Source organism: Petromyzon marinus, chromosome 66 (assembly GCF_048934315.1).
Source record: "Petromyzon marinus isolate PM22_M1 ecotype Great Lakes invasive population chromosome 66, UKy_Petmar_22M1.pri1.0, whole genome shotgun sequence".
NCBI classification, from domain to species: Eukaryota; Metazoa; Chordata; class Hyperoartia; order Petromyzontiformes; family Petromyzontidae; genus Petromyzon; species Petromyzon marinus.
Window position 1 is genome coordinate 7,286,626 of NC_133732.1, and position 60,948 is coordinate 7,347,573.

Consider the following 60,948-nt stretch of genomic DNA (forward strand, 5'->3'; position numbering starts at 1 on the left):
AGTTAACATCTCCTAGCCACCGTGATGATGATGAGAGAGAGAGAGAGACACGCAAACTCTAAATATACAGCAGCAGCAGCAGGCATCGTCAGGGTCGGGATCGAACCCACGACCTCCTGCACACCAGGCGAGGTAGTTAACATCTCATAGCCATCGTGATGATGATGAGAGAGAGAGAGAGACGCAAACTCCAAATCTACAGCAGCAGCAGGCATCGTCAGGGTCGGGATCGAACCCACGACCTCCTGCACACCAGGCGAGGTAGTTAACATCTCATAGCCATCGTGATGATGATGAGAGAGAGAGACGCAAACTCCAAATCTACAGCAGCAGCAGCAGGCATCATCAGGGTCGGGATCGAAGTCATGACCTCCTGCATACCAGGCGAGGTAGTTAACATCTCCTAGCCACCGTGGCGCCCCTAACAATGTACATATTGCCATTGAGAATCATCTGGCCTGCACCCGCGCTCACAACCTCCTTTTGCGTTTTGGAATTTCACATTTATCCCGATTAAAAAACAAATCAATACATCAGGCCCTAGGTGTGACGATCCGAACGTTGCAATTCCCCCCCCCCACCCTCTTAAAACTACGTAAACCAAATTGCTTCGGACCGATGCTACGATGTCCGGAGTCATGGGAATATAATACGTGCGCATTCGTGAATGACATCAGTCCACGCCTTGCTGCTTGGAAGTCAGTAGCGCAACAACATTCTTGCCTGTGGGTCTTTCGGTAAGGCAACGTAGATAGAAACAAAAAAATATCACGACGTTGCGATCGCAACACAAGAAATCGTCTTCAGGTGAGAGAGAGAGGCTCTCTCTCTCTCACCTGAAGACGATTGCTCTTCAGGTGAGAGAGAGGCTCTCGCAAGCAATCGTCTTCAGGTGAGAGGGAGGCTCTCACCTGAAGACGATCGCTTGCGTCGCGATCGAAATGTCGCGATATTTAAAAAAATATATAATCTTCTATCTACGTGGCTTTACCGAAAGACAAAAATTACGACGTTTCGGCCACAACACAAGCGGCCTTCATCAGGTGAAGGGACGAGACTGTCTGGAGGACAGCGCTGGAGTTAAAAATCCACGCTCAGATCACGACCTTTAAGCTGTGTGAGAAGAAACGAAGCGCCTTGACAAAGGAATTAGCATATAATTTAGTATTGAAATGTCTGAGTGATTAGCTTGTGACTGGTCACAGAAATGGCTATGTTAAAGTTAAAGCATACACATCCGCAAAGGCACTCCTTGACAAAGGAATTAGCATAGAATTTAGCATTGAAATAGCTAAGTTAAAGTATACACATCCGCAGAGGCACCCCTTGACAAAGGAATTAGCATAGAATTTAGCATTGAAATAGCTGAGTGATTAGCTTGTAACTGGTCACAGAAAGAGCTATGTTAAAGTCAGAGCATATACATTCACCGAGGCACCTAGTACAAATCAAACAGGAGAATTTAGCGAAACACAACCACGCTCAGACTGCGGACCTTTAAGCTGTGTGCGAGCAAACAAGGTGTCCTGACGAAGAAATTAGCATACAAAATTAGCATTTGATTGGCCGATTTTAGAAAAGAGGTGGTGTATGTGCCGGTGGACTTGCCGTTTGGCGTGGGGGGGGGGGGGGGGTTACCTATTGATTTGGGGTACCACTACTTGAAAAATATACTGTACCATTGAAATTAGGTTAATGTTTAGTTGGATTTAGAACATCTTTACAATGGTTGCTTAGTTTGAAACCATCTTCTCGGTTGAAATTGTGTCTGTGTTTGTAGATCTGAATTGCCTCGTGAACAAATCTCTGATAAAAACCCGTGGGTTTGCAAAGAACCTTGGTATCGGAGAAAATTATATCGTGATCACCCACAGCGTTGTAACAGTGATCAGCCACGGCAGAAGAATTCGTTTTGCCGTGTTTCAAATCTGATTTGTGCTCGCGAATTCGGTCAGAGACATGTAGCTGTGTCTCCCCGATATAGCAATCACCGCACGTACAACTCAATTTGTAAACCCCGGGGTACTGTAAGTTAGGAATGACATCCTTCACGGATGGGATCAGATCACGAATTTTGTGTACTGTATTGAACCGGACCTGGATCTTGTGTTTGTTTAGAATTTTGGAAATCTTTTTAGTAACGCATGGTAGTGTGATAGTTTTGACCGGAGTATCAAGTGGTTGTTTCTGTATGGAGGGAGAAACAGCTTGGCGGATGGTACGGTCAGAGTATCCATTCCTTTTGAGGGCCAGGTGTACATGTTTTAATTCACTGGTCAGGTGGTGTTCGTCCAAAATGCAATGAGCCCTATGGTATAACGTTTTGATGAGATGATTATTTTGGGCTGGTGGTGGTAGGAATCAGGTTTCAAGTAGGTAGGGGAGTTGATCGTGGATACGATGGGTCGTAGTGGGGTGCCTTCTTTATGAATCTTGGGAAGACCATATAATCTAGGGGCTCTTGCAGCAGAAGGTTTTAGGGAGGGACGTTTAGTTGGGTCGATTAGGGAGGTCGAACTTGTGATGATCTTGTTGGTTTTTATCGCTAGGCTATTAGTAGGGTCATTTTTTATTTTTGAGTAACTTCCATCGTTGAGCAGATTCTGGATTTTGTTGTTGTATGAATCTTTATCCATCATAACAGTAGCGTTGCCTTTATCGGCTGAGAGGATGACTATATCACTTCTGTTTTTTAAATTCGCGAGTTCAGAGCGTTCATTTTTGCTGATGTTACTAATGGGTTTCTTAGCATTCTTAAGAATAGTGGCTATTTCAGCTCTCGCAACGTCTGCTTGGATGTGTCCTACGCCTTTGAGGGCTACATCGACCTGAGAGATGATATCATCTACTGGTATGTGTTTTGGGGTGACAGCAAAATTTAGTCCCCTAGCCAGTACTGTTTTCAGATTGTCCGAAATCGGGGTGCTACTCTGATTAATGACGATTTTGTTAACATCTAGTTTTGTTATATGTGGAACTGGGTTCTTCTTTGATAGGTGGTTGAATTTAGAAATCAGGTTAGATTTCGATTTAAAGCTTTCGTGACTGCAATGATTCATCTTCTTTGGTTCTTTCGGTAAAGTCACGTAGAATGAGAATAAAATAATAAATTGACAAAATAAAATAACACAATAATATTCTCACGACGTTTCGGCCACAACACAAGCGGCCTTCATCAGGTGAAGGGGCGAGACTGTCTGGTAGGACAGCGCTGGAGGGGTTGTCCTACCAGACAGTCTCGTCCCTTCACCTGATGAAGGCTGCTTGTGTTGTGGCCGAAACGTCGTGAGAATATTATTGTGTTATTTTATTTTATCAATTTATTATTTTATTCTCATTCTACGTGACTTTACCGAAAGAACCAAAGAAGATAAATCAGGTTAGCTTTACATTTGACTGACAGTGACTCAGCAGAAGAAGCAGTCATGTTGTCTACGTGATTCCAATCAGAAGGTGACATTTTTTGTGTTAACATTAAATGAGCTTGTAGGAGAGTCCTGTCTAAAGTATCGAGTTCAAATCGGAGTAGCCTTATCCTCTCTGAGATTAAAGATAGACTGGCCTTAAGCAGAATCTGTTTAGAATTCGGAGAAGATACAGCAGCAGAAGTGAGTGTGAAAGCGATGGGTATTACCTTGTGATCGCAGCATCTTTTGAGGAAGGTCAACGTCTCGATGAGATGTGACTTCTTGTCCCGTTGTCTATTTCTGTGACCAGTTACAAGCTAATCACTCAGCTATTTCAATGATAAATTCTATGCTAATTCCTTTGTCAAGGGGTGCCTCTGCGGATGTGTATACTTTAACTTAGCTATTTCAATGCTAAATTCTATGCTAATTCCTTTATCAAGGGGTGCCTTTGCGGATGTGTATGCTTTAACTTTAACATAGCCATTTCTGTGACCAGTCACAAGCTAATCACTCAGCCATTTAAATGCTAAATTATATGCTAATTCCTTTGTCAAGGCGCTTTGTTTCTTCTCACACAGCTTAAAGGTCGTGATCTGAGCGTGGCTTTTTTCACTCCAGCGCTGTCCTCCAGACAGTCTCGTCCCTTCACCTGATGAAGGCCGCTTGTGTTGTGGCCGAAACGTCGTGATTTTTGTTATTTTATTTTTTACCTACGTGACTTTACCCAATAGAACCAAATAGTATGGATCCTTGCAGTCACGAAAGCTTTAAATCTAGAATTTACCGAAAGACCCATAGAATATGTTTTCCTGCAGTCACGAAAGCTTTAAGTTAAGATTTAACATTCTTGCCGTTCATGCGGTGATCCAACAACCCTCACCTGCTGCATCCTCCGCAGTGCTGGACTGCAGGCAGCCACGTATGCATGTCGTACGTGTGCACTATGTTGTACGTGTGGACGTATGTTATACGTGTGGACGCATGTACGTATGTTGTACGTGTGAACGCATGTACATATGTTGTGCGTGTGCACGTATGTATGTATGTTGAACTTAAAGGGCATCGTATGTAGCCAACCGTGCTAATCGTAGGTGCCGGGGAAGGACAACAAACTAACCACACAAAGCAGTTCTTAAAGCAATTTAGTATCGTGGTGTAGTGTCTTGCGTAGTGTTTCGTAGTGTAGTTTATAGTAGTGTATAGTGGAGTGTATCAAAGTGTGTAGTGCAGTGCACATTGTAGTGTATAGTGTAGTGTACGTTTGACTTCTTTGGAGCCGTACGTAGCCAACTGTGCTAATCGGAGGTGCCGGGGAAAGACAACAAACGACACAACAACAACAACTATCAGTAATAGGTTTTAACCCTTTTAGCTGGCACAAAAACTGACACCGTTATACAAGGGATCATGTTTGCAATAACCACAACACAAGCAGTCAAAATGCAAACAAAAAGAGACAACTCTGATAATGATATTGGCACTGTCCTTGAATTTGATTGGTCCACACCCGAGACGGCTTTTCTTAGAGCCTAATCTCCACTGGTGTTGGACCAGATCACGTCATAAGGCGTACAACTCAAAAACAGCGCACTATCAGAGTATTGAGAGCTCGGGGTAAGCCTTCACATTATGAGACCTCCTTTGCCAGTAACAAGATATAGTAATAGGTTTTAACCCTTTTAGCTGGCACAAAAACTGACACCTTTATACAAGGGATCATGGTTATTGCAAACATGATCCCTTGTATAAAGGTGTCAGTTTTTGTGCCAGCTAAAAGGGTTAATCCAAATTACTATATCTTGTTACTGGCAAAGGAGGTCTCATAACAAGTATCAGTTTAAAAATAAATGAGTTTGCCAATCTAGATGCTGACGATGCCGACGATGTAAACGTGGAGCGATGCCTGCCAGTGGCTTCCCCATATCGGAAAGGGAAGAGAGCGGCGTTCTGGACGGCCACAGCAGCAGAAGCCACCCGACTCAAAACCCGACCGACCGACATGGAGAGAAACATCAGCCTTGGAGAAATAACAATACCCAACAACAACAACAGGCAGCAAGAGAATCGACGAAACCGATCCGATATTCTTTTTACACACTTTCATTTAACTCACTCTCAGTTTAACACGTAGTAGGCTTTCGCGACCAATATTATTCATAATAAAGGTTTTTGGGTTAGAATACGTTAAATTATGACGTCACCCTGCTGCTGATCTATTTAAGACCGGGAGCAAGTGGAGAGGGCTTTACCATTCTGGCGAATTGCCCGATGATGCTGGATGTAATTACCAGCGAAACGTCGTACTCAAATTTTAAATGATGTTGATTCACTCTTCAAAACACCGGTGGGCTAAAGTAGTGAACTATTTGTCCTTTGTAAACGTGACACATGTTTTATTTTTGGCCGTGTCGGGTGGTGGAGGGTTACGACACATTTATAAATAACGCGATCTCACCCAAAAACCTTTATTATGATTAACTCACTCTGTTGTTGTCGTTGTATCCTCAAATCTTGTAACACAATTTTAACCCACTTCCCAATGTGGTATCGACTGCAAACTTGGAAGACTTAAGTAATACTGATGACAATACTATATTCTATCATTAAAATATTAATATTATTTTAAACATTATTTTTTTACATGTTTTGTTTCGGCTTGGGTCTCATTGTCCACGCTCAACTAACGTTGGCTGTAAATCACCACGGTCACTTACGTTATGGCAAGCTTCGTGGCCCACTTCCTGGAGTCGTGGAGTTCTATCCATTACTAATACGGTACATTTCTAAAAAACGTGTTTTAAAAAAAAGTTTTTTTTATTTTAAATGTTACTTTTTTCTCTGTCTCTCCGTCTCCCTTTGCGCGGTGCTTTTAGCGCCACAGCGCGTGGATGTAGAGCGTTTGTTTATTTGTCTTGCTGGTGACTTTGGTGTCTCTCGTATCAGAATCGCCTCCAGTGCTGATGCTGCTGGCGGCAATAAAAGTTGTTTAAAAGTCAAAAAGCCTCTGTGTGTCTCGCACCGGCAAATTAAAATTGGCTCCTCGGAAAGGTGGGGGGCAAGGCAAGGGCAAGTGCGTGCGCGTGCGCCCTCGACTCTCCGACCGACCAAAAAGCCCCCTCCAAGACCACCCAGGTGGATTGCCACGCGGGGGTTTGTGTTTTGGCGAGAAATCGGACCGCGGCTAGATAAATTGTTCTCACTTTTTTTGTTGTTGTGCGGAGCGTGAACAATTGTCCCAACGCGACGCAACCCTACCCCACGTATTGAAGTAATCGACACGGGGGAGGTGTTAAGGGGGAGGGTGGGAACAATACCACTTCGGCGTTATTTTGTAAACACGAGGTAATTGCTCTGTAAGTTCGAGTTGTATCGGTGGGCCCACAGCGGTGTCGGATATCTTTAGGTGCTCAACCTGCGGGGGTTGTGGGCATGCGGACACCCCCCCACCCCAAACCCCCACCACGTGGCAATGTCCCAGGGGGGTAGATTTATAAACGTGTGTGTGTGACATTAATATCGTGCGCTGAGAGATTCGTAGGCGAGCGGTCAGGGCCGTACGAATCTGCCGATATAAAGTAACAGATTTTTTAAAATGTTAATCCGTATGGTTATCCAAGAACACGACGCATCGAAACATCTTTTTAAAAAAAATAACTCACCGATCTAAAATTTTGATTTAAAGCTTTCGTGACTGCAGTAATTCATATTCTTAGTTCTTTCGGTAAAGTCACGTTGAAGGGAAACAACAAAATAATAAAATATATAAATCAATAAAAATTCTCACGACGTTTCGACCATAACACAAACGGTCGTCTTCAGGTGTGGGTTTACGAGAGTAATGGACAATTGACGAGAATATTGATGCTGGTTAATTCCTTTCACATCGATTTCTCATAATCGTGTTGGGTGGCTCAGCCCAAGGGGGTCTAACTGGGTTGAAACAAAATTCAATATAGGGGGGTAAGTAGCCAGCACAAGGTTGAGAACCCGCTGGTACTCGGGGGATAATAGTGTCGTATATAGTTTAGTGTATAGTAGTGTAGTGTCTAGTGTAGTGTATGGTAGTGTAGTGTATAGTAGTGCATAGTGTAGTAAAGATGAGTGTATAGTGCAGTGTATAGTGTAGTGTTTAGTAGTCTCGTGTATAATGTAGTGTATAATAGTGTTTAGTGTGGTGTATAGCTTAGTGTAGTGAATAACAGTGCAGTATATAGTGTAATGTATTGTGTAGTGTATAGTGCATAGTAGTTTTGTGTATAGTAGTGTAGTATATATTTTGATTTAAAGCTTTCGTGACTGCAGGGATTCATATTCTTGGTTCTTTCGGTAAAGTCGCCACGTAGAAGGGAAACAATAAAATAATAAAAATACAAAAAATAAATTCTCACGACGTTTAGACTGCAACACAAGCAATCATCATCAGGTGTGAAAACCACAGCAAGAAAATGTTTTCAAATTTTATTGCTGTGTATTTTATTGTTTCCCTTCTACATGACTTTACCGAAATAACCAAGAACATATATAGTGTAGTATATAGTTTAGAGTCCCCACCGGTCGCTCAGGGAGGAAGGAGAGGACTACACCTTCTTCTGCAAGGGATACCAGCCAGAAGGGCAACATCTGCATGGTGTGGGCATTGCCGTGAATCACTACCTCCTGCCAAATCTCACAGAAACACCAACTGGCGTAAACAAAAGGCTTATGTCACTCCGAATTTATTTCGCTGAAAAGAAGCATGCCACTCTTCAGTGCTCATGCCCCAACTTTACCATCAGAAGATGAAGCTAAACACCACTTTTACGAGATGTTGGACGAGGCCCTCCATAGAGTCTCCAAATATGACAAAATCCTGTTCGGTGACTTCAACGCAAGAGTGGGGAGAGATTGTGAGATATGGTGTGGCGTGATAGAACATCACGTTATTGGTCATGCTAATACGAATGGATTGAGACTACGAAGCCTTTTTGCCGAACATGAACTCACCATCACCAAAACCATGTTCCTAATAAAAAAAACAGTTACAAAACCTTCTGGCACCTCATAGATTATATGATTGTCAGGTGCTCTACGACACCTGCAGAATGAGTGGTTTATCTCCAAAGCACAGGCAATGCAATCTTACGCGGACAGATATATAATATGAACAACTTTTATGACGCCGTGAAGATCACCCACGGCCCAAGAAGTTGTCCTCTTTGTCCCCTCGGAAGTGCAGATGGGTCTACTCTCGCAAAGGACCAAACTAAGATAGCCCGGAGGTGGGGTGAACATTTTGGAGTCCTCTTAAGCCAGCCGAACCCATTTCGATTTAAAGCTTTCGTGACTGCAAGGATTCATCTTCTTTGGTTCTTTCGGTAAAGTCACGTAGAATGAGAATAAAATATGAAATCAAATTAAAAGACAACATTGGAGCACTGTCGTCCCGACAGTTCTGTTCTTTCACCTGATGAAGGCTGCTTGTGTTGTGGCCGAAACGTCGTGAGAATTTTATTGTCTTATTTTATTTTATTATATTATTCTCATTCTATGTGACTTTACCAGCCGAACCCAGTTGATCACTGAGTCCTGGAGGAGCGCCCAACACTGCCCACCATCCAGAGCCTTGATCTCCCACCGACGTTCTTCTGAGGTTTCCACCGCCATCAGGTCGCTGATGAACAAAGAGACTCCTGCACCCGATTACATGCCCTGCTGAGATCCTGAAACAGGGGGACTATCTCTGCACCAGAGCAGTTCACCTGCTCATCTCTGAGATGTGGAGGCGAGAGAGCACGCCCTATCAATGGAGGGATGCAAACGTTGTCAACTTATACAAAATTAAGGGGGACAAATCCATCTGCGGAAAACAGCAGGGGCATATCCATCCTCGCAGTTTCTGGCAAAGTCCTGGCCAAGGTCATGCTCCGCAGACTCATTGACACCATCAATGAAGACTTGCTACCAGAGTCCTAGCAGTTGTGTAGAAGTGTAGTGTATAGTGTAGTGTAGGTGACAACCCGTGTGTTGAATTTGAGCCAGGGGTTATTCACTAAAAGGGGATTCGACCACGAGACGGGTGATGGGAAGAGTGAAATAAAAAGTGGAGCCGTGTCGGAGAGAAGAAGCAGAAGAATACGTGTTCTGGACTTGCAGTGTGGTGAGTGAGTAGGTGAGTAGTTGGAGTTAGTGTTGTTGCAACCTGCAGTATGGTGAGTGGGTCGGTGGGTGAGTTGTTGTGACCTGCGGTGCGGTGCGTAAGGAGGTGGGTGAGGAAGCGGGTGAGTTGTTGTGGTCTGCAGTGTAGTGGTTGTTGGACACTGAGTGTCCGTCCAATTCACGGAACCAGTAACCATGGTAGTTGAGTGAGAAAAGTGACTTGCATTTCCCATAGACTTGCATTGCCCATAGACTAACACTGCCCATAGACGAACACTGCCCATAGACTATTACTGCCCATAGGCTTACACTGCCCATATACTAACACTGCCCATAGACTAACACTGCCCATAGACTAACACTGCCCATAGACTAACACTGCCCATAGACTAATACTACCCATAGACTAACACTGCCCATAGATTTACACTGCCCATAGACTAACACTGCCCATAGACGAACACTGCCCATAGACTTACACTGCCCATAGACTAACACTGCCCATAGACTAACACTGCCCATAGACTAACACTGCCCATAGACTAACACTGCCGATAGACTTACACTGCCCATAGACTTACACTGCCCATAGACTTACACTGCCCATAGACTAACACTGCCCATAGGCTTACACTGCCCATAGACTAACACTGCCCATAGACTAACACTGCCCATAGACTAACACTGCCCATAGACTTACACTGCCCATAGATTAACACTGCCCATAGACTTACACTGCCCATAGACTAACACTGCCCATAGACTTACACTGCCTATAGACTAACACTGCCCATAGACGAACACTGCCCATAGACTTACACTGCCCATAGACTAACACTGCCCATAGGCTTACACTGCCCATAGACTAACACTGCCCATAGACTAACACTGCCCATAGACTAACACTGCCCATAGACTTACACTGCCCATAGATTAACACTGCCCATAGACTTACACTGCCCATAGACTAACACTGCCCATAGACTTACACTGCCTATAGACTAACACTGCCCATAGACGAACACTGCCCATAGACTTACACTGCCCATAGACTAACACTGCCCATAGACTAACATTGCCCATAGACTAACATTGCCCATAGACTAGCATTGCCCATAGACTAACACTGCCCATAGATTAACACTGCCCATAGATTTCGATTTAAAGCTTTCGTGACTGCAATGATTCATCTTCTTTGGTTCTTTCGGTAAAGTCACGTAGAATGAGAATAAAATAATAAATTGATAAAATAAAATAACACAATAATATTCTCACGACGTTTCGGCCACAACACAAGAGGCCTTCATCAGGTGAAGGGAGCGAGACTGTCTGGTAGGACAGCGCTGGAGTGAGAGAGCCACGTTCAGATCACGGCTTTTAAGCTGTGTGAGAGGAACAAAGAGCCTTGACGAAGGAATTAGCATAAAATTTAGCATTGAAAGGCTGAATGATTAGCTTGTGACTGGTCACAGAAATAGCTATGTTAAAAGTTAAAGCATACACATCCGCAGAGGCACCCATTGTTAAAAGGAATTAGCATAGAATTTAGCATTGAAATAGCTAAATTAAGGCATTCGCTTGTAACTGCTACAGAAATAGTTACGTTGAAGTCAGAGCATACACATTCACCGAGGCACTTAGTACAAATCAAAACAGGAGAATTTAGCATTGAAATAACTAGGCGAATTTAGCATTGAAATAACTGGGTGATTTGCTAGTGACTGGTCACAGAAATGACTACAAATCTGAGCTATTCACAGTACTATATAGTGAACCAATAAAAACTAAAATATAAATTACCTTCATGTTATCAATAAACTCTATATTCTCCAATCAGCTAAGCTACCAACCATAAGTCGTTATATATCACAATGCTATATGGCGAAAAAATGGGTGGATTCTTACCCTCAAATTTCCATACCACGGATAGCTACGGGCCCCGTTCAGACGGACGAGTTCGTCCATGGTCGGAACAGAGGAGGGGGGGAGAGAGACAGCTGCGAAGCCCTAGTATACTCCATGTTGTAAACCATACCATTAACCGTGGTGTGAGAGGTATTAAGAGGCAATGCTGGCGAAAGAGCTGCGGTCTGAAGGTCATCGTAAAATTACAATTAATTAAGAACAGAAATGATTTAACACATCTTTCCAGTGGTTACTGAGCCTGAATCCATCTTCTCGGTTGAAATTGTCTCTGTGCTTGTATATGTGAATGGCCTCATGAACGAATCTCTCATGGTAGCCAGTTGGTTTGCAAAGAACCTCCGTCTTGGAGAAGTCAATGTCATGTGAGCCCACTGAATTGTAACAGTGATCTGCCACGGCAGAGGAGTTCGTCTTACCGTGTTTCAAGTCTGCTTTATGTTCGCGGATGCGATCCGAGATATGTCTTTTGGTTTCTCCAATGTAGCTACTACCACAGAGGCACTTTAGTTTGTAAACGCCCGGGTACTGTATGTCTGGAAGAGCATCTTTTACAGATGGAACTAAATCACGGATTTTGTGTACTGTGTTGAATCGGACCTGGATCTTGTGTTTATTCAGGATTTTGGAGATCTTTTTAGTGACCCCTGCAATGTAGGGTAAGGTGATGGTTTTGAGTGGCTCCACAAGAGGATCCTTCTTCATGACTGGAGTGATGGCTTTGCGGATTGTGTAGTCGGAGTAGCCATTAGCCCTGAGAGCCTGGTGTACGTGTTTGAGTTCACTGGTAATGTGTTCCTGGTCGGAAATGCATTGGGCTCTATGGTATAGAGTCTTGATGAGGCAGTTCTTCTGGGATGGATGGTGGTGGGAATCCGGTTTCAAGTAAGCATCTGTATGGGTAGCTTTCCTGTAGACAGAGTGGCTCATTGAACCATCATGTCTCCTTTTAATTAAGACATCCAGAAAGGGTAGTTTGCCATCTTTTTCGACCTCCATGGTAAATCTGATGGCTGGGTGTATGGAATTGATGTGGTCGCGGAATTGGTCTAGAGCAGGCTGGCCATGTGGCCAGATGACAAAGGTGTCATCAACGTACCTCTTCCATAAGGTCGGGCGTAGAGTGGCAGTCTGGATGGCGTCAGTTTCAAATTTTTCCATGAATACGTTGGCTACAACCGGAGATAGGGGGGAGCCCATTGGGGTGCCCTCAGTTTGTTTGTAGAAAGTTCCATTCCAGGTGAAGTATGTGTTGGTTAAGCAATGTCTCACCAGGGGGGGTACATCAGTATGCAGTCCTTGATGAACCAGGTCTTCAATGATAGCGATGGTGTCAGGTACCGGGACTTTGGTGAACAAGGACACCACATCAAAACTGACAAGCAGGTCGTTTGGGGACAGGGAAATGTCTTTGATTGTCGATACCAGGTGAGTAGAATTTAGTACCGCAGAGGTGGTTTTTCCAGTGAAAGGTCGCAGTATATCAGCCAGAAAACGTGCCAGTTTGTAGGTGGGGGAGCTGATAGTAGAGACGATGGGACGAAGGGGTGTATCTTCTTTGTGTATCTTTGGAAGGCCATATAATCTTGGTGGTCTGGCAGCAGAGGGTTTCAACAAGAACTGTTTGTTCTCATCAATTAATGCTGTTGAATCAGAGATAATTTTGTTCGTTTTGGTGACCAGGCTGTTGGTGGGATCTCTTTTTATTTTTGTATAGCTGCCATCGTTGAGTAGTTCTTGAATTTTGTTGTTATATTCTGTTTTGTCCATGATGACAGTGGCATTGCCTTTGTCGGCTGAGAGAACGACAATATCATCCCTCTTTTTTAATTGAGATAATTCAAAACGTTCGTCTTTGCTGATGTTGCTAGGTGGCAACTTAGCGTTTTTGAGGGTTGCAGCGATTTCAGATCTTGCTACGTCTGCAGAGATGTGACTCAAGCCCTTGAGTGCAACGTCGACATGGGCAATGATATCATTAACCGGTAAGTGTCTCGGTGTGACAGCAAAGTTTAGACCTTTAGCTAAAACGGATTTCAGACCATCAGAAATGGAACTGTTACTGCGATTAATTACGACTTTGTTGACGTCTATCTTTTCGGTGTGTGGATCCGATTTTTTGCTGGAGAGGTGATTGAATTTGGAAATCAAATTGTCCCTACATTTGTTCGACATAGTGGCAGCCGAAGAGGTAGTCATATTGTCTACATGTTCCCAATCCGATGTAGACATTGTTGCTGTCAATTTTAAGTGTGATTTGTAGAGTGTCTTGTCTAACTGATCGAGTTCGGTGCGTGTAAGTCTGATTTTTTCCGAGATAAGAGCGAAGCTAGTTCTAGCTAGAATTCGTTTTGCATTGAGAGAAGTTGCAACAGCAGAGGTTAGTGTAAATGCGGTTGGTATTACCTTAGAGTCGCGGCATCTCTTCAGAAAGGTGAGAGACTCGATTAGTTGAGCCTTCTTATCCCGAAGTCTGTTGAATGATCTTAAGGATGTGTGGAATCCCTCCCCGTAGAGGCGGTTAAATTTCGATTTAAAGCTTTCGTGACTGCAATGATTCATCTTCTTTGGTTCTTTCGGTAAAGTCACGTAGAATGAGAATAAAATAATAAATTGATAAAATAAAATAACACAATAACACAATAAATTTGAAACTGACGCCATCCAGACTGCCACTCTACGCCCGACCTTATGGAAGAGGTACGTTGATGACACCTTTGTCATCTGGCCACATGGCCAGCCTGCTCTAGACCAATTCCGCGACCACATCAATTCCATACACCCAGCCATCAGATTTACCATGGAGGTCGAAAAAGATGGCAAACTACCCTTTCTGGATGTCTTAATTAAAAGGAGACATGATGGTTCAATGAGCCACTCTGTTTACAGGAAAGCTACCCATACAGATGCTTACTTGAAACCGGATTCCCACCACCATCCATCCCAGAAGAACTGCCTCATCAAGACTCTATACCATAGAGCCCAATGCATTTCCGACCAGGAACACATTACCAGTGAACTCAAACACGTACACCAGGCTCTCAGGGCTAATGGCTACTCCGACTACACAATCCGCAAAGCCATCACTCCAGTCATGAAGAAGGATCCTCTTGTGGAGCCACTCAAAACCATCACCTTACCCTACATTGCAGGGGTCACTAAAAAGATCTCCAAAATCCTGAATAAACACAAGATCCAGGTCCGATTCAACACAGTACACAAAATCCGTGATTTAGTTCCATCTGTAAAAGATGCTCTTCCAGACATACAGTACCCGGGCGTTTACAAACTAAAGTGCCTCTGTGGTAGTAGCTACATTGGAGAAACCAAAAGACATATCTCGGATCGCATCCGCGAACATAAAGCAGACTTGAAACACGGTAAGACGAACTCCTCTGCCGTGGCAGATCACTGTTACAATTCAGTGGGCTCACATGACATTGACTTCTCCAAGACGGAGGTTCTTTGCAAACCAACTGGCTACCATGAGAGATTCGTTCATGAGGCCATTCACATATACAAGCACAGAGACAATTTCAACCGAGAAGATGGATTCAGGCTCAGTAACCACTGGAAAGATGTGTTAAATCATTTCTGTTCTTAATTAATTGTAATTTTACGATGACCTTCAGACCGCAGCTCTTTCGCCAGCATTGCCTCTTAATACCTCTCACACCACGGTTAATGGTATGGTTTACAACATGGAGTATACTAGGGCTTCGCAGCTGTCTCTCTCCCCCCCTCCTCTGTTCCGACCATGGACGAACTCGTCCGTCTGAACGGGGCCCGTAGCTATCCGTGGTATGGAAATTTGAGGGTAAGAATCCACCCATTTTTTCGCCATATAGCATTGTGATATATAACGACTTATGGTTGGTAGCTTAGCTGATTGGAGAATATAGAGTTTATTGATAACATGAAGGTAATTTATATTTTAGTTTTTATTGGTTCACTATATAGTACTGTGAATAGCTCAGATTTGTAGTCATTTCTGTGACCAGTCACTAGCAAATCACCCAGTTATTTCAATGCTAAATTCGCCTAGTTATTTCAATGCTAAATTCTCCTGTTTTGATTTGTACTAAGTGCTTCGGTGAATGTGTATGCTCTGACTTCAACGTAACTATTTCTGTAGCAGTTACAAGCGAATGCCTTAATTTAGCTATTTCAATGCTAAATTCTATGCTAATTCCTTTTAACAATGGGTGCCTCTGCGGATGTGTATGCTTTAACTTTTAACATAGCTATTTCTGTGACCAGTCACAAGCTAATCATTCAGCCTTTCAATGCTAAATTTTATGCTAATTCCTTCGTCAAGGCTCTTTGTTCCTCTCACACAGCTTAAAAGCCGTGATCTGAACGTGGCTCTCTCACTCCAGCGCTGTCCTACCAGACAGTCTCGCTCCCTTCACCTGATGAAGGCCTCTTGTGTTGTGGCCGAAACGTCGTGAGAATATTATTGTGTTATTTTATTTTATCAATTTATTATTTTATTCTCATTCTACGTGACTTTACCGAAAGAACCAAAGAAGACTGCCCATAGACTTACACAGCCCATAGACTAACACTGCCTATAGACTTACACTGCCCATAGACTTACATTGCTCATAGACTAACAATGCCCATAGACTAACACTGCCCATAGCTTACATTGCCCATAGACTAACACTGCCCATAGACTAACATTGCCCATAGACTAACATTGCCCATAGACTAACATTGCCCATAGACTAACATTGCCCATAGACTAACACTGCCCATAGACTAACACTGCCCATAGACTAACACTGCCCATAGACTAACACTGCCCATAGACTTACACTGCCCATAGACTAACACTGCCCATAGACTAACACTGCCCATAGACTAACACTACCCATAGACTAATATTGCCCATAGACTAACACTACCCATAGACTAACACTGCCCATAGACTAACACTGCCCATAGACTAACACTGCCCATAGACTAACACTACCCATAGACTAACTTTACCCATAGACTAACATTGCCCATAGACTAACACTACCCATAGACTAACACTGCCCATAGACTAACATTGCCCAGAGACTAACACTGCCCATGGCATCGTTGAAGCTTCAAGCGCATGGGGTCCATAAGGGGCTTGACTCCAAGCGATGACGAGTGACGTTATCGAGGTCATCAATGACGACAATTCTCGTGGCCCCGCCCCCCCCTCCACCCCCTCGCCCCTCCCCCCCACCCACCCACCGCTCTAATATTTAGGAGCATTCCGTGGTGCCGGTTGCCAAAATCAAGGCGTTGTGGGTCAGGTTCAATCGGACAAAACCACTCCGGTCATCATGGTCGTCTTCGTCGCCGTGGGCTGATGAACAAATTATACTTTTTATGTTTTTTTATTTTACACAAACAATCATCATGGGTTTCCAACACTTTATTTCATTCGACATTTTTTTCCTCGGTTCCACGGTGGATTTTATTTGTTTGGAGGGGGGCGGGGGGGTTTATTTGCTCCGTTAGGCTCTGGAGTGAACGCGAAATATAAAAAGACGACGTCTTCGTTAGGCTAAGCCACTGGCGCTCTGCTGCACTTTAAAATCGTTGTCTAGAATTGTTGTTGTTGTGTTTAGTTTGTTGTGCTCCCCCCCCCCCCGCGCACCTCCGATTAGCGCAGTTGGCTACGTGCGTTGCAAAAGAAATTCAACATACATACACTACACTATACACTACACTATACACTACACTATACACTACACTATACACTACACTATACACTATACACTACACTATACACTACACTACACACTACACTATACACTACACTATACACTACACTATACTATACATTACACTATACACTACACTATACACTACACTATACACTACACTATACACTTCACTATAGACTACACTATACACTACACTATATACTACACTATACACTATATTATACACTACACTATATACGACACTATACACTACACTATACACTACACTATACACTACAATACACACTACACTACATACTACACTATACACTATACTATACACTATAATACACACTACACTACATACTACACTATGCTATACACTAAAACGTGATACGTAATTGAAAATTTATTTCTTTATAATTTTTCGTTTCCTGTCACTGCCACCGCACCTCCGATTAGCACGGTGGGCTACGTATGGTGCGAAAGAAGTTCGACATAAGTACAATAATTGTCCATGGCTATGCTACCCAAACTGTGGACCGCATAGTAATCCCATAGACTCAATAGAGATGCACAGAAACCCGTAGAGACGTGGAAGTCCTCTCGTTGTGGCAGCAGCAGCAGTAGCAGCAGCAGCAGCAGCAGGACATTGGCATCGAGCTTCTGAAGAACAACAACGTCGCTGCTGGCACCATCACCACCACCACCACCACCGTCGTCGCCACCATCGCGCGAGAACGGAATAGAATCTCTTCGGAAGGTCAATTCTCGTAGCCCGTTGCGCATAGGAGGTGCGAGAGAGACATGAACGCCTCTGGTCTCAACGCAAGCGCGCTGGCGTCACCGCCGCCGCCGCCGCCGCCTCCTCAGCATGCCAACGCCACGGTCGCCACTTACTTACCCTACGGCCTGATCATCGACGTCCTCAACTGCGTCAACGCCTTCACCATGCTGCCCTCCCTCTGCTTCCTCGCCTGCATCCTCGCCGCGATTCTGGGCACGCGCCTCCGCCACAACTACCGCCACGTCCTCTTCGCCAACCTGCTGCTCTGCGACAGCCTCTTCCTCGTCTCCTCCGACACCGTCGCCCTCCTCGTGTGGCGCCGGGTGCCCATCCCCGTCGTGCCCTGCTACGCGTTCGCGCTCGTCGCGAGCGCCCTCCAGTACGCGGGCCTCCTCTGCGTCACCCTCATGTGCCTCGAGCGCTACGCCGCCGTCTGCCACCCGCTGCGCTACCGCGCCTGGTTCGACCGCCCGGCCGCCCTCGTCGCGTCGCTCGCCGCCGTCTGGAGCGGCTGCGCGTGGTCGCCCCTCGCGCGCGCCCTGCTGCTGCTCTCGGGCGGCGCGCCCCTGCCCGCCGGCGAGGCCTCGTGCGCCGTCGACCGGATCGAGGGGCTCGTGCCCAACGCGACCGCGCTCGTGGCCCTGCGCGAGTCGACGAACGCGGCGGCGTTCGCGGCCAGCGGCGTCGTCGTCGCGTTCAGCTACGCGAAGGTGTTCGGCGCGGCGAGGCGCGCCGCCGCCGCCGCCCCCGCCGCCGCCGCCGCCGCCGGCCCGGGTTCCGGCGCGGCGTCGAGGGCGCGTAACACCGTGGCGCTCCACTCGCTGCAGCTCGTCCTCTACATCTGCTCGCTGGGGAACTCGGCCGTGGTGGCGGCGGTGGGCGCGGCGATCGGAGACGCGCGCGCCTCCAGCGCGGCGCGTTACGCGGCGTACGTGGCGCTCTTCGTCCTCTCGAGACTCGTGGCACCCGTCGTGTACGGCCTGCGCGACAAGGAGATCCTCGGGCAGATGAAGCGGATGCTCCGCGTCGTCCGCCGGCCCGTCGAGGTTGTTCCGGCAGAAGTCGCCTGAGCGGGTTTCACTTCGTATTCTGTGGTTCTTTCGGTAAAGTCACGTAGGTAGATTTCGACATAAAGTTTTCGTGACCGCAGGAATTCGTATTCTGTGGTTCTTTCGGTAAAGTCACGTTTGTAGATTTAGACTTAAAGCTTTCGTGACCGCAGGAATTCATGTTCTATGGTTCTTTCGGTGAAGTTACGTAGATGGGAAAAATAACTAAATAAAAAAATCTAAATAAAGTGGAAAAAATATCACGACGTTTCGATCACAGCACAAGCGGTCGTGATGACGGAAATTATTTTTTACTAACAAACCGGCACTCATTGCAAGCTCCATCACTGCTTATTTGAATTCCCACTCTCAAATCCCCTCGGTTTCCCAGCTCCTATTTCTCACGCTCCACACCCCCATAATTTCTTATCTAAATTCTACCCCTGTATCGTGGCACGACGTTCTTGCTTTAATAAAATCAATTTACATGAAGCCCTCTCCTCTTGACATCCTTCCTGGGGCCCTCTGTAAACAACAAAATTTTCCACTCAACTCGCTACTACCGACTGCGCTCCATCGCAAACGCTTAATTTGAATCTTTTAGAACAGGACAAGGTTCACCACCGGACTAGATACTGGCAAGCCTGACAGTTACCGGCCGATTACTAACCTCTCCACCGTAATAGAGGGGTTTTTTTTGGTTAGATCGTGTAAATATATAAATGTTGTGTAAATCGCGAGTTCGATGCACGGCAAGGCACCGATATTAAGTCTGAAAAATAAGCTACTTGTCTCGGTGGGCCTTTACCTGATAAAAAAAAATAGTTTAGTTTCATTTGTATTTATTTTTGCAGCGATTTGCTTACCTTGCCTATACTTCACACTCCCATCGTGTTTGTGAGTATTGTGTTTGTTGTTGTAACGTTCGTACCCCGCGCCCCGAACTGGACATCTGTGAGCAAAGAGCTTCATAGCTCATCGGATTCCTCCTGGAGCATAAATAAACATTCTGATCATGATTCTGGCGTTGTTTCGCAAATACGTCGTCACTGCGTCGCCTTAACCCCCACAGACTTAAGTCGCTGACTGCATCGTCCGCCCTGCCCTCCCTTGTATCCGCCGCCTCTCAAGCCTACGCCTCCACCACCGGTCCTGTAATGCGCTTCGATTTACGCCGTTTCGTTATTCGTCGTCGCACGTTTCAGGGACGTATCCCCGGACGTAAACCTGGGGTATTGCTGCACTGTATGCATCCGTGTGCGTTTTTGTCATCGTTGATGGGCTGGTGAGTGATGTATGTACGGTATGTTGCAGCGTACATAGCCAATCGTGCTAATCGGAGGTGCGGGGGAAAGAACAACAAATTAAACACGAAAAGTATTTCTAAATAAATGAGTTTTCAATCTAAATTATTTTAAAGTGCACAGCTCTGGTGGCTTCCTAATACCGCAAGAGCGTTCCAGATGGCCGCGGAAGCGCATCTGAAAGTGTGCGATGCGTCTTTGTTCGATGGCCAGCCAAAAGCCGCTGCGAGGACGACTGGATATCGTGTGACGTTGGTTTATGCTCCTTGAGATCGGCAAGGTGTTGCGGTTCATTTGTGGCAAGCACTTTGTGTGTGTAGAGGTGTTAACTATTCACTGTTCGGTAACCTGCATTGCTGCTAGGTGTCATAGGGGCAGTGCAGCGTTACCTCTGTGTACATAACGGTTGGGGTCAGACGAGGTGAAGTGGATCGTAGCCATAGTTTGGTAAGAACCAATCAGACAGTTCCACGTGTGAGTGTGGGATTGGTTACACCTGGCCACAAACGGGTATAAGAAAGGGTGACCGCGCAAAGCTCGGGGAGTTCTCTCCCTACACGGAGACCGGAGCCCAGGCTGAAGATAGCCAGGACCCTGGACCCAGCCTTCCAGCCCTTCTGAGGGCTAAGGCTCAGCGCATCCAGTGGTCAAGACCCACCGGGCCAGCGGTGGGTCAGATAGCCTCCCCTCGGTCCCAGCCAGAGGACTCTAGGATAGCGGTAGACGTGTGAGTAAGTCCCGCCAAGACAGGAGGCTGTACCACCTTAGGTCAGCAAGAGGCCTGTGTGTCGGTCACGCTAAGTCCGGAGGCTGTACCTTCTTAGGGTATCGGGTGAGGGGACCGTATACCCCTCTGTGTGTTAAGGACTGTGTAAAGAGAAGTATTACAATAAACAGAGTGTGCCTCATAAGAAGTTTATTCGTCATTATAAGCACTACAAGTGTAATGAGTGCGACTTCATGATTTATTCGCTCGGCAACTGCAAGCTAAATGCAGCTCGGTGAGCACCGGACGGACACGGTCGGATCTTGCTTGCAGTACCCGTCACGACACAAGTTTGTGCACTCTGCAGCTTGCTAATGTTTTTGCCAGGCGTCCCGTAGGACAGCGAGTTGCAGCAATCGAGCCTTGTCGATACTACTACGCTACACGCCACCACCGTGTTGGCCTTGTCACGGCACGTGGCGACCTTTTGCCGCAATTCTGCCACTCAAAGCGCCACCGTCACATGGATAGGGTCGACTCAGGGAGGCGCGAGGATGAACCGGACGGGAGAGGAAGGGCGGCAGCAGCAGCCACGTGGGGTTGAGCCAGCGCTACCAACAATTGCCCAAGCTCTGCGATCCTCTCTATGTATTAAGGTGTTTGCAGCCAATGAATGATGAGTGTCTTACATGCGGGAGGAAAATCGGAGCAACTGGAGAAAAACCAACACATGCGAGGGGAAAACACCAAAATAACTTAACCAATTCCACATCTTTTTTTATTTGTGTTCATGCTAGGGACGCCGCAACATATTTTTTTTATCAGGATATGACACGGTTTCATGTTAAATTTCACGATACGATGATGATGAATGCGATATCGGTTTACGAAAACACGTCCTTGTGATTGCATTTCCCATTCGTATTGTCTCATTTTTGTACACGCATGTGTTCACACATTTCAATTACGAATAAAAATGAGCTTCAAAGTTTCAACGGGGGGTTCACTCAACACGACACAACACGCATCGCAAACTGGAGCATTCAAACCGACAACAATCACCCGGCCCCCCTGTCCTCGCGAACATTCTGCAAACCAAATATCCACAGAGACATCACGCAAAAACTGCAAGGGAGGTGACACCTCTTCTTGCCATCAACAACCGACCTCCAAACATCATCAACCAAGATCTCAACAATGTCATCTCGCCTTCGCCTCGAGTCCCGATGCCCCTTCTGGGATCGCACTGCTGCTGCTGCTGTCACCATCCTAAAACCTCACCCAGTTGCGGAAGAATGCTGCTGTTGGCGAAGAGAGTGGAACAAACGCAGGCCTCCAGAACGAACACCTCATCCGAGACCCAAGCATCATCATAACCTCCTGGCTTTGACATTCCCCCGTAGACACTGGTGGTGTAACCATCACCCGCATCAACAGGCCGATGCACGGACATCTCCTTCGTGAATGGAAAATTAAAGACACCAAGCCACAGTAGTGCGATTGTGGGCAGGAAACAAAAACTATGGATCGTAGAGTAAACCAGTGTAGTCTATGCTCCTTCAACAGAGGAATAGCCAAAGCCCTCTCGTGGCTAGGAGGCCTCGACAGTGGCACTTTGCTCATGAACGTATTGCCACAGGGAATAGAATATAACCTTAAGTCAACAGGGAAATTCAACCTCTGTAGGGCCTGCCCCTTCCTCTATAAAACCTCCGCAACCTATCCTTTTTAGGCGCTGCCCCCTTTCTCATTATGCCACGCCTCTTTCCGTTTAGGCCACGCCCCATCCTCCAGACTCAGGATTGGTTTGTTTGGGTGGCGTTGCAGAGCTAGGCTTCGCACGGGTTGGCTGCAGTGTATATATATTTTTTATATACTTTAGATCGTATAGAATGTTCTACGTTTATGGACATTAATGTGATGATGGCGCTTTGATTGGCAGCTTTGCACCAAAAAGGTCACATTGCCCTCCTTCGCTCTGACTTCCCGCCCACGCGCTGAGTGCATTCTGATCGTCAGCCCCACGAAGGCTTGTCGAAGAATCCGTTTGTGAAATCGACTCGACCGCAGCGGCGCATCAGTCGAGCTTTGCCATCGACAGAGAGCTACCCTTGAACTGTCCGCCCAGCTCGAGCGCGGGCAGGAGAGGCCACATGAATTTGTGCTCGAACGAGTGCAGCAGCACGGCGACGTCGCCGCCAGCGTCATCGTAAAACGACAGAAGCCCTGCCTCCCAATCCAGGTAGAGGCCGATTCTCCGATAAGTCGTCGCCATCGTCCTCACCGAATCCTCCGCGCCCCCGTGTCGCGCCGTCAGGATGGTCTGCTTCTGCAAGCACCACGACACGGGGTTCTCCCCCAGCCTATTCCCCTTAGCTTTGCCTTTTCGTGGGATCGTCTCGTACGCGGCACCCACGCGCCACCACTTGGCTTTGCTCACGTCCACCTCCCAGTAATGGCGTCCGGACGAGAAGCCGTCAGAGCCCAGGACCTGCTGATGAGTTTCGAACCGGTCCGGCCGGTCGGGCGGCTTCTGGTTGAGATTCATATTCACCGTCCTCCGGTCCTCGGACACCCAAAGCCACCGGTGAGCCGAGTCCGGGTTCAGACACGGAGAGCAGCCATCTAGAACACAACGATACATATGAAACAACTACTAAGCTAAACTTTTTTCTTTAACCAGGTAAGACCCCGCTGAGCTATGTAGCTCTTTTTTCAGAAGCGACCTGGCCATCACAAATGATAAGCTCAACGAAGCGGTTGATCATGTGAAATTGATAGCGGCCAAATATGCCAAACGCATGTTTTGTAAGCGTGGAGGGAAAACCGGAGGACCTGGAGAAAAATCCACGTGAGCAGGGAGAGAGAGAGAACCATCAAACTCCAAATATACAGCAGGCGTCATTGTCGGGATCGAATCCATGACCGGCATACCAGGCGAGGTAGTTAACATCTCCTAGCCACCGTCCAAAAACAAGTTCTACATATGTATACACACGCATATAGCTATCATTTCAATGCAACCACATTTCGAGCAGCTGTACAAAGTCGATGAGGAAATAAACACTACCTTAGGGTAGGAAGAGGTTGGAGCGGGGGAGAGAATTAGAAAAACGTGGGAGAGAGGAAGGACAGAGGACCAATAACAAGATCAACGACAAACGAATTTCTTTAGAACTGTTTCTTGTTGTTTTAAAGTTATTATCCTTTCCCCACACGTCCGATGAGCACGGTTTTCTACGTACGGTGCGAAAGAAGTTCAACATACATACGAGTATACACTACAATACACACTACGCTATACACTACATACTACACTATACACTACATACTACACTATACACTAGGCTATACGCTACTATATACTACACTACGATACACGACACCACTATTCTAAATTGAAAACGAATTTCTTTAGAACTGATTGTTGTATTTAGTTTGTTGTCCTACCCCCCGCACCTCCAATGAGCACGGTTTGCTACGTACGGTGAGAAAGAAGTTCAACAAACATACATACAACAAGAAGCCTCCGGGATAGCCAAACGTGGTGGCCGGACAACAGAACAGCAGGAGGAAGGAGAAGGAGGACTGGGGCAGTGCGAGGAGGGAGTAGGAGGGAGTAGGAAGGGGGGAGGGAGGGAGAAGATGATTGCGAGAAGGGAGCATAGAGGGGAGAAGTAAGCAGGGAGGAGAGGGTAAAATGGGGGGTGGGATGAGAGGGAGGGTTTCAGGGAGGAAGGAGAGAGCAGGAGGGAGGAAGGGGGTAGGGAGGGAGGGAGGGAGGGAGGAGGGAACAGGAAGGAGGAGGTAGGAGGGAGGGGAGAGGAAGAAGGGAGGAGAAAAGAGGGAGCAGGAATGAGGGAGGGGGGAGGAGGGAGGGGGTAGGGAGGGGGGAGCAGGAAGGAGGAGGGAGGGGGAGGAGGGAGGTTCCTCACCCCTGGTGTAACACGCGACTTACATCTCCGTATCAATTCGGCCTTGGTGGGGCAAACCAGCGAGACGTCGCTCCGTGCGCAGTGTCCAGGCGCCGCAGTCGTGGATCGAGGTGGTGCTGGTTCTGGCTCCTGCATTGCCGAGAGCGTGGCTGGAGAGGGAGCTGTGGACGGAGCTGAGAGTGGAGCTGTGGACGGAGCTGAGAGTGGAGCTGAGGACGGAGATGGGAGTGGAGCTGTGGTCGGAGATGGGGGTGGAGCTGAGGACGGAGATGGGAGTGGAGCTGAGGACGGAGATGGGAGTGGAGCTGTGGTCGGAGCTGAGAGTGGAGCTGTGGACGCAGATGGGAGTGGAGCTGTGGACGAAGCTGAGAGTGGAGCTGTGGACGGAGATGGGAGTGGAGCTGAGGACGGAGCTGAGAGTGAAGCTGTGGACGGAGCTGAGAGTGGAGCTGAGGACGGAGCTGGGGGTGGAGCTGTGGACGGAGCTGGGGGTGGAGCTGTGGACGGAGCTGAGGGTAGAGCTGTGGACGGAGCTGAGAGTGGAGCTGAGGACAGAGATGGGAGTGGAGCTGTGGACGGAGCTGAGAGCGGAGCTGAGAGCGGAGATGGGAGTGGAGCTGTGGTCAGAGATGGGAGTGGAGCTGTGGTCGGAGCTGGGGGTGGAACTGTGGTCGGAGCTGGGGGTGGAGCTGTGGACGGAGATGGGAGTGGAGCTGAGGACGGAGCTGGGGTCAGAGCAGGGGACGGAGCTGGAAGCGTGGCTGGGGATGGAAGGGGCGCTGCTCCTCCCCCTACTCCTGGCGTCCCCTCCGCCGCTTCTGCCGCCCGGGGCGGCTCGGGCAGAGAAGGCGCGGCTCGCCTGGAAGCTGCGAAGAGGCTCAGGATCTCGTCTATCCGCTGCTGCAGTCGGCCCGCGGTCGCGAACTCGACCGGCGCGCTCGGAGGGTGTTCCAGGTGCTCGTTCAGCAAATTCATGAACCTGCGAAGAATAATGACGACGTCGTCGTCGTTACGGTCGCATTGCGCCTCCGTCGCTCCGACTTCCCGCCCGCGCGCTGAGTGCGCTCCGATCGTCAGCGCCGCGTAACGTGACGAGGAATCTATTCGTGACATAATAGAGATTTGGTTACTCTTTCGGTAAAGTCACGTGTCTATGTTGTTGTGTGTCTCTCTGTGTGAGTCTCTCTCTGCTTGTGTGTCTGTCTGTGTGTCTATGTTGTGTGTGTCTCTCTCTGTGTGTGTCTCTGTGTTGTCTCCCTCTGCTTGTGTGTATGTCTGTGTGTGTCTATGTTGTGCGTGTCTCTCTCTGCTTGTGTGTCTGTCTGTGTGTCTATGTTGTGTGTCTCTCTCTGTGTGTCTCTGTGTGAGTCTCTCTCTTCTTGTGTGTCTGTCTGTGTGTCTATGTTGTTGTGTCTCTTTCTCTGTGTCTGTGTTGTCTCTCTCTGCTTGTGTGTCTGTCTGTGTGTGTCTATGTTGTGTGTCTCTCTCTGTGTATCTCTGTGTGAGTTTCCCTGTGCTTGTGTGTCTGTCTGTGTGTCTATGTTGTGTGTCTCTCTCTGTGTGTCTCTGTGTTGTCTCTCTCTGCTTGTGTGTCTGTGTGTCTATGTTGTGTGTCTCTCTCTGTGTGTCTCTGTGTGAGTCTCTGTCTGCTTGTGTGTCTATGTTGTGTGTCTCTCTCTCTCTGCTTGTGTGTCTGTCTGTGTGTCTATGTTGTGTGTCTCTCTCTGTGTGTCTCTGTGTGAGTCTCTCTCTGTGTGTCTCTGTGTGAGTCTATCTCTGCTTGTGTGTCTGTCTGTGTGTGCGATAGTGTAGCGGTTAGCGCGCTGCGCTATGAACTCGGCGACATGAGTTCGATTCCCGCTCACGGCCAACACCAGTGACGATTATCTGAACCGGTCCCGGGCCTCCCCTAGGTCGACTCAGCCTCAAATGAGTACCTGGTGCGGTGGATAAAAACATTGCCACTGGGGAGACTAAGGCGGTCGGGCGTGGTGCTGGCCACTCACCCCCTCGTGTACCGTTACCGGCCTTCATAGGTGCTCGCTAACAGCACCTGCCCCTACAGTCTGTTAAGGCTATATGGGGGATTTTTTTTATCTTTGTCTATGTTGTGTGTCTCTCTCTGTGTGTCTCTGTGTTGTCTCTCTCTGCTTGTGTGTCTGTCTGTGATCTATGTTGTTGTGTGTCTCTCTCTGTGTCTGTGTTGTCTCTCTCTACTTGTGTGTCAGTCTGTGTGTCTATGTTATGTGTCTCTCTTTGTGTGTCTCTGTTTAAGTCTCCCTCTGCTTGTGTGTCTGTCTGTGTGTCTATGTTGTGTCTCTCTCTCTCTGTGTGTCTCTGTGTTGTCTCTGTGTGTCTATGTTGTGTGTCTCTCTCTGTGTGTCTCTGTGTTGTCTCTCTCTGCTTGTGTGTCTGTCTGTGTGTCTATGTTGTGTGTCTCTCTCTGTGTGTCTCTGTGTGAGTCTCTCTCTCTCTGCTTGTGTGTCTGTCTGTGTGTCTATGTTGTTGTGTGTCTCTCTCTGTGTCTGTGTTGTCTCTCTCTACTTGTGTGTCTGTCTGTGTGTCTATGTTATGTGTCTCTCTCTGTGTGTCTCTGTGTAAGTCTCCCTCTGCTTGTGTGTCTGTCTGTGTGTCTATGTTGTGTGTCTCTCTCTGTGTCTGTGTTGTCTCTCTCTGCTTGTGTGTCTGTCTGTGTGTCTATGTTGTGTATCTCTGTGTTGTCTCTGTGTGTCTATGTTGTGTGTCTCTCTCGGTGTGTCTCTGTGTTGTCTCTCTCTGCTTGTGTGTCTGTCTGTGTGTTTATGTTGTGTGTCTCTGTGTGTCTATGTTGTGTGTCTCTCTCTGTGTGTCTCTGTGTGAGTCTCTCTTTCTGCTTGTGTGTATGTCTGTGTGTCTATATTGTTGTGTGTCTCTCTCTGTGTCTGTGTTGTCTCTCTCTACTTGTGTGTCTGTCTGTGTGTCTATGTTATGTGTCTCTCTCTGTGTGTCTCTGTGTAAGTCTCCCTCTGCTTGTGTCTGTCTGTGTGTCTATGTTGTGTGTCTTTCTCTGTGTGTCTCTGTGTTGTCTCTCTCTGCTTGTGTCTGTCTGTGTGTCTATGTTGTGTGTCTCTCTCTGTATGTCTCTCTCTGTGTGTCTCTCTCTGTGTGTCTCTGTGTGAGTTTCTCTCTGTGTGTCTCTGTGTGAGTCTCTCTCTGCTTGTGTGTCTGTCTGCCTGTCTATGTTGTGTGTCTCTCTCTGTGTCTGTGTTGTCTCTCTCTGCTTGTGTGTCTGTCTGTGTGTCTCCGTGTCTGTATTTTGTCTCTCTCCCAAATTTATTTCTACCTGATGACGACTGCTTGTGTTGCAATCGAAACGTCGTGTTCTATTATTTGATCATATTTTCTTTCTACGTGACTTTACCGAAAGAACCAAAGAGTAATTCCTGCAGTCACGAAAGCTTCAAATCAAGAGATTTGGTTTATTTTTGTCGTTGTTGGGTTAGATCGCGCGACTGCGTGCCAAACCAATCTATCTGTGAACCTCGGGAGAGAGCGATCACTGCATCTCTCCGTGTGTCACACTGGCAGCCTGCGAAAGAATCAGAATCGTGAACGTTTATTTAGACCGGAGGAGGAATCTGATGTCCAGTCGGCGCACCAGGGATCAGAACGTATATAACGGGTACTGTATTGTATTTAACACGTTCAAACTCACCTCTGCCAATTGTCTTTGAGGCCCTAATACACACAGATGCACAAATGCACGCGCAAAGACACAAAGTCAGATTCAGTTAATGGACAAGTTGTAGCGTTAATATTTTTCTCCCTGTTATACAGGGTGACCCAAAAGTCAGCGCACAGGTTCATTGTATAACACGTAGGCTTTTGCGACCAATATCATCCATAATACAGGTTTTTTGGAGAAACTACACATTTATATACTTACGCGATTTAACCCCCCAAAAAAACCTGTATTATGGAGGTTTATTGTATGTATTTTAACAAATCACACGTGGTTATGTAATTCATTTAAACAAATGTTCAAACTGACTTCCATTAACATTAATGCATGCAAGGAATAATTAATGTCACCCGCCCGTGCTGTGCTAAAAACTGTCGACACGGTCGGACATCCGAATTCGCTGTGCTAATGACGGGCAGGACGGCAGATAATCAAAAAGTATCCATTGACCGCGGATCTCTATGTCAAGGAGCGCGTGTAGAGACACACTCGGCACTTTGCGGAACTCACCGGTACTTTTATGGCTCTATCGATCGCGACCCCCCCCCACCCCCCTACGAGTCGCTCCGTGCCGCCGGCAATCGCACCTGGAGGAACTCCGCGTCGTCCCGGGTCCGCTCCAGGTCGCCGATCCTGCCCAGCGTCTCGCGGAGGCTGCCCAGCACCTCGGCGCACCTCCCGATGTCGCGCCGGACCGCCGAGAGTTTGGCGTCGCGCTCCGTGTCCACGGCCCTCAGCGCCGACTCGCGGTCCTCGGCGACGAGGCGCAGGAGGTCGCCGTAGCTGGCGCCGAGCCTCCGCTTGAAGAGCTCCGCCGCTTCCTTCGGGATGGCAACGGGTAACGGGGCTCCGTCAGGCCAGTACAAGACCCCAAGTTGCAACCCATCTCCTCGGTGCCTCCATCGCAGTCCCTCCACTGCGGGCTCCCGATACAAAGGCTGGACCAATGTCAATATTGTGCTCACAGTCTTCACGATCCTCGATGGACTAGTTCCTGCGTACCTCTCATCTCACTCCACTCCCCTCCACTCACTCTCCTGCCTCTCATCTCACTCCCCTCCACTCCACGCACTCTCCCCTCTCACCTCACTCTACTCCCCTCCACTCACTCCCCTACCTCTCATCTCACTCCACTCCCCTCCACTCACTCTCCTGCCTCTCATCTCACTCCACTCCCCTCCACACACTCTCCTGCCTCTCCCCCTCTCATCTCACTCCACTCCCCTCCACGCACTCTCCACACCTGGAATTAGCCTGACACAGGTTTCTCTTCCGCTCTGCGCGGGTTCGGTTTGTGCGATTTCGCGCTGTGCATGCGGCTCAACCGACTTCCACCAAACATTCACTCGACATGCGGCTCTGCGGTCGGACATGAGTCAACAACAGTGTATCGTACTGTGTGCACGACACACAGATGTACATACAAAAAGACACATTCAGAGGCACGTACACAAATACATAATTGTGTGTGTGTGTGTGTACTGTGGTGCGCTAGTTGGCAGGCAGCTGTCTCACCCGTCACCTACTGGACATCTTAGCGCATCGGATTCCTCCAGGACAAATACAGATTCCGATTCTGATACAGGGAAACAATAACAACCGCCATTCGCCACTAAGTGGCGGTGACTAAATGTGTACTGTGTGCACTACTCGCAGGCAACCGTGCTAATCGGAGGTGCAGGGGAAGGACAACAAACTAAATACCAAAAAGCAGTTCTCAAGGAATGAGTTTGCAATCCAGATTATTTAAACGTGCCTAGCTCCAGTCGCTCCCTAACATCGGAAGAGCGTTCTAGACGCCCGCAGAAAGCTTGCCATGCGGTGACCGTCTTTGTTCGATCGTTAGTCAAAAGCCGCCGCTGCTGCGAGGATGACCGGAGTCTGAATGATGACGGTTTATGCTCCTTGGCAAGATCAGCAACAAGGTATCGCGGTACATTTGTGGCAAGCACTTTGCGTGCAATGAGTGTGACCTCATAACGCATTCGTTCGGCAACCAGAAGCTCATGCAGCTTGGCGAGCACCGGACGGACAAGGTCGGACCTTGCAGTACCCGTCGCGACACGTGTCAGCGAATTTTGTACACGCTGCAGCTTGCTAATGTTTTTGTCAGGAGTCCCGTAGATTAGCGATTTGCAATATAATCGAGCCTTCTCGATGCTCCGCTACATTGCCACCTTGTTAGCTATGTCTGCGAGGACGGTTTAAGCTCCTCGATGAGGACATCGGCAAGGCATCGTGGTTCATTTGTGGCAAGCACTTTGATTGTGTGTAGTGAGCGCGACCTTGTAACGCTGAATTCGTTCGGCAAACCGGAACGACAACAACCCCACCACTGGAAAAAAACACGAGAATCGGTTTTACTCTTCCTGGCACTAAAACAGGTGTTAAGATGTTCAAACACCAACTCCTACTCTTGTGTTTCTTTACACTTTGATACTGGCAAAAAAATGTCCCATTTTGTAACTCTTTGCCGTGCCAACCCCGATCACCTCATCTACAAGAATAGCGGGGCGTATGCACCCCTTTCTGGCGATAACACCCAACTGGATACACACACACACGCACCTATGATTGCGGGGGTGGTGGGGGTAGGGGATCGATGAGCCTGTTGCGAAGGTGGACGAGCAATGTGGCTTGAGGCCCACGGCGGCGAGCAGCCAAACCCCCCCCCCCTCACCTCTGCGGCGTCCACCTTGTCCTGGAGGCCACTAACGAGGGCGGTGGTCGTCCGCTCCTTGTCCGTCAGCGTTTGCCTAAACGCGCTTAGCAGCTCCTGAAAAATGGTACGAAACATGAGCGCGGGCGCGGGCGCGCCCCCACCACCCCCCCCCCCCACCACGTTTTAGCACGGCACGGCGGTAGTTAAGGAGATGCTAACGCCCGCACGTCCCCCTCGACAGGTGTATACAAGGAGGTCGTGGTATTCGAGCGATGGGCCGTGTAGAGTTTGGACCGATGGCCGCGTCGACTCCCTGACTTCTTGTGGTCCGCTGCCGGATGGCTGAATTATCGCACGACAGTACGGATCCGCCGATTCCCGAGTCCGGTGCGAAGGCGGTCGCGACGAGGATATCGTGGTGGAGCGCATCATCGACAGCAGGGGACGTGTTGAGTAGGGGCGCCACAGTGGCTAGGAGATGTTAACAACCTCGCCCGGCACACAGGAAGTTGTGGGTTTGATCCCGACCCTGATGCACTACTGTATGTTTGGAGTTTGCATCTATCTTTCTCTCTGCCCGTGGTCGAGTGGATTTTCCTCTGGGTCCCCCGGTTTTTCCCTCATTTAGAACCAACGTAACGCGTTTCAAGTATCTGACTGCTCTTATTCATTCACCGCACGATGATGACGATGAGCCACTTCGTCGTGCTATCATTTGTGACAGCCAGGTCGCTTCTGAAACACATTCCTGCGGAGGGGGCTGGTAGGAAATTTTGAAGTAATTACATTTTGAAATATGAAGAAATTATGTACGGATATTTAAGCCAAACTTGTTGGGGTCGTGCGCAGACGAAAGCAAAATGAAAAGTGAGCAGAATTATAAAACGACGCCAGAAAGTGCAGTGTAAAAGAGGTCGCACCAGAAAGTGCAGTGTATAATCCCCTGCCTCCTGTGAATTAATCCCGGTTGGGCTTCCAGTCCATATAAGGGCACCACGGGGTGACCAGCCCCTCCCCACCCAGCCCCACCCCACCCAGCCCCACCCCTCCAACCCCCCACCCAGCCCCTCCAACCCCCCACCCAGCCCCTCCCCACCCTCCCCTTCCCTCCCCACCCCCTCCCCACCCAGCCCCTCCCTACCCTCCCCTCTCCACCCAGCCCCACCCCTCCGACGTGGACAGACATACACAATTAAACCCCTGCCTCCTGTGAATAAATCCCGGTTGGGCTTCCAATCCACTACGTTTCCTACCAGTATAAGCACTGCATAGCTCAGTGGGGCCTTTACCTGGTAAAATAAAACATAGTAGTTGGTGAGCTGGTGATGATGCTGCTGCTGCTGCGTTGGCAGTGGTGCACAAGCACAGTCAACGATAACAACACCCCGTGTGTGTGTGCATATCTGTGCGGGGAACGAGAGCGTAGCGATTAACGTACTCCGCTACGAACTCGGCAGAGGCCAGGGTTCCATTCCCGCTCACGGCCACCACCAGTGACAGCAATCATCTGAGCTGCTCCTGGGCGTCCCTTAGGTCGACTCAGCCTCAAATGAGTGCCCGGTGCGGCGTATAGTAAACATCGCCACTGGGGATGCAAATGCGGCTGGGCGTGGTGCTGGCCACCCACACCCCACTTTCACAGGTGCTGCCACTCGCTACGAACCACGCTCGCCCCCAAAAGTCTGTTAACAGCCAAGCACGGCGGCAGGGTTGAGGGACCTTCGTCATCGTCCTGAACTCACCACGCTCCATCTGCGATCGCCACCCTGCCGCCTCTCCCTCCTGTCCCTGACGACGTCGTCGATCACCACGTTCTTGTGGAGCGGCAGCGCGCTGGTGTAGGCTTTTCGACACTGCGGGCACGTTAAGGGGGCCTTTGCCCGCATGGCGTCGGACCAGTGATTGTTGATGCACCACCTGCAGAACGTGTGGCCGCAGGGCAGAGACACAGGCTCCGTGAAGTCCTCCAGGCAGATTGAGCAGTTCAGAAGATTGTCCGTGTCGGGCGCCGACACGGCCATCTGCGCGACCAGGGCGGTTATAAAAAAACCCAGCAAGAAGCCGCAGCAGTGTGGTTGGCACAGCAGGGGTGGGTCTTGTCCCGTGACCTCCTGCACCTAGCGTGGCACAGTTAGGGGGGTGGGCACAGGTGGTGCATCGGCAAGTCAGATATCTCAGTCAGTCAACCCATGGAACTATCTGGGTCTGTTCCATGACCTCCTCCTGCGCCAAGTCTGGCACAGCAATAAAGCGATGGCACCAGCTGGGTCTGTCTTGTGACCTCCTCCTGCACCTAGCCTGGCACAGCAGACAATCCATGGCACCAGCTGGGTCTGTCCCGTGACTACCTGCCAGCGGACGTTCGACACTTAACGTGGCCTTAAAGTGCACATGGCCTGGCACAGGCGTCGTGGTGACGTCACCGCCACTTAGTAGCGAATGGCGGTTGTTGTTGTTGTTTCTCTGTATTAGAATCGGAATCTGTATTTGTCCTGGAGGAATCCGATGCGCTAAGATGTCCAGTAGGTGACGGGTGAGACAGCTGCCTGCCAACTAGCGCACCACAGTACACACACACTCACACACAATTATGTATTCGTGTACGTGTCTCTGAATGTGTCTTTTTGTATGTACACCTGTGTGCCGTGCACACAGTACGATACACTGTTAACTCATGTCCGACCGCATAGCCGCGCGCTAACCGCTGCGCCACCGCTCCCCGACGGAACCGAGGTCGATTCCTACTCACCGGCCAATAATAACAAGGGCATTTGTTTGTTTGTTTACCGGTTTAACCGTTTCACGGGGCCTCCCCTAGGTCGACTCAGCCTCAAACGAGTGCCGTGTAAAAAAAGAAAAACATCGCCACTCTGGGAGGACAAAGGCGAACTTTCGGGCGTGCCGTGGTGCTGGCCACCCACCCATCCAACCTATCTCGCGTGCCACTGTGCGCCGGCCTTCCGTCAGGTGCTGCTGCTCGCTACTAACAACAATTGCGCCCACAGCAGACTATAACGGGGGGAGGTGGTGGTGGTGGTGTGGATCTTTGACGTCGCTACGATGCTAGAGAGGGGAAGAGACACGGGCGAGACTGATTACCACAACACCCAAACAACGACAATGAACCTCACAACAGTCGCTCGATTTTTCGTCGCTAGATTTTGTACAAGTCCGTTTAACGTGTGGGCTTTCGCGACCAATAGCATCCATAATAGAGGTGTTTTTTTTATTTTTCACTTAGGCTATTTACCCGGGTAGTAATGGTATCGTCGCTTACACAGAGTCAGCTGATGCAGCGTCCTCAATACATAATGCATGCCTAGCGGTAATATTACTAAGGCAATTGGCCGAGTAATACTGTTGGTGTATCAGTGGGAAAAAAAACTGTATTAATAATTATATATTATTACATTTTGACTCAAAGCGTTCGTGACTGCAGGGATTCATATTCTTGGTTCTTTCGGTAAAGTCACGTGACTTTACCGAAAGAACCAAGAATATAAATCGTTACTTAATAATATCATTATAATCGTATCACCATGATTAAACTGATGACACCAACCTGAATACATGGCACCGACAAGAACAACATCTGCACTATCGCTGCAGAAAGTCTCGAGATGAGTGTGCCATCACTTGGGGCAGTTTTCAACATGTACTGATATACGGTGCGCATATTTGATAAATCAATATTGCATTTTCGTATACGGCACTGAACGCATAGTATGCATCAAACAAAAACAGAATAAAAAGCTCACAACGCGAAATCGCGACAGGCTTGCTCGCTGCCCGCCGAACGGTGACGTTTGTCCGGCCGCACTCCGTCTTCCCAGCAAAGCGAAATCGTCGCCGTCACTTCCCCATTGTGAAGCTGTGACGCGCGATGCCACGTGGCCACGCCACGTGACCCTCGCATTGCGGTGGGCGGAGTTTCATAGTTCCATAGTTTCGTTTATTTTGGTATAGCCCTGTGAGCCATTCGGCTATTGAATCGGGTGCAACCGCAACAAACAAAAAAAACAAAAACACGAACAAGAAAACATCTTAAAGTGACTTTGTGCATGTGCAAACAGAAAATCCAGGAAAAAAAACATCATAATATTTCTGAAATAGCACCGTACACCAACGCTGTGTGCAAAAATCCCAGTGGGATGCAAGTCAAACAACAACAACAAGAAAACTTAGATTAAGGCCATCAGTCTAACTCCGTACTACAATAAACAAAAACATGGCCAAACCCAAAAACTTTTAGAATTCACCAAAATAAAGCCATAAAAGCAATGTAACAGTGAACATAGGAACTGTGACCGAATTTTTGACAATAAACTACATAAATAACATGTAACACCAAACCCTAGAGCCACAGCTGGCTGCATGAGTCACTCCGCAAACAACAGGAGCATCAGTCGGAGTATCACATTTTTTCAATGCACCTTTAAGATCAGCACACTAAATCAAAATACAGATAATACTTTGCAGCGGTCATCCGGAGCGAAACATTTTATTTTAGGCCACTGATTAGCAGTGGCAGCTAGGGGTGTACAACGACGTTCGTCATGCAGGTTCAATCGCACTGGACGTGTGTGCAAAAAGAGCTTCGCGGCTTATCGGATTTTCTCCGGTATTAATAAATGTTTTTAATCTTTGTTTTTTTCGATAAAGTCACGTAGAAATAAAACAAAAAAATAAGAAATTAAATTACATGTAATTTTATTTTTTCTTATTTCTACGTGCCTTTACCGAAAAAAAACAAAGATTAATTCCTGCAGTCACGAAAGCACCAAATCAAATAAATGTTCCGTTTCTGAATAGGGTCAAGTGGGGTCAAAACCTTGACTGCGACTTGTCTCTTCGCACCGTCACGCACCTAGGCTGCTATACAGAGGTGCTTCAAATAAATGTTAACACTCACATGGGACTATCGTTTTTCATGCAAAAAGAATGGAAAAGGAGCCGTCCACTTTGATGTGACGTCACATTTCTCAAACCCCCCACCCCCACCCTCGTCACACATCGTCACAAATGTGTGACCCCCCCCCTCCCCCAGGTGCGTAACGCCATTTATGGACGGCCCCTAATAACACTGTAACATGATAACAAATGTAATGTTAATAGACTCAACGAGTCAAAGAGCCTCCACTTGTTCGCCGTCGTTGTCAACGCATTGCCTGGAATCTTTGCCAGGTGTTCTCCAGAGCCCGGAGGCAGCAGCACATTTCTTATAATATTGTTGCCAATTCTCAGAAGTGTTGAAAACGAAATTTGAAACGCCCTGTATATACCGCGGCCTCCTCTTGCCTCGTCCCATCATTTATTATTTTACACCAGCGGTTCTTAACAGGGGGTGGTACGCGGAACCCCTGTGGGGGTACGTGGAAATGTCCCGGGGGGGGGCGGTAAGGTGAGGTGATTTATAAACGTGTGAACATTATATCATTGGGGTAAAATCACGTCGCATGAATCTGCCAATATAAAATAATTACGATAAAACTAAAATCCATCTGGGGCCCACCATACACAGTGACCGGTGCACCAGCGCCCCACTTTGAAGCCAGCCAGCCAGCCAGCCGGGCCAGCACCAGCAGACAGTTCCGGGAGCACATACTTGGCAGGGGACTGCTCAAGGTGAGAACGGTACGTCGCTCCAAGGCACATCACCGGCTTTGGGTCATGTCCTATTAAGTGGCCATTTAGGTGCACTTTCAGCCCGTAGGTGGCCCTGGCATTGCGCAGGTGAAACACACTGCAAACTCTTCTTCTCGTAGAATGGAAATAAAATATTTTGTTTTATTTGTATTATTTTATTTCCATTCTACGTGGTGGTGACTTTACCGAAAGAACCAAGAAGATGAATCCCTGCAGTCACGAAAGCTTTAAATCGAAAATGACACTGCAAACTTTTTTTGCTTGTGCTTGGCTTGAGACGTCATCTGCTGCAGTAGTCTGTTACCATGTTCCAGGTACTTGTTTAGAGCGTTCTCCAAGCTGTGAGAAAGTCCAGTCTTGGGTCGTGATGCAGATGTCGACCGCGTAGCCAAATGGGCATGACTTTGCAGGAGGTAAGTCGTTGATGAAAATGTTGAAAAGTGTTGGGGCAACAACAGGCCCCCAAGGCAGTCCACTCAGCCCCTCCCCACCCTCCCCTCCCCTTCCCACCCAGCCCCTCCCCACCCAGCCCCTCCCCACCCAGCCCCTCTCTACCCTCCCTTCTCCAACCAGCCCCACCCCTCCGACGTGGACAGACATACACAATTAATCCCCTGCCTCCTGTGAATTAATCCCGGTTGGGCTTCCAGTCCGCTACCGTTTCCTACCAGTAAAACTCGATGGTGTTCGCTTCTGAGTGTGGTATGACACGTGACAGCGATCAGCAGAAGTCCACAGGTGCCAGACTGTGTCATATGCTGCTGAGATCCAGGTACACAGCACCTGTGTTGAGATGTCGCTGGGAGCCATTTTCAGCATACGTTGTCAGTGCTGGGGCCTGGTTACAGGCGTAATAAACGACTTCCACGACACGTTGAGACTTGCGTCCTTTATTAGTTATGACTGCTCGGCTCCGTACTCGGATGGTCACCCTCTCTCTCTCTCGCCGCATGCACGTGGCTCTCTGCTCCTCCGTTCCCGCGCGGCTTCCCTCGCTCTCGCTTCCCCGCACACCGCTGGTCGACGGCGCGCTGGGAATCGGGAAAGCTTCGCCCGCGGCCGCCACGTGGTCGGTGGCTGACGAGATGGCGGACCCAGGCTTCCACGCCGAACCCCGAGTCCTCCTCCTGCCTCTCCTTTTATCCTCCTTGGCGGAGCGAAGCCCCGCCTCTAACCACGCCCCCTTCAGAAGCTTCTCGATGGTTCCCGCGTGTACCCCTGAGGAGCTCCGCCCATGAACTTTGGCCCAGATCAAACCCGTGAAGTTGATTGGCTATGAACGATGCGGCAATGTCTATGCAGTCCTCCGTATGTCGGTGTGCTCTCATTACACAGGTACTCCGGCCCTGGCGGAAACCAGCCTGGGTCGACGCTCAAGATGTTGTTGACAACAGGTGGTGTGATGCGTTCTAGCGCCACTTGCTCCAGGAGCTCGAAGCACACACCCAAAGGAGAGATGGGCCGGTAACTAGCAAGGGACATTCGGGTCCTTCCCTGTCTTTGGGAGTGCGATGACTTTGGCCTTTCTCCAAATTTCGAGCCTCTCTCGCCTGAAGGCGATTGCTTTGTGTTGCGATCGAAACGTCGTGATATTTTTATTATTATTTTTCTATCTACGTGGCTTTACCGAAAGACCAATAGAATAATCTTTGGTTCTATTCGGTAAAGTCACGTAGGTAAAAAATAAAACAAAAATCACGACGTTTCGGCCACAACACAAGCGGCCTTCATCAGGTGAAGGGATCAGGCTGTCTCGAGGACAGCGCTGGAGTGAAACACAACCACGCTAAAAAAAAGGTTGTGGTCTGAGCGTGGCTGTGTTTCACTCCAGCGCTGTCCTCGAGACAGCCTGCTCCCTTCACCTGATGAAGGCCGCTTGTGTTGTGGCCGAAACGTCGCGATTTTTGTTGTTTTATTTACCTACGTGACTTTACCGAATAGAACCAAAGAGTATGGATCCTTGCAGTCACGAAAGCTTTAAATCTAGAACCCATAGAATACATTGTTACATCACTTGGCTGAGGCTGCAGAGGATTTGTCGCACGCAGTTTTGGCTCTGGGTTGACGGCTGGCGCCCATGAGTAGAGGTAGAGTTTGGGTCGCGGGTGGCTTGATTTGGTATTCGATGCGAAACCTTTTGCACCCCCCTCGTGCTGAATGATGCTTTGAAGCCGTGACGTGCATTTTATCCGTCGGTCCCACCAAATTTTCCGCCGTGTATGGAAAGCCAGGAACTAAACAGAACCTGGAGGGTACACGGCTAGACCTAGGCAGAGGGTAAAGGCCACTTTAAAAAGGTGTTTACTAATGCAATTCAATTGACCACTTTCGACATTACAATTCGTTCTACAGCGTGCTGCTTAATGGTGACGATTATGGCACATTTCGGGGCGTTAGGCCCCCTCATGTTATTCTCTGGGAGAAATAATGGCGAGCGTTGTTAAATGGATACACTGGACCCGACCAGAAAGTTGTAGATCTGTGCCCAGTCCTGCTCTCGTTCCTTTTCCCTTGTCACTCCCATTCACCGGAACAAACTCCCACTGCGAGCGTTGTTAAATGGATACACTGGACCCGACCAGAAAGTTGTAGATCTGTGCCCAGTCCTGCTCTCGTTCCTTTTCCCTTGTCACTCCCATTCACCGGAACAAACTCCCACTGCAACATGAAGAGCGCCCATATTCACTTTTTAACAGCCTGCAGCTTCCGTTCTTCACTTAGAACAACCCCCATGTCTTCTCCCCGAGCCCAGCATCATCCCCCCAGCTACGACCAATCTTACCCCAACCCTCTATCACCACCCCAACCTCCATCACTACCCAACCTACACCAACCCTTTCCATCGCGAACGATGATTACTGTGCGTAGGACAGCGAGCGGCGTTGCTGCCGATAGTCAAAGACAATGCATATACTCTTTGGTTCTTTCGGTAAAGTTACGTAGGTATCAAATAAATCACGTTTCGATTGCAACACAAGCAATAATCATCAGGTGGGAAAACCACGGCAAGAAAAAAATGTTTGCCGAAGGTTTTTTTGCTGTGGTTTTCCCACCTGATGATGATTGTGTTGCAATCGAAATGTCGTGATTGATTTTATTTTATACCTACGTGACTTTACCAAAAGAGCCAAAGAGTATGGATTCCTGCAGTCACGAAAGCTTCAAATCTCGACAATGCATGTTATCAGTGTTTTTTGTTTGCATTTTCACCACAAGTATTGTGGTTAATGCAGACATGATTCCTTGTAAAAGGTTTCAGTTTGGTGTTTTAACAACTTAACACAGCTGTTTTGTTGCCAGATAAAAGGAGAAAATCTAATTTTCATATTTCGGTACTGGCAAAGGAGGACCCATGATGTAGATCCCTTATTCTCTTCAACCCTCTTGACCCGAGTCCACTACAGCAGCCGCTTTCTCTCCAATGCTTGCGGCTTTGGCTCTGACATATCCTCGCCATGATGCGTCCCACGCACAGTAATGATACCGGCAGTCTTGAGGTGTCTTTTAAGGAGTGTTTTTTGTAGCGCAAGTTTTTGGCCACCGGGAACACGCGCAGTCCCTCTTCGAGTTCAACGTGGACAAGGATTTTACGAAGGCGATGTTCTGGCAAATCGAGTTACACTGCTCTGACCATCTCAACTGAGAGGAGGTAACAAATCCATCCACGCTGGGAATCCCAGCTCCCGCCAGCAACTCGGTGCTTAAAATTCGGTCCTGCCACTTTATCCTCACGATGTGCCTCAAACGACTCGGCTGTCTTTATTTGGCTCGACAGTACTCACCGGTGCACCCCACCCCCTCCATCCTTTTGTATGCATATGCGTTTATTTTGTAACGTCAACGACAACAAATACAGGTAAGCACGGCCGCTAACCTATGCAACATCTAAACGACCAGAGTAAACATGTCCATATAACAACGCGCGTCCCGAGCTGCGATCTAGGAATTAGGAATGGGGAGAGAGAGAGAGAGGAAAAGCAATTTATAGGAAGAGAAATACACACAATGGAAACATTTTAACCAGAGCGAGGCGTGGGGGATGAATGTGATCGCGGATGTATACACACGATGGGGTGAAAGGGTCAAGGCAGTAACAGCGCGTAGTATCGTCCAATTAACTAATGAACAAGGTCGCCCCCCCCCCCCACCACCGTCCTCCCTCCCCGCGACAGAGCCCTTGGGATGTTCAAAAGTGGGAACGATGCCCCCCAACGTCGTCAAAACGCGGCCATGGAGCTCGAACGTCGGTCGGGGCGGTTCGCGACCAGCCTCTCTCAGGCCGCCGGTCTTAAAAACGGGGGCGCACAGAAGTCGATTCTCGGCAGCGCCGGGGGTTTGAGACCGAGGGCCCCGAATGGAGGATGTTTTGCTTATTTAACTAAACACACGAAATAAATCACTCGCCGTGTACACATCGGTTCGGTTTGGAATCGGATAAAAGTGTCTCTCTTTTTTTTTCCCGTAAGGTAAAAGCAAGACTCACAATGACAAGCGTATATCACACAATGAGACTCGAACATCATATTAGACCGTCCTAATTGGCATATCTAGAATAAAAAAAAAACTAGTTAATCAAATTGTGTTGACTATATATATTAGTGGCTGCAAGGGTTGCGATTCGAATCGTGCATCATATATTTTTTTTTTACAATGGTAGAGCGTTTGAATCGATGACGGCTGTCGTGTTCGCTTGAATTCGTGCACGTGCATGTAGTTTTGTATTTTTAGTGTCGCGGAGTCAAATGTAGTGTCGCGCGCTTGTGTAAGATATCACACGCTGGAAACAAGGGTTGGTTTGATCACACACAGAGCACAGATTTGTGAAACTCGCGTAGGGGACGACGGAACGTCAGGTTTGGTGTATCCTAATCATATAATGCAGACCGCTATTGCTGCCACAGCGAAAACACGAATTTGACACGCGGCAATGTGTCACGGACATGAGCGAATGCATGCTCTTTGGTTCTTTCGGTAAAGTCACGTAGGTATAAAATAACACAAGCGTCCGTAGTCTCCTCGTCACCTCTGATGACGGGCGCTTGAGTTGTGCCCGAGACGTCGTGATTTATTTCCTACCTTACGTGACTTTACCGAAATAACCAAAGAGTACGGATTCCTGCAGTCACGAAAGCTTCGAATCAAGAATGAGCAAATGTAGCCCCGATGCGCAGAGCCAAATGCTCAGCGTCACTCGCACGCCAGGTGAACGGAGCGCCTCTTGAAAGCCGACGTCGATTGAACGTCGCGGCGGGATGACGAGGGCGTTCCAGACGGCCGGGGGTGCCACGGTGGCTAGGAGATGTTAACTGCCTCGCCTGGTATACAGGAGGTCGTGGGTTCGCTGTATATTTAGAGTCTGCGTCTCTCTCCCTCTCTCCACCCGTTGTGGTCGCGTGGATTTTTCTCCGGGTCCTACGTTTTTGTTTTTCTTTCCCCTCCACGTTTAGAATCAACATCACCATGCGTTTAGGAGTATTTGGCTGCTGCTACATATGAATCATTTGGCGGGACCCCGGGGTCCCGCAAAAATCAGGTCAATAATTATAATTTTTCTTCAGTCCGCCCCACTCGTGATCCCGACAGCAACGCGCCGCCCGCCCAGACTGGCGCCAACAAGCGCCAGCAGCAGGCGGCGATCGACACGATGGGCGCCACCCCACCGGCCAAACGCAAGCCCCGGGGGGCGTCCGCCACAGTCGCGCGCGGCGACAACGCCCTCCGGTCAGCCGTCGATCCTCAGCTTCTTTGCCAAGGCGAGCCCGCTCCCCAGGCAGTGAATTTAACGTGTTTTTGTAATTTTTCAACTTTTTACGAAACTTAGTGCCCCGAGTAGTTCTCGACGAGGCCAATCGATTGACGCTAGTTTTGTTGTCTGTAAGGCAAGACTCGTGTCGCTACGCGGTTTTTCCCACCCCGGGGCAGTGATGGGACCCCGGGGTCCTGCCAATTGCTTCATACGTCCAAATGATGCCGGATGAGCCACTTCGCTGAGACACCATTTGCGTCTAGGTCGCTTCTGCAAAAAAAAAATAGCTATCAGCAGCTCAGTTGGGGCTTTAACCTGGATTTTTTTTAAAGGGTTGAGTTTTATATTTTACAACAATGCCTAAGCAGCCACCACATGCCTGGCTCCTCGGTGTAAGAGAGGTTGCGCGTCGCGGTGATGCCGACGCTGCTCGTGCCGAGAGTTCTCACCGCGAGTCATTGCGAGCTACACTGCAAGGGTCCCCAACCCCCGGTCCGTGGCCTGTTAGGAACCGGGCCGCACAACAGGAGGTAGCGAGCGGTGAGTCCGCGCGTGGCCCACCCATTATTTTATTATTTACCACTTCCGTCCGCGCCTCTTTCCCGCACTGCGCACTCGTCTCAGTCACGGTTTTGGTAAGCCCACAAGCTGACCCTGAATGAGTAAAAAAAAACTTTGCTGGAGAGCTTCTTTGAAAAGGGGGAAAGACCCAATGATGAAACCCCCCCCCCCCCCCGTGAAAAAATTGTCTTCCACGAAACCGGTCCCTGGTGCCAAAAAGGTTGGGGACCGCCGAGTTGGACGATACTCGACGGACGACCGAGAACGAGGAGGCGGTGGGCACAGGCCAGCCAGGCGATTTTTGTAGGCCCACACACCCCACCCACCACCACCGTGATGGCGATGGCGGAGGATCCAATGCAAGGGACTGCAAGTGGCAATGGAGGCGAAGGAACCGAGCTGAGGACGAAGGGCGTCGAAGGGGTTGACGCGACGGGGCGAGGTGATTTCGTGGCTGTTGCGGAGGGGGGGGGGGGTGGAGCGGGTTGCTCGATGGAGATGGGACAAGGACGGTGTCACCGAGTGTCGAGGGGGACACCGCGGGGGAGATTTCAGAATGGACGCAAACGACGGGGGGGGGGGGTCCCAGGCAACCCCCCCCCCCCCCCAACTTATGGCGGTCGGTTGCAACAAGTGACAAGGTGGTTGCTGTGTGTAGTGACGCCAACTCCCTGGTCGTCATCCTCGCTACCGGCGGCGACGGCTTTCGGCTGGCTGTCTGGAACGCTGCTCTTCCTTCCGATACCAGGAAGCCACTGGACTTATGCTGCACTTTTAAAGCATCGTCATCACCATCAATTGATGAACTCGTTTCTTTAGAACCGCTTCTCGTCGTTGCGTTTAGCTTGTCGTCCTTCCCGCCGCACACCTCCGATTAGCGCGGTTGCCAACGTACTGTGCGAAAGAAGTTCACAAATGCTACCCCTAATCACGACCCCAACCACTCCTTCACCTCTCTCAAGGGTCACCATTCCCTCCGCCGCCAGCGCCTTTTAAAATAACCCCCACTCTTTCTAAAAGACAATCACGCGACGTACCATTCGTTTGAGTTTTGCTTAAACGATTGCTCATAAAGCATAAGGCGCCATATATACACGTGTGTAGATACGATGAGAGTGGAGGTGGCGTTTGGCACCAAGTGAATAATAAAGGGAGATGCGTAGACGGCCGAAAATTAGGGGGACAGTGGCGCGGAGGGGGGGGGGGGGGGGTAGAGGGTCAGGACGGGACCCCCACCCCTCTCTCCCCGCGAATGAACAAACTCCGCCACATCCACCCCATCATCGCGCTGCTGCTTTCAGACGCGCTTCGGCGGCCGCCTGGAACGCTCCTCATTCCGACAATAGGGAGCCACTGGGAGCTGTGCGATTTTAAATCATTTGAATTAGCAAAACTTATTTCTTAATAACTACTACACTTGAATTCCTGCAGTCACGAAAGTTTTAAGTCAAAACTACACTTGTTGTTGCGTTTAGCCCCACCCCCCCCCCGCCGCCCCTCTCCCCCCCCCCCGTACGGTTGCCAGAGACGTTCAACATACATAACGTACGTACAAACTCCCCTGTTGTGCGTGATTTTTCTCTGGGCATTCCGGCAGCCGGATATATATAACATCGGCGGCAAACATCGCCCCCCCTATAATCAGCCCATGCCGGTCCAGCGTGGCGGAGTGCGGCAAAGTCCCTCGCCTGGCTCGTGAGATGGCGGCGGCGCGAACTCCGCCGTGCCACGCGTTTTCACTACGGCGACGTTCTTCTTCCACTGGAGGAACACTCTTTCGAACGACGCAGTGACGCGCGCGTCGTTGCAACGCGTGACGTCGCAACGTGCGGTGCACACGCCGTCATACCGCGGGGCGCACGCGCTCCGTTAGAACGTGGGACATGCCCGTTGTGACGCGGGACATGCCCGTTGTGACGCGGGACATGCCCGTTGTGACACGTACCGTGACAACGCGGAACACTCGCACCCGTTGCCATAAACGGCGGTTTCTGAGCGGTCGACGATGACGAGCTACTTTCTTGATGCGGTGCGATACGGTGACGCGGAACGATACAGCGGCGCAACCCTCGGTTATTTGCCCCTTCGCCATCTCACGGCGTGGCGTGCGTGGTCGTGACGTCGCATCTCGGCAAACGGCGGTACGCTATTTACGACGGGGGCATTCGTTTTCGCCCAAATGTGTTTCATCCCTTCGCGCGGCACTGTTCAGCGACGCTGCTGCTAGCTAGCACGCTAAACGAGGACCTACTGCATTCGTCAAACAAAGCCTTATGTGTGTGCGCGTCTCTTTCACCATCAACAGCAAGACACTCCCCCTTGACGGAGGTAAAGCCAATCGATCATTCAAACAAACGTCGCCCAGTCACCGGACGTTGTTCAGCAGCCCGCTGGTCAACAACAACCGCCATTCGCCACTAAGCGGCGGTGCCGTCACCACGGCGCTTGTGCCAGGCTAGGTGCACGCCACGGCCACGTAAAGTGTCGGGAAGCCCCGCCGGCAGGAGGTCACGGGGCAGACCCAGCAGCTGCCATGGGTCGACTGACTGAAACGACTGGCCAGTGCACCACCTGTGCCGCCCTACTGTGCCAACTAGGTCAACCCGCACACACAACAGAAACCCCTCCACCCCCGTCAGTGCGCCGTCGGTGATTAGGACTCCACTGCCCCCTGCTGGCCAAGCACCGCAAGAGCACACGCAGCTGCGGCCGTTGATCTCAACAAAAACCACTAAAGTGGGTGACAACCCCGATTTGAAGAGTTGAGGGTGGCCGCCCCATGTCAAGCACTTACGACGTGGGTTGAATAAATAAAGAAACACAACACCCCGCTCGGATTCGGCTGGCGCAACGCGACTTAAGCAACAAACCGCTGTCATGAACAACAAACGCAGCGACGAGACCACCCAACGACCCCTGACGGGCACGACTCTAAACGGCAATAAAAAAAAAAGCGCAAACCGGATAACTTGAAGATGATGCACAAACGAAAAATATATACATCTCTGGCGTGCGAATATCGTCACCCAGAACAGAGCGACTCGATGCCCGATTCACAAACACGGAGGAGGAGGTGTCATCATCGCAATGGCGATGACTGAAACACCTTCCGCTGCTCCAGACGCAACGGTCCGGTTTCATTGACCACGTCGATGTGAAATTATAGTTGTCGCTGCTCGACACAAGAGTGGTGTGGTTAAAGTGTGGTTCCTCCCGGTACCACCAGAGGTACTCCCCGGAATTAACTGGAGGTACCCTCGGGACCACCAGAGGGACTCCCCCGGACCACCGGAGGTCACCCCCGGGACAATCGGAGGTACCCCGACTGTCCTCCGGCTGGACCCCGCGGTGGCTGTGATGCAAACGCAGGTTGCTCCGCAAATAAACACCTTTTGTCATGGACGTTATTAACATCTTAGCTCGTGATATTTAATAAAAAAAAGTATTAAGTTAGGTAAACTACGCCTGATCAAACTAACCTAACCCTAAGATCTATATGCCCCCCCCCTCCCCAAATAGCTGCATTCAAATTGTTTTTTTTTTAAATTCCGTGAATATGAATCATTTTGTATGACCGGTACAGGGACTCTTCCACTTACGTACATTCGACTTACGAACTTGCCTGTTCAGATGGCGTTGACTGTTTGGTGTCGTTACCCAGCATTCCCATTCATTACCTAGCATTCCCTTTCATTACCCAGCATTTCTGCCTGGGCCGCCGCCATCATCTGTTGCTCTTGCGTTGTCGCTGTGCGGTTCACTCCGATGTTCTCTCTGCTCTTTCACGAACATCATTGACCCACCAGCGCGTCGCAGGAGCATAAGAGTGGTGAAAGTGTTGAGGGTGGTAGCAAGAAAAGCCGGTGGCATCTATCTACACATCTACAGGAGATTATACAACTTTTAAAGCCATTCCCTGTGTTTAGTGTACGTGCTGTACAACACGTTTGTAATCGACAGGGAGTAAAGTTGAACTTACGAACAATTCGACTTAACAACAGTACCTCTGGAACCTAACTCGTTCGTAAGTGGAGGAGTGCCTGGATTTATAGAGAGATAAGTGAATGCGTTTCGTCGGCAGGGATGGATGATGGAGGGGGGGTTGGTCTGGGCGTTCCGCGGAAATGTTTGCATCGGCCGAGCGGTTTCGCGGGCCAAAGAAAAGTTATTTTGAGAAACGCCGCTCCACAGCAACAACATTGAATATACGAAGAAGAAGATTAACGACAACAAATAACTTGTCCATACACCATCGGGGATGTAACAATTCAGGATATTAAATCAATTTTCACTACTCGGACACATGCATCGAATCCTCGCTTCGAATTCGAAGGGGAAAACCCGCTGCGGTTCAACGGTTTTCCCCACCGGAGCACGGCGGTTATAAATCTCGCACTCGCCGATGACAATTTCACATGAAGCCCTTCCCGCAATCTTGGGGCATGTGCGGCTTCTCGCCGATGTGCGTTCTGTAATGCATCTCTAAGTCGTAGCCCTGCGTGAACCTCTTCCCGCACTCCACGCACATGTACGGCCGCTCGACGGTGTGCGTTCTCGCGTGGGTCTCCAGGGTGGAGCGCTGGGAGAAGCCCTTGCCGCACTCCCTGCACTGGTGCGGCTTCTCGCCCGTGTGCGTCCTCGAGTGCATCTCCAGGTTGTAGCGCTGCGTGAACTTCTTGCCGCAGTCGACGCACATGTACGGCTTCTCGCCCGTGTGCGTGCGCGCGTGCGTGTCCAGGGTGGAGCGCTGGGAGAAGCCCTTGCCGCACTCCTTGCACACGTGCGGCTTCTCGCCCGTGTGCGTCCTCGAGTGCATCTCCAGGTTGTAGCGCTGCGCGAAGCGCTTGCCGCACTCCACGCACATGTACGGCTTCTCGCCCGTGTGCGTCCGCGAGTGCGTGTCCAGGGTGGAGCGCTGGGAGAAGCCCTTGCCGCACTCCACGCACATGTACGGCCGCTCGCCCGTGTGCGTCCGCGAGTGCATCTGCAGGTTGTAGCGCTGCGTGAAGCGCTTGCCGCACTCCTCGCACATGTACGGCCGCTCGCCCGTGTGCGTGCGGGAGTGCGTCTCCAGCGTGGAGCGCTTCGAGAACATCTTGCCGCACTCCTTGCAGATGTGCGTCTTCTCGCCGGTGTGCGTCTTCGAGTGCTTGTTCAAGTCGGTGCTCGCCGTGAAGCCCTTGCCGCACTCGGTGCACATGTGCGGCTTCTCGCCCGTGTGCGTCCTGCAGTGCATCTCCAGGTTGAAGCGCTTCGTGAACCTCTTGCCGCACTCGACGCACATGTACGGCTTCTCGCCCGTGTGCGTGCGAGCGTGCATGTTCAGGGCGCAGCGCTGTATGAACGCCTTGCCGCACTCCTTGCACACGTGCGGCTTCTCGCCCGTGTGCGTCCTCGAGTGCTTCTTGAGCGTGGAGCAGTGGGAAAAACCCCGGCCGCACTCCTGGCACACGTACGGCCTCTCGCCCGTGTGCGTGCGCGCGTGCATCTCCAGGCTGGAGCGCTGCGCGAACGCCTTGCCGCACTCGGCGCACGTGTGCGGCTTCTCGACCGCGTGCTTCCTCGAGTGCTTCTCCAGGTGGAAGTGGTGGGCGAACGCCTTGCCGCACTCCCCGCACACGTGCGGGCTCTCGTCGTCCAGGTGCTTGCCCGCGTGCTTCTCGAGGGTGGAGCGCTTCGAGAAGCCCCGGCCGCACTCCTGGCACACGTACGGCTTCTCGCCCGTGTGCGTGCGCGCGTGCGTCTCCAGGTTGGAGCGCTGCGCGAAGCCCTTGCCGCACTCCTCGCACACGAACGGCTTCTCGCCCGTGTGCGTGCGCGAGTGCCTCTCCAGGTGGAAGCGCTGCGCGAAGCGCTTGCCGCAGACCCCGCACCCGTGCCGCTTCTCGCCGGGGGCGCTCGCCGCCCCTTCGCCCCCCGCCGACGTGCCGACGGGCGGCAGGGGCGGCAGGGGCGGCAGGGGCGGCAGGAGCGGCGGGGGCAGGGGCCCCGTGTCCGCGCGCGTCGCGCCCGGCCGCGGCCTCTCGTCGGCTCGTCTCTTGCGGCCGACGTACGACGACACGGCGCCGAGCTTCTTGCCGCACTGGGCGCAGCCGCGCGGCGACTGGCCCGGTCTTTTCGCCCCGTCCGCCTTCGTTCGCATTCGCCCGCCAAAGTCCCTGCGGCACTCCACGCAAAGCGGCCCCACCGAGCTGCCTTCACCTGCCGCACACAACGAGGCAAATTAAAAACAAGGCGGAAGAGCGTCGGGCCTCAAGGTTTCATTATGAGAAACCCTGGCTACGTAGGATTTCAGGATTTGGGAGTTTCGCATATTTGCGAGTTACTACATGCATACTAATTAACTAGATCTTTTTTATTTTACCTGGTAAGGCCCACCGAGTTATGTAGCTCCATTTCAGAAGCGACCTGGCTATCACCAATGACAACAGCTCAACCAAGTGGCTTATGATCACGACCTGGCAATGTATAGCAGAGGACAGACACGCTCAACGTGTGACGTCGATTCTAAATGTGGAGGGAAAAATCCACGCGGCCAAGGGGCGAGAGAGACCCGCGAACTCGAAAATATACAGCAGGCGTCAAAGAGAGTCAGGATCGAACCCACAACCTCTCCTACTCTACCAGGTGAGAAAGATAACATCTTCGCCACACAAGCAATCGTCTTCAAGGTGGGAGAGAGCTCGAAACGTCGTGATCTATTATTTTATTTCTACCTACGTGACTTGACCGAAAGAACCAAAGAGTATGGATTCCTGCAGTCACGAAAGCTTCAAATCAAGAAAGATAACATCTCCCAGCCACCGCGGCGTTCCAATTCACAATTTGCGACATGCCGGATTCCGGTATTCGCGAGTTGTAGTACGTAGTGCCGGGACCACCGACACCAGGGGAGGAGGTTTGTGCACAGAATGTTGCTACTACATTTGAAACCGTCTGCCAAGATGAGGCACACGTTCCCCTCGGCTGCCTGCTGTGTCCTCAGTCTCGTAGTGAACCCCCCGCTATGAACTCGCTACCAGTTGCATTTTTACTCCATACCGTGCGTACTCACAGCCGGCTCGTTTTGTACGTGTTGGTATAAAACGAGTCGACCGTGAGATCCATTATGTAAAAAGAACGCGAATGCTAGCACTATACCCCACCCCGAGTGCTAAGGTGATAACAAACTGCGCGGCGTCGTTATCACAGACGCCTGCATCTCCCGAGGAGTCATCCTCCTAAGTTCCTCACTACCTCCATCGTCGTCAAATCATCATCATCATAACCCCCTTTACAATGTATTATTTATTGTACTCATTGTTATTAAACAACTACCATTTGCCCCCTGCCCCCGGGTTTGTGACTTCACTCCGGTATTTTCACCTATAATCAACACCGCCCACTACCGAGCCCAGGGGTCGGCCAACCTTTCAAAGACAAAGAAGGGCCATTTGTTGTTGTTGCCTTATTTGTTGTTGTCTATCACCAAAGAGAGCCGCATAACACACACAAGCTGCAGAACAACTTTGTATACCTACACAGACACAGCGGCGGGTATACAGCAGACGACAACAACTACACATTGACTTAAATAAACACAAATAGTTTCAACAGCCGCATCATACACACTGCAGAGCTACTTTTAACACGTACACAGCGGCGGGCTTACAGCAGATGACAACAACAACACTTCACTCTCTGAGTGACCAGTCTCGTTACTGCGTCACCACGGCACCTGCGCCAGCGGTTGCTGCTCCTGTGTGTCCCATGTATTTTAAACCTTTTCATTTCTCTTAAAGGCTATTTAATATTTATTATTAAAGGCCTATTATTCACCCTTCCTTGATTTTAACATGGTAGATGCTTTGCATTTTTTTGTAACATTCGGACTTAAATGATACTCGACAATAGGCGATGGAATAAGCATGCGTCTATTTTTAGTTGTTTTTTTGTCCCCCGCCCGCCTTCATTGTTGTTTAACAACACGAGTTGTGACCGTTACGTTGTCGTCAACCAAGACATTCCACAGTGACCCCCATCATTCAACCTGCCACATCACGTTTTATGATGCAAGGGGTTTTTGAACATGGCTGCCCCCCCCCCCCGCCCACCGTCACGCACACCTGGACGTCACGGCGTGCACGACACCGCCTCCGGACGTCACGAGGCCTAGTCCCGCACATGCTCGTCGCCGGCTGTGGTCTATCCGCTGCTGGATGAAAGCCTCGACTGTCTTGGACGTGGCCTGACGCGCACGTGTGCGGCGTGAGGTCCAATCCCTGTTCGAATATTTTGCACGTTTGATTTCACCGGAGGGGGTGGGCGCTTTTTATTCGTTGGCTGCGTCGGGCGGAGGATGGTTTTAGACACTTTTTTTTTTACACAACACGACCAAACCCAAAATTACAATTCACAACGTGCAAATTACCCTCTGTTCCATGTAATTACAAACGTGCACTTTTAATCTTTTTTACCATTTTAGTCCTCAATATCTCTGACCCATCCTGTAAACCTGACGAGTGATCTTGAGCGTTTTGTCTACCGCTCTCTCATTTTGTTAATCTAATTATTTTCTCAGAAGCGACCTGGCCTTCAAAAATAGCTCAACAAAGCGGCTTATCATCATCATCATCGTGCGAATTTATAGCTGCAGAGTGCACAATTATCATCACAGGTAAGTCTACATCTGGCTAAGCAGCGCAAAGTATATTAAAGGTAAGCAAATCACGAAAAGATATATATGAATAAAACTAAACTATTCATATTTTTACCAGGAAAGACCCAAAGTATAGGAAAGGTAAGCTATTCACGAAAATATAAATGAATAAAACTAAACTATTAATATTTTTACCAGGTAAGACCCAAAGTATAAGAAAGGTAAGCTATGCACGAAAATATATATGAATAAAACTAAACTATTCATATTTTTACCAGGTAAGACCCAAAGTACAGGAAAGGTAAGCTATTCACGAAAATATATATGAATAAAACTATTCATATTTTTACCAGGTAAGACCCAAAGTATAGGAAAGGTAACCTATTCACGAATATATATGAAAACTAAGCTATTCATATTTTTACCAGGTAAGACCCAAAGTATAGGAAAGGTAAGCTATTCACGAAAATATAAATGAATAAAACTAAACTATTCATATTTTTACCAGGTAAGACCCAAAGTATAAGAAAGGTAAGCTATGCACGAAAATATATGAATAAAACGAAACTATTCATATTTTTACCAGGTAAGACCCAAAGTATAGGAAAGTTAAGCTAATCACGAAAATACATATGAATAAAACTAAACTATTCATATTTTTACCAGGTAAGACCCTCTGAGCTACGCAGCTCTTTTCCAGAAGCGACCCTGGCCATCACAGATGACAGCTCAACAAAGCGGCTTATCACCACCACCACTTGGGAATTCATAGCCGCAGCCAAATAGCGCTTAAAACGCGTGACATCAATTCTAAACGTGGAGGGGTGGGGGGGGGGGTACGGAGGACCCGGAGAGAAACGCAACCTCGGCGGCATATTACAAAACGAGCCATTTGCCAGGGTCGGGATCGAGCCCACGGCCTCCTGCGTACCAGGGCGAGGGAGCGAAAACCTCGCCGCGTATTCTCCGCGCCACGGCGGGGGCGGACTCACCTTGGCCGACGTTCCTCGGCGACGACTCCGCGTCGATGAAGCTCCGATCCCTGGCGGCTAGGAATCCGTGGGAGCTTCCCGCCTCCTCCGGCCTCACCCTGGCTCCCTCGGCTTTAATCATCGTCAAATCCTGCGCTGTAATTTGCGTGCGTGTGTTCGTGTAAAGTAAAAACAAAAAAACATTAAGCACAATCGTTAGATTATGAATGGGAGGTTTAATACGGGGGGGGGGGGGGGGGGGGGCAGGGGATCGGCAATCCAACCAGCAAGAAGAGCAATTTCTTTCCGTCATTCGGTACAATAAAAAGGGGGGACCGTGACGGATTCAACGATCTTTACCGATACTAAAGAATCAAATTAAAGGTGGGGGTGGGGGGGGGGGCGTGTAATTCATAATAAAGTTTTTGGGTTAGATCGCGTTATTTATAAATGTGTCGTAACCCTCCACCACCCGACACGGCCAATCGGCAAAAGAGTGTCGCGTTGACAAAAGACAAAACAGTTCACTACTTTAGCCCACCGGTGTCTTGTTGAAGAGTGAATCCACGGCATTTACAGTTTGAGTAGTATGACGTTTCTCTGGTAATTACATCCAGCATCAGCGGGAAATTCGCCAGAATGGTGTGTCACATCGTTACTTTGATCCACGGATCGATTGGCGAAGAATCGACACGGCAATGAAAACGCGGAAACCACGATGAGCCCTGTATTTTTGCTGTTTGTTTGTGGACAGATCGTCGATTATCCATGCAGGGGTGGGGGCACCGGATTTTAAAAAAACGGCCGATAATCGCTAAATCATCATTATTTAAAATTGCTTCTTTTTGCAAATTCTTGTACGACATTATTGTTTGTAGGTGTGTGTGTGTATATGGTTGTTTTGAATGTTTTCAATTTGTAGACCGTGTGAAATTCGCATAAACATACAAATATAAATATCCTACTTTAAAAAAGTGACTTTACTATACCGTACTTACCACTCCAATCTCGAAGACTCTGCATATCACGGGGTGATGTATATATATACACGTGCGGTATTTTCATTGTCCAAGCTGTTGTACGTCGTGTTTAATAGAACACTGAAATCAAGCGTAGCTACTTGTTTTGTGACGCTACACGGTGCCGATCGCCGGACTGGTTACAGCCTTTGGAGCGGATTTTCCGGATCGTACCGGGACCGCAGCCGGATAATGTTAGAAGCCGGATAATTGATGATCAACTCTTTCAAGAACCGCAATGCAATGTGAATAACGGTCCTGAGAAAACACTCCTGCGATCGCGTTGAATGAGGATTCCCTGTACCTGGGCTCTGCTCTCAAAACAAACAAAAAAACAAAGCAGAGTCTTTGTTCTGGCCAAACCTAGATCTAGGCCCGAAGTCAGATGTTCCTAGGCTAACTATTTAACTAATCATGAAAATACGAAAGAGACATCGTTGCGATGCACTCCGCTGCTCCTGGCTTGACCACCTTAACGTGAAATTATAGTTGTTGCTCTGCATCTGCATCAGCCATATGACAAGACAGTTTTTTTTTTTATTTTATTTCATCAGGTAAGGCCCCACTAAGCTGCTATGTAGTAAATCTTTTTTCAGAAGCGACCTGGCCATCACAATTATAGCTCAATTAAGTGGCTTTTCATCATCATCATCGTGTGGAAATTTATAGCAGGAGCCAAATACTCTAAACGCATTTTTATAAATGTGGAGAAAAAATAAAAAAACGGAGGACCCGGAGAAAAATCCACACGACTATGGAGAGAGAGACAAGCAAACTCCAAATATACAACAGGTATCAGGGTCGGGATTGAACCCACAACCTCCTGCGAGGTCGTTAACATCTCCACAGGAAAGGAAAAAAGAGACGCAAACTCCAAATAAACAGCAGGCAGTGTCAGGGTCGGGATGGAATCCACGACCTCCGGTATTCCAGGCGAGGAAGTTAACATCCCCTAGCCACCGAGGTGGCTAGGGGATGTTAACACAAACACAAAAGGAGTACACCGATGAGACTGGCAAGCCTCACTTGAGACAAATCACGAGGTTCAAGCGGTAAAGATGTAGCCGGTGTGTTAGCTCAACTGTGATGAACCGCACGGCACGATTCTGCGCTCTGCTGGTTGCTACGTGTAAGCCAGGTGCGTGTTTTTATTATTATTTATTATTATTATGATTCAAGTGAAAGGATTGGACCCCGAGGCATCACGTGCACAACAGTTAAGAGGCACGCCCGCCCCCCCCCCCCCCCAATTGTAGCGGTCAGCGCTATGCTGGGCTACGAACCCGGCGACCCGATTTCGATTCCCACTGACGGCCAACACCGGTGAAGATGATCTGAACCTGGTCCCGGGCCTCCCCAAGGTCGACTCGGCCTCAAATGAGTACCTGGTACAGTGTGTGAACATCGCCACTGGGGAGACAAAGGCGGCCGGGCGTGCCGCGTCGGCCTTGATGGGTGTTCGCTAACGGCACTTGCTCCAAGTCTGGTAAGGCTATATGGGGGGATCTTTGGGTCTCCGATCACACGTCACTGCCCCTTCTGTAGAGGACTTGTGAATGAAAGTTTTTGCCGTTTTCACAATCCCCACCACCTCTCCACACAGTCCTGGTGCTCAGCTGCTGTGGGAGTCTCCCCCCCCCCTTCACAGCACGACGCAGAGCCACTACTCATCGTCTCCGAACTTTGTTACAGTAGAATCCCCTCTTAACGACCACCCCTGTTAACGACTAATCGCTTGACGATGGGCCTCCATAGAGCACAATGTGTAGTTTATAGTAGTGGTGTATAGTCGTGTAGTGTATAGTAGTGTAGTGTATAGTATATAGTCGTGTAGAGTAGAACCCCTCTTAACGACCACCCCTTTTAACGACTAATCGCTTGACGATGGGCCTCCATAGAGCACAATGTGTAGTGGTGTATAGTGTATAGTAGAGTAATGTATCGTCGTGTATAGGAGTGTACTGCCTCCATAGAGCCCAGTGTGTTCGCTTAACGACCATTCCGCTGTAAACGACGGGCTGTTGCAGGTACAGTAAATATTAATGCATCGATTAACCGCATTCCTTTAAACATTACGTGTTTATAATGTTAGTATCTTTATGTATTAATATCCATCGTTTAAATATTTGAAAGTACGTTTCTTGGGTGAAAAAGGGGGTAACTTTCGATGCTTTCGGAACGAATTAAGCCTTTGACCGCCGTATTTCCTACACTCGCCGTATGAACAAAATCGCTTGATGACCCGTATCGTGGGAACCAATTAGCGTTGCTAAGAGGGGGGGGGGTGGGTTCTCTAATGTAGTAGTTTTTGTTGTTGCTGTCCATTTAACCGACCCGTGTCCCTTCCTCCCACCCCCCCCCCACCACCAACTCCTCGAAAGGATTCACGGACAGAACGAGAGGGAGCACCGGGGCAGCACCGGCAATGGAGAGGACAAGTGCCGGCGCCGCCGATCTCACCGGCGTCGACGTCCTCCGGCCTCTCCATCGAGTCGGGCCACATCCCGAGGCCCGCGGTCTCGTCCTTCTCTCGTTTGATGAACGGCAATTGAATGTGCGAAGCCATCTGGCCGGAGAGGGGCGGGAGCGAGCAAGCCAAAAATTAAAAGCGAAATTAAAAATTATATCAATTTCGACATCCGATTCGATGTTCCACACACACACACGCTTGCTTGCTCGCTCGCTCGGGGTTCTCCCCCCCGCCGCCTTAGCCGCCCAACGCGGGCTCGCCGTGACGTGCGATTTATTTTCTCGGCGGTCGCGTGCGGCCGAAACCCCGCTTTCTCCCCGAAATTTGCGCTGCAGTGCGGTTTTGAGTTCACGCGGCGTGTGGCTACGCGGTCGGGTGCGGGACCTACAACACCGTGGGCTGCGTGCGCACCGTGCAGTGCGTGAGGTGCGTGTACTACTCGGCAGGTGGCTGTGATACAGAGATACATCCACAGATTTACACACAGATAGACAGATACATACAACGTTCCCCCGTATAGGCTTAACAGACTGTAGGGGCAAGTGCTGTTAGTGAGCATCTACGAAGGCAGAAATGGCACACGAGGGGGTGGGTGGCCAGCACCATGCCCGGCCGCCTTACATATACATACACACAGAGATAGATACATACACACATACATATTCACGGAGATACACGCAGAGTTATAAAGATCCACAGATACAACACTGTACTGTGTACAACTCGGCTGGCAGCTTTCATACATATACAACAGCCGCCATTGGCAATGATGTCACCACGGTGCTTGTGCCAGGCTATGTGCACGTGAAGGCCACAAGAAGTGTCGAACGCCTGCTGGCAGGTCACGGGACAGACCCCGGTGCCATGGGTCGATTGACTGAGATGACTGGCCGATGCACCACCTGTGCCCCCTACTGTGCCAACTTGCTGTGTTTTAGCCACCCGGTGCTCCGCTTGTTGTTGTGAGTGTCGTTCCTCTGCCCTCGGTTGTTGCTGAAGGGCGACTGCCTCCAACTGCCCAGTAGCGTCCTACATGAGCCTCCTCCACAGAGGCCGATCTTGACACCGCTGGTACCAGTCATCGGCAAGCCCACTCAGCTCTACATCCTATTGTACCACATCACTCCATCTCTACACTAGCCCGTGCCGTGCCCGTTTTGCCCCTTCTATCCAGCTAAACAAAAGCTGTTTAGGCATGTGGTGGCTGGGCATGCGGGCTACATGACCCAGCGAATGCAGCCTTGCCTGCCAGAGGAGCTCATCGATGGGACTTTGTTCAGATCTTTCAAGGATTTGTAAGCTCACACAATCCAGCCTGGTAAACCCAGGAGGGATGATAGGCAGGTCAGTCGAAATGTTTATAATCGGCGAAGGTGTTGCATTAGGGGGTTCCACGTTTTGCAACCATCGAGAAGGGAGGGCATGACTATGGGCCAAGACCCGAAGCTTCGTGTGGAGTGACAGACCAGGTAGCTTCCACACAGCGTTACGCAGCCGATGAAAAGATAATGCCACTCGACTGATTTGGAGTGAGACCTTTACTGTCAAACCGGAGCCGGTCATTAGCACACTGCCCAGGTATGGGGAAACTATCCACTCTCTTCACATCTACTACATCACCAATGGGGAGCTGAAGGGGTGGAGTGTTTGGTGGCACAAAATACCCAGGCAGGTGCTTCGTTTTGGTTGGGCTGATGGTAAGACCCCACCGCTTGGGGGCAAACTCCAGGTTCAGCAGCAGCACCTCCAACTCCTCCTCTGAGTGAGCATCAATCACCAGATCATGATCATACATAACATGGGTTTACGAATAGGGAGCCATCCCTCAACCGCACCTGGGCATCGATGAGCCTCCCATTGTATACGTCCCAGATATAAATTCCTCCGGTACAGCCATGGGAAGCTTCTCAAACTACGTGGTCAAAGATGATGTTAAATAATGTGGGAGCCAGAGGACATCCCTGTCGCACCTCAAGGTGAACAGGGTATGGCTCAGACTCCTGGCCACGTCGTTTTACCCGGGCCCGCTCACCATCATGAAGGTCGTTGATGATTGTGAGCAGAGAGTCAGGGACTCTCCGAAAACACGAACAACCCAGAGCCCAGGCCTACTGATGGTATCAGAGGCCTTGACCAGGTCACTAAAACAGAGATGTAGATCCTGTTGGAATTCTCTACGCTGGACAGAAAATATGGCATCTGTGCAGGACCGCCCTTTCATGGTCCTGTATAAATGCCACAGATAAAACAAAGATCCCCTGCATAGCCTGTAACAGACTGTTGGGGCAAGTGCTATTAGTGGCGAGTAGCAGCAGCGCCTATGAAAACACAAAGGCAAAGGTCCCCCGTGTAGCCTGGGGTGGTCGGCACCTCCTGTAACCACAGTGAACGCAGCACAAAAGAGACAAGAGAGTGAATCGCAGAGGAAATGTGAATCCGACTTTGTGAACCACAGTGAGCCACAGTGGGAGCGATCGAATGTGAATCCGACTCTTTGTGAATCACAGTGTGGAGAGATCGAATGTGAATCCGACTCTTTGTGAATCACAGTGGGAGAGATCGAATGTGAATCCGACTCTTTGTGAACCACAGTGGGAGTGATCGAATGTGAATCCGACTCTTTGTGAACCACAGTGGGAGTGATTGAATGTGAATCCGACTCTGTGAACAACAGTGTGGGAGCGATCGATGTGAATCCGACTCTTTGTGAATCACAGTGGGAGAGATCGAATGTGAATCCGACTCTTTGTGAATCACAGTGGGAGAGATCGAATGTGAATCCGACTCTTTGTGAATCACAGTGGGAGAGATCGAATGTGAATCCGACTCTTTGTGAACAACAGTGTGGAGAGATCGAATGTGAATCCGACTCTTTGTGAATCACAGTGGGAGAGATCGAATGTGAATCCGACTCTTTGTCAATCACAGTGTGGAGTGTGGAGCGATCGAATGTGAATCCGACTCTTTGTGAATCACAGTGAACCACAGTGGGAGCGATCGAATGTGAATCCGACTCTTTGTGAACCACAGTGTGGAGAGATCGAATGTGAATCCGACTCTTTGTGAATCACAGTGAACCACAGTGTGGGAGCGATCGAATGTGAATCCGACTCTTTGTGAACCACAGTGGGAGTGATTGAATGTGAATCCGACTCTTTGTGAACCACAGTGTGGGAGCGATCGAATGTGAATCCGACTCTTTGTGAACCACAGTGTGAGAGATCGAATGTGAATCCGACTCTTTGTGAACCAGTGTGGGAGCGATCGAATGTGAATCCGACTCTTTGTGAACCACAGTGTGAGAGATCGAATGTGAATCCGACTCTTTGTGAACCACAGTGGGAGAGATCGAATGTGAATCCGACTCTTTGTGAACAACAGTGAACCACAGTGTGGAGTGATTGAATGTGAATCCGACTCTTTGTGAAACAGAATGGAGAGATCGAATGTGAATCCGACTCTGTGAACAACAGTGAACCACAGTGGGAGTGATTGAATGTGAATCCGACTCTTTGTGAACCACAGTGTGGGAGCGATCGAATGTGAATCCGACTCTTTGTGAACCACGGTGTGGAGAGCGATCGAATCTTCGTAAACGACGGTGCGAGCGATGGTGAGCGAGCCTCTTTGTGAACCACAGTGCGAGCCAGAGAGAGAGAGAGAGAAGGGAGAGAGAAGGGAGGGAGTGGAGTGGGAACGTGAATCAACAACCTCTCTCCGAGTCGTTTCTTCACACCCACAGCCGCCGCAGCCGCCGCTGACTTCTTCCACAAAGGAAGAGGAGGAGGAGGTAGAGGTGGTGGGGTGGTGGAGGTGGTGGGATGGAGGAGAAGGAGGAGGAGAGGAACGGGGCCTCTGGGAAACCGCGCGCCTGCAGGGGGCCGAAGCGACTCGATGCTCGGTACAAGACGCGCCCGAGGGGACGGCAGCTACGCGGGCGAGAAAGGGGCGTGGCCGATGACGTCGCCGGTGACGTCGGGCGGTGACGACGAGGCGGGTGGTGGTGGTGCGGGGGGGGGTGGCGGAGCTTGCGTCGTAGATGGGGGACAAGACGCGGTTCAGAGAGAGCTTTTAGTGCGGTGGCTGTGTGGTGGTGATGGTGGGGGGCTGTGTGTGGTGGTGGGGGGGATTGTGTAGTGGGGGGGGCTGTGTGGTGGTGGGGGGGGGGGCTGTGTGATGGTGGTGGTGGGGGGGGCTTGTGTGGTGGTGGGGGGGCTGTGTGGTGGTGGGGTGGCTGTGTGGTGGTGATGGTGGGGGGCTGTGTGGTGGTGGGGGGGGGGCTGTATGGTGGTGGTGGTGGGGGGGCTGTGTGGTGGTGGTGGGGGGGGTTGTGTGGTGGTGGTGGGGGGCTGTGTGGTGGTGGTGGGGGGGGCTGTGTGGTGGTGGTGGGGGGCTGTGTGGTGGTGATGGTGGTGGGGGGGGCTGTGTGGTGGTGGTGGTGGTGGGGGGGCTGTGTGGTGGTGGTGGTGGGGGGGCTGTGTGGTGGTGGGGGGGATTGTGTGGTGGTGGTGGGGGGCTGTGTGGTGGTGGTGGTGGGGGGTTGTGTGGTGGTGGTGGGGGGGGGGCTGTGTGGTG

At 49.7% G+C, this 60,948-nt stretch overlaps 2 protein-coding genes across 4 annotated transcripts; both read right to left on the reverse strand.

Annotated features, from left to right (window-relative positions):
- Positions 1-21,760: 21,760 nt before the first annotated feature.
- LOC116956570 (uncharacterized) lies at positions 21,761-35,253 on the reverse strand. 3 transcript variants are annotated; one of them, XM_076054595.1, is made up of 7 exons: positions 35,081-35,253; positions 33,065-33,239; positions 31,341-31,436; positions 29,248-29,481; positions 28,634-28,656; positions 24,963-25,918; positions 21,761-23,629 (listed from the first exon to the last, which is right to left on the reverse strand). In XM_076054595.1, the coding sequence occupies exons 1-7, from the start codon at positions 35,236-35,238 to the stop codon at positions 23,082-23,084; spliced, it is 2,190 nt and encodes a 729-aa protein (XP_075910710.1). In that variant the 5' UTR covers positions 35,239-35,253; the 3' UTR covers positions 21,761-23,081. The 3 variants fall into 3 exon arrangements, with proteins under 3 accessions (XP_075910710.1, XP_075910711.1, XP_075910709.1); XM_076054596.1 differs by having other exon boundaries at positions 33,065-33,439; positions 35,081-35,191; XM_076054594.1 differs by having other exon boundaries at positions 33,065-33,439; positions 34,885-35,183.
- Positions 35,254-44,786: 9,533 nt separating this feature from the next.
- On the reverse strand, positions 44,787-60,346 carry LOC116956619 (uncharacterized). The gene is made up of 4 exons (XM_032978364.2): positions 60,085-60,346; positions 56,364-56,469; positions 52,906-53,040; positions 44,787-49,476 (listed from the first exon to the last, which is right to left on the reverse strand). Exons 2-4 carry the CDS (start codon positions 56,467-56,469, stop codon positions 47,687-47,689), a joined length of 2,031 nt encoding a protein of 676 aa, XP_032834255.2. The 5' UTR covers positions 60,085-60,346; the 3' UTR covers positions 44,787-47,686.
- Between the last annotated feature and the right edge of the window lie 602 nt (positions 60,347-60,948).

What these genes read in the sequence shown, in the direction of transcription:
- LOC116956570 (XM_076054594.1), bottom strand. Translation starts at nt 34,998, where the DNA reads ATGCGCACCGTATATCAGTACATGTTGAAAACTGCCCCAAGTGATGGC. An exon ending in GCGATCGCAGATGGAGCGTG is followed by an intron (nt 31,437 to 33,064) that starts GTGAGTTCAGGA and finishes ACCATTTTTCAG; the next exon opens with GAGCTGCTAAGCGCGTTTAG. An exon ending in CTCAAAGACAATTGGCAGAG is followed by an intron (nt 25,919 to 28,633) that starts GTGAGTTTGAAC and finishes TATTCTTCGCAG; the next exon opens with GTTCATGAATTTGCTGAACG.
- LOC116956619 (XM_032978364.2), bottom strand. Translation starts at nt 56,469, where the DNA reads ATGGCTTCGCACATTCAATTGCCGTTCATCAAACGAGAGAAGGACGAG. An exon ending in GCCGGAGGACGTCGACGCCG is followed by an intron (nt 53,041 to 56,363) that starts GTGAGATCGGCG and finishes CGCAAATTACAG; the next exon opens with CGCAGGATTTGACGATGATT. An exon ending in GCCGAGGAACGTCGGCCAAG is followed by an intron (nt 49,477 to 52,905) that starts GTGAGTCCGCCC and finishes TGTGTGCGGCAG; the next exon opens with GTGAAGGCAGCTCGGTGGGG.